The 72,089-nt window shown below is 38.1% G+C and overlaps 4 protein-coding genes across 7 annotated transcripts in view; 3 read left to right on the top strand and 1 right to left on the bottom strand.

Annotated features, from left to right (window-relative positions):
- Positions 1–9,662, top strand: part of LOC111874273 (periodic tryptophan protein 2 homolog) — a 29,659-nt gene extending 19,997 nt beyond the window's left edge. For both annotated transcript variants that reach the window (XM_023869634.2, XM_023869633.2), the window contains exons 11-19: positions 1–55; positions 146–326; positions 544–691; positions 1,118–1,295; positions 2,049–2,192; positions 2,901–2,975; positions 5,318–5,549; positions 8,014–8,114; positions 9,551–9,662. The exon at positions 1–55 is cut by the window's left edge and continues 102 nt beyond it. In XM_023869634.2, the coding sequence (XP_023725402.1) occupies positions 1–55; positions 146–326; positions 544–691; positions 1,118–1,295; positions 2,049–2,192; positions 2,901–2,975; positions 5,318–5,549; positions 8,014–8,114; positions 9,551–9,567 (1,131 nt within the window). In that variant the 3' untranslated portion in view covers positions 9,568–9,662. The remainder of the gene's footprint in view (positions 56–145; positions 327–543; positions 692–1,117; positions 1,296–2,048; positions 2,193–2,900; positions 2,976–5,317; positions 5,550–8,013; positions 8,115–9,550) is intronic.
- A 5,657-nt stretch (positions 9,663–15,319) lies between these two features.
- On the bottom strand, positions 15,320–49,561 carry LOC111874268 (UPF0518 protein AGAP011705). 2 transcript variants are annotated; one of them, XM_023869625.2, is made up of 14 exons: positions 49,486–49,561; positions 49,008–49,188; positions 46,841–47,043; positions 45,897–46,154; positions 44,374–44,524; positions 40,249–40,494; positions 35,507–35,554; positions 26,250–26,417; positions 23,938–25,222; positions 23,248–23,426; positions 21,369–21,615; positions 19,844–19,961; positions 18,338–18,515; positions 15,320–16,342 (listed from the first exon to the last, which is right to left on the bottom strand). In XM_023869625.2, exons 2-13 carry the CDS (start codon positions 49,155–49,157, stop codon positions 18,359–18,361), a joined length of 3,210 nt encoding a protein of 1,069 aa, XP_023725393.1. In that variant the 5' UTR covers positions 49,158–49,188; positions 49,486–49,561; the 3' UTR covers positions 15,320–16,342; positions 18,338–18,358. The 2 variants fall into 2 exon arrangements, with proteins under 2 accessions (XP_023725393.1, XP_023725394.1); XM_023869626.2 differs by lacking the exon at positions 35,507–35,554.
- Positions 49,562–49,662: 101 nt separating this feature from the next.
- On the top strand, positions 49,663–54,228 carry LOC111874270 (zinc finger matrin-type protein 2). Its single transcript, XM_023869627.2, has 4 exons — positions 49,663–49,764; positions 51,371–51,591; positions 52,249–52,322; positions 53,772–54,228. The coding sequence occupies exons 1-4, from the start codon at positions 49,750–49,752 to the stop codon at positions 54,059–54,061; spliced, it is 600 nt and encodes a 199-aa protein (XP_023725395.1). The 5' UTR covers positions 49,663–49,749; the 3' UTR covers positions 54,062–54,228.
- An 11,079-nt stretch (positions 54,229–65,307) lies between these two features.
- LOC111874271 (N-acetylglucosamine-6-phosphate deacetylase) overlaps positions 65,308–72,089 on the top strand; it is a 15,798-nt gene continuing 9,016 nt past the window's right edge. Inside the window, exons 1-3 of one of the 2 annotated variants that reach the window (XM_023869629.1) lie at positions 65,308–65,677; positions 66,493–66,632; positions 69,181–69,315. In XM_023869629.1, coding sequence (XP_023725397.1) covers positions 65,428–65,677; positions 66,493–66,632; positions 69,181–69,315 — 525 coding nt within the window. In that variant the 5' untranslated portion in view covers positions 65,308–65,427. Of the gene's footprint in view, positions 65,678–66,492; positions 66,633–69,177; positions 69,316–72,089 lie in introns of both variants that reach the window. The other variant, XM_023869628.1, reaches the window with a different exon arrangement.

Genomic DNA, 72,089 nt, shown 5'->3' with positions numbered 1-72,089 from the left:
TGGAATGCCGTCGAGTCTGGCAGCAGCCATGAGACTGTTCAGCTTACAGCAGACGGTATGTTGTTCATATCACATTGCAGCTAATTCACTGTATGGCATCACTTTGCACAAGACTGTATTCTTAATATTCACATTTGATCATCAGGGTTGTGTGTGACATACAGACCAGATGGTGAGGAAGTCGCAGTGGCGACACTGGATGGACAAATCACATTTTTTGACTGCAAGACCTCACAACAGACAGGCAGTATTGAGGGTCGCAATGACTTGGGCAGTGGGCGTTCAGACACGGATCTCATTACAGCCAAGAAGAGTCTTCAGGGAAAGTATGTTAGCATCATATATTTCGTTAATATGTCTTAAACACAGATGGATGCAAAAGTTGACTCATCTTTTGTTGATATTTTTTGTGTATTTATTTTCTTGTGCTCATAATAAAAAATAAACTTACCTTTGTGAGGCACCTTGTATAAAACAAAGTGCATTTTGTGGCCTGCTATAGAGTGATGTTTTCTAAACTAAATTTGTCTGGCTGATCCACAGAGCATTCACAAGTCTCTGTTATACTGCAGATGGCAGTTGTATCTTAGCTGGTGGACAGTCAAAGAACGTCTGTATATATAATGTCGCCGAAGCTCTGCTGCTGAAGAAGTTCGAAATCACGCAGAATCGTTCATTTGATGCTGTTGATGTAAGTAGAACATAAACTTATAGATTGACATAGGTTCTTAAAGTGTAATATGTTTAATGTTAGACTTTCAACAGTGCCATATTTTCTTGATTACTCCATATTCTTTTCAAACAAAAAGAAGTTAAATATAATTAATCTTATGTATCGCAGCATTAATGTTCCCTTCTGAGCACAGTGCAGCATCAGGAAACACATTCCATGATCCTCACAGCTGGTGTGATGTATTAGAATTCACACTATTTTGTATAAAACATGTATTTTGCTGAGAGTTTCTAAAAACACCCAGACAGATGTTGGAAATGTTCAGCAAGTCTGACTTTGTTGTTGTAGCATGCTGTTAATTAATTTACTGGAGAAATGAAGCATAATCTGAACCTTGGTGATCTGCCCTTAGTTCTTAACATTGTGAAATGATGTTCTGTATAGGATTTTATAAACCGGCGTAAGATGACAGAATTTGGTAACATGGCATTGGTGGAGGAGCGAGAGGAACAGGAAGGTGGCAGCGTTGCAATTAGTTTGCCGGGAGTGCGATCTGGTGACATGGCAGCTAGAGCGTTCAAACCTGAAGTGAGGGTGTACTGCTTGCAGTTCTCGCCTACAGGTAACTACACATTGAAACAATTTCTTGGTGACATCTTGTGCACTAGAATTCTGCATATTGTCCCAAATTGTTGTACACTAAGCACTGGTCTGAGTTGCTGTATTGCAGCAGGATTTCAGTTGTTTTATTCAATAGTGTCTGTGATTCCTTCAGTGTCATGTTTCAGGACATCAGGATAAGTGTGGGATTCAAGAGATAAAGATATTCCCTAGAAATTGTTCACTGTCTGGAATAGAGATTGTCTTCAACATTTTGGAGGCTGAACTGGCTTCAGAAGAAGAGCAAGAAGGAACAGGAGGTGCACTTGATCCTGAACTTGGGTGTGGGGCATGTTCCGAAGCCCCAGTCATAGGTTGGGTTGTTCTTGGGCCAAAACATACTTTCTTCCCATAAGAAATAATGTAATTAGTGGTTGTTGACACAGAAGCATTGGCTTTATTTCAACATTCACAGTGTTCAGAGTGATTTTCATTGCAATATGGCATCTTAAAAGATGGTTAAAATATAGACATTTAAACAAATGGAGGTGCAAAAACAAGGAATTAGAGAATTTAAATATATGTAGCTTTCTGTAGATGGAAATTTGAATTTTCTATACTGGTGAATTTCTTGGTTTGGAGATTTCCACAGCAGTGACATCCTTTGGGATGCGATTCAGTGTAGTCACTGGAAACACCAGTGACCTTCTGCCAGACTACATGGTGTCACATTTCAGAATATAGTACTCTCTGTTAACACATTTGTTTCTTCCAGGGCAGGAGTGGGCTGCTGCCACCACTGAGGGGTTGCTCATATACTCATTAGATACAAGCATGGTGTTCGATCCATTTCTGTTGGAACAGAGCATAACACCAGATTCTGTAAGGAAAACTCTCCAAGAAGAGGATTGGCCTAAAGGTATAGATTACCTTATGACACAGTCTTTCAAATCCTGTCTTAGGCAAGAGTAACCATGCTGTTGGAGTGCTTCTCAACCCATTATTACTACTAGGCCCAGCTTGGTTCTAGTATGAAGGCCTGCAGCTCTCTACTAGAGCTGGACTAATGCCAACAGAGGCATTAATATCCCATTAACACACTTCTTCACTTTAGGTTTCATGCCCAAAGAATATGCCCTGTTACCCCAGCCACACATTTCCCCACTTGTTTTCATTCCCTAGGAAACTTCTCTTTTACCCAGTACACACTTACCTACTTCAGGTTTCATTTCCTACGAAACTTATTACTCATCCACACACTTCTGCACGTCAGCTTTTGTTACCTAGGAAAGTGCCCAATTAATGCATCCACACACTTTTCCACTTCAGGTTTCATTCCCTAGGAAACTGCCCTATTATCTAGGAAAGTGCCCCATTAATGCATCCACACACTTTCCCACTTCAGGTTTCATTCCCTAGGAAACTGCCCTATTACCTCAGCCAGCAACTTTGCATTTCTCTTGTAGTGTGTGTAGATAATTGTGAGTGATGAATTAGGAAGGATGTGTTGTATTACATTTTAGGGTACTAACATAGTATTTGTGTAGAGAGACTGGGGAAAACCATGCAAGTAGTTGCTGAATCTGAAGTTACATATTGGTATAAGTAGTCCTGTGTGTGTTTACAGCCCTGATGATGTCCATCAGGTTGAATGAACCAGATCTGATCCAGCAAGTGGTGGAGACCACGAGGCCTTCAGATGGTGAGTGCATGAAAATGATTATTCCAGCATTCATTATATTGAGATATTACAGTGTTAGGCATATTTGGTCTTAGAAATAGGAGTGTAAAATCTGAGTATCCCCCAAGTTCATTCTTTCTAGTTTTCTGGGGTTTCATTGGGATGGAATGTCTCCATTCTCTCTCTGTAGTCCATAGGTCTCCACTTGTGTCTGTATACCTGTGGCAGCTAATCTTTCCTGGCAAAACCATTTGTAGAGTGCAGAATTGTTATCTTTATTCTTGGCATTCTGCTTTAATTTATGTGTCCCTGATCTTCTGCTACAGAACAGCTGATCATATTTTGCCTTTGTTCTTCGAAATGGTGAGCAGTGTTGAAAGGATCAGTCTCTGTTGGATTCTTGTTTTGCTTCTCAACTTCACAGAGGCATATTGAGTCATGGTTTGTGTTTTTGTCTGAGCACTTATGTTCATTGGTCTAACCAAATGGTCAGCTCCTGCTCACTAGCTACATGACACAATACACAATGAAAGAACAATCTTCCAGACATAAGGGAAGTCCGAGTGTCATGTGACGGACATTCATCTTTGGCTAAGATTTGGAAGGGACTTGGTATTGAAGCCATAGAGTCATATTATGGACTGTCCTAAAAGCATCATCTCTTACTGCATCTATTAACCTTTTGAGAAGGTGGCCAATGTTTTTCAGTCACATGTTAACAGTTGTTCTGTGCATGCATATTAAGCATTTTTGCACGAGGTTCATCACTTGCTCGCATGATACGGCTGTTAGCCTAAGATTACTTATGAGTGCCAAAGGTCATGGTGTAAGAAAAATTTAAAAATATTCTTCTGAATTATTTTATTTTTACATTACCATATTTGCTGAAGTAGTTTATGCATGTTTTGACCTAAAGAATCATGTATGAATTTGTGGCGTCTAAAGTATACAAATAGTGCTTTTCAGAGTATAGTTTTTTCACATGTTTGATTGAGGTGAATGTGATGTGGCAACATGGTATGGATATTTGCACCTTTGGATTCCAGCATACAGTTTCTTGACAAGCAGCAAAAAGAACATTTCCTTAATAAAATTTTGACTGATACATATTTTTTTGCAGAAAATGTGATTTAAGTGGCATGTGATATGGTTACATGGTATATTCATATATACTGACTCCACCACATAATTCATTCGTTAACATTAGGGTAAAAATGCCTCTTGACCAGATCATAATTTTCATTGGAAAAATAATTAGATTTTCCCATATCATATTTCATAATACATTTATCTTGTCTCATTTTTTGCAAAAAATATGGGCGAGTCAAATGTTATTGAGGGTAAAAATACGGTATAGAGCTCTTTCCCCTGAAATTTCTGGTCTAAGAGTAAGGGTATATAAATTATGGGACTAAATACAATAACATTCATAATAGAGAATTGAAGTTTACTCATATAATTAAGAAAAAATATTGGAAATGAGGATTTAAGTCCATTCTGGAAACTCTGCTGCAGTGTTTGCAGACAACATTAACAGCCATGGCTACCATACACATTAGCAAGAGTAAAGTTGTGCCATGAAGACATATGGGGGATTGGAGGTATAGTTCAATCATTCTTGACCTCGGCACTAGACAGAGGTGATATTAGGTCCATGGCAGGAAACCGAAGATGGCTAGGAAAATTGCATGTCTTTATTCAAGGTGAGCGCAAAAGAAGTTTACAATGTCAACATTTCTTTTTTCAAAGGACTCGGTCAAGATACAACATCTGAACAATCAGACATTAAACTCGCCATTGTCAAAGTTTATTTTACATCTTAGAGGTGTTTAATATGTGTACTGTTGGTAATTCAGTGCAACTCAAGTTAGTATTCCAGTTCTATCCATAAATTTTCCAGCAAAAGGAGCTTTCCCTTTACACAAACAACCTCTCACAGAATTGTTTGTAAAACGCACAAATGGATGGCTTAGAAGTTAGACACAGTCCAGATTCAATCCGAAGGCATCGTTGCACTTTTTTCACTTTTAGTTCTGTTAAACCACAAGAAATGTCTATTTTTTTTAAGAGGTGTCACTATTTCCTTGGCAGCAGATCATGACAACTGCATGTGCACACTTTCATTCAAAACATTGACGGTGTAATTTGAAGTCCAAAAGTTTGAATGTATTTATTATATTTGCCTGTTTGTTTCACAGTAAATGTTGTGCTCATTTTGTGTATGAGAATGATTTGATTCTTCTAGTGAAACGTACTTTTACTCTCTTCCACCAAGGCGGCTTGCATCACAGGATTCAGCTGAGGCATGGACTCCCAGAGATAAACATGTTAATAGGTTTCTTTGTTAATGTTGGTTGTTGCAGTGGAAATGACTGTTAGGTCACTTCCTAGGGTATACTTGGAGCGTGCACTCAAATTTGTGGCATCAAGCCTGGAGTCCACATGCCACATTGAATTCTACCTGATTTGGGTGCAGCATCTGGTGACGGTGTATGGATCCACATTTCAGGCCAATTCCAGGGAAGCTCAGGTGACACCCATCCTGCTGACTCTGCAGAAGAATCTGACAAAGAAGTATGAGGAACTTGCAAAAATGTGAGTGAAGTCTGAGGTCGTCATTTTACTTTGGAGTTAGGTATCTTTTCTGTGTATGGGATTCCAGGTTTTTGGTGGTGAATGTTTACGAGGTGTGTTCAAAAAATGACGGGAATTTCCGTATTTTGGAAAAAATATTTATTCATTCGTCTACATTAATGTTGTCGCCTTCAAAATAGTCCCCATTCGATATTATGCACTTACGCCAGCGCTTCTTCCAATCATCGAAACACTTCTCAAACTCGATTTTTGGGATAGCCTTTAGCTCTTTCAGCGATGCGCTTTTAATGTCATCTATGCTTGTAAAACGACGGCCCTTTAAGGTTCTCTTTATTTTTGGAAATAGGAAAAAGTCACACGGAGCCATGTCTGGCGAATATGGAGGCTGGGGCATCGTTACAGTATTGTTTTTGGCCAAGAATTCACGAACAAGCAACGAAGTGTGAGCAGGTGCCACGCGTTTCATACCCAAAACATTCGAAAAAATTTCATGGCATGAGCCAATCGATATGCCAACATCATCAGCGACTTCTCTGATTGTGATTCGGCGATCATTCATAATCATTGCTTTCACTTTTTCCACGTTTTCATCGGTTGTTGATGTGCTGGGGCGTCCGGGGCGCTCGTCATCTGCAACGTCTTCACGGCCATCTTGGAAACGCTTATACCACTCGTAAACTCTTGTTTTACTCATAACAGACTCACCATAGGCCTTTGTTAACATTTCACACACTTTGTAACACTTTATTTCATTTTTTACGCAAAATTTGATACAAATTCTTTGATCCATTTCTTTTAACAAACGAAAATCGCCAAGCTCATAAAAACACGTCTAACCTTAGCGGCTGCCACAGACAAAGTAAGCAATGAATACAGCTGAAAATTTTATTGTACTTCAGGGGCATGTATACCAACATAATAAAAAAAAATTTTGACAATTGGACTCTCCAAACCCGCGAAATTTTAAAATTCCCGTTATTTCCTGAACACACCTCGTATGTTACTGTCTTAGGGGTTGTGAGGCTTGATTGATGGTTCTGAAGACATGGACAGCACATCTTTTGAAACACTGGGCACATTGAAGAATGCTGTCTTCTGGAATGTGGCGCCGTGTAGATATTTCGACTTTAAGCGTACTGTGCATTATAGGATATAAGTGTATGTATTTTAAATTAAAACACCTATTGTGATGGTAGTTTCCAGTTTGTAATGATTTTCCATCTGAAGATGGCCCATAAGGACTGAAACATGTAAGGGAGATAAGTTTTAACGTAGTGAAAACTTATGTCACATTGGATGTAGTGGTTTGTATTTATTATTGTAGATATTTTGTTAACCGACGTTTCGGAGGAATGTATCTCCTCCGTCTTCAGGGTATAAGAAATCTGCAAGAGATGAACCAGCATGAGCAGGTGTCTGCAGACTGAGTGCCAGTCAAGACACCCAGCTATGTAAGAACAGGAGGGGAAGGAAGAAGGGCCACAATGGAAGTGAATAGAGAGGAGAGGGGAAGGGTCTGAGGATATCGGCCAGCAGGTAGCAGGTTCGTGTCAGGGAAAGGGAAAGACAAGGTTACCATGAGAAGATTGACCCAATAGCCTTGGAGCTAAACTGCCAGCCGTGCCTTGACCTGCATAGCCTTGTGGATCTGGTGTCATGTTCCAGAGGTTTCTTGAGGGAGCAGATGAGAGGCTTCCATGACTTGCTGAGATGAAACCCCACCTCTCTGTTCATATTGTCGGGATGGAGTTCAGTCTCAATGACTTCCCTAATGATGCGATCCGTGTACTGGGTCTTGGTGGCGAGGATGGGAGTATTGTGAAGCTGAATGTGGTGTCCAAAGTCAACGCTGTGTTCAGCCACGGCTGACTTGTCTGGATGTTCAAGTCAAATGTGCCACTGATGCTTCTTCAACCTCGTGTCCATGGAACAGCCTGTCTGCCCAATGTAGACCCTGCTGCACTCACGGGGTATTCTGTATACACCCAGTGTTGTTAGTCCCAGGTTATCCTTGACCAGCCGAAGGAAACTAGATCATTTTTTCGGAGGCAGGCCCACTGATTTGATGTTGTGCCGGGACAGCACTCTGCTGATTCGGTTGAATACAGTCTTGACATAGGGCAAGAAGGAAACTGAGTCTAGTTTGCAGCCGGGCTGATATGAAAAAAATCACACTTATTCACTATAAACAGTGCGCTGAGTGTATAGGGGTTAAGCCTTCAGCATGGACTGCTGTGATGCTCTATCAGTTCTGTGTATACTTTCAAGAAGTGCACACTGCCTTGCCCACTTGCACTTAATCTGGAAATTGTAATGTGTTACGTCAACTGACCAAGACAGTGTCACATGTAGGTGTTCATGGTTGCTTTAGAATTCCATGCATGACTTTTCATACTGGCACACACAGAAAGTGTTACCATACTACTTAATTACAAATTGTGTTTTGTTTCTGTTCAACTTGTAGATGTGACTTCAATAAGTACACACTTCAGTACCTTGCAAAGCTTGGAGAGATGAAAAGTGCTATGAAGGTGCCAGAGGAGATGCACATTGACAGTCTGACAGGTAACCTGCCTTCAGCATTGTTTAATCCGTTGCACTTGAGGTTTCTGGGTACATGCAAATCCATAGTGGCTGGGATCATTTTAGGAAAAATCAGTATCGAACACTATATTTTGAAGATGGACTCTTGGCATAAGCTGCAATCCATCCAGGTATGACATGGAATCATTTCTTAAGCTGAAGCTGTTTGGTTAGAATGGCATATAACAGTGATGTATCATCTCATGACAGACATTAGCTTCAACTTTGACCTTTTTCGCTTAGTGGGGGGTGGAGTCCAACTAGGTCCACTCGGCACGGCGGCCACTGAGTGGCCTATTGTACCTGCCCCGGGTGATCATGATGATAGAGAATTTTGTGGAATGNCCAGCACCACTTTGTCCACCACAAATTTAACTTTACCAGACCCAGGATCGAATCTGGGCCACTGTGGTGGGAAGCCAGCAACTAACCGCTTGAGCTATGGCGTGGCTGTACTTTGACCTTTGTAACAGCTGTCCTATAATGAAGAGAAGGCAAGGCAGTTACAAAGGTCCACCCACATTTACTGTGTGATGTGTAAATGTGGGCATGATTTTTGGATGATTATGGCACACAGAATCTCAGATGTCCAAAAGTGAACAGTAGAATGGTCAAGATCAGCCCATTTATCAGTGATTTGCCTTGCCTTCTCTTCACTGGACGACTGTAGCGAGGTTTATGGGTGACTGACAGGGAATATATAGGTCACGCATGTACAGTCTGTGGGGTCGTGTGGATTCTGAATGTTTCTGACAGTGGTGTGTAACACTTGGGACTTACAGTTTGCAGACTGCCTATCATCTGGTATTCTAAACAGCACACAGTGTTTTGGAAACTGGATGTTTACCTAGGTAAAAGGATGGGAGGCATCTGCCCCACTCCCTCACCTGAGGATCAAACAGATCCAGGTTCCAAATCACCGTGTGCTTTAGAATACCGGATGATGAGCAGAAAGCCTGTAATACCAACTGTTCAAAAGAGTGAACCTCAATCACTGGACCACTGGGCACCAATCGCTGTCCAGTGTCTGAGGTGAGCTCTTTCTGACACACCAAACAGAGCAGGTGCCTGAGATGAAACAGATCCAGTTTGTGAAACTGTATGTTTTAGAACAGCAGATGATGGACATTAAAAGACACACGTTTTCCGTGGAAAATGTGTGTAGAGCCGGTGTCTTGTAGTCTTAATGTAGACCAGATTTTCCCCCCTCTAACATCTGGATACATCTTAATGTATGGTAGTGATTCATTCCCAAGTTCTACTGTCTGTCTCTCAGTTAAGGTGGAAGCATTTGAAGAAGATAGATCCTTCCTGAGCCTTCACTTTACTGTGGGCTCCAGATATCAGTGATGGTCCCATTAAGGTTTCCTCATTAGGGATTTCCTGTACATCACTGAAGAGCACGACTTTTCTTCTAGGTGCTGACGACGGATGATTCAGGCAGAGCGGCTGAAGGGCGTATTTCTACAGTCATCGTCGATGTTCAGAAAATTAATGTAATGTAAAATAGAATAAATATTTTATACTTCAGTCTTCTCAGTTCTCCCATATTAACACACTGCTCTTAGCCCTTATCATCTGTGTCACACTCCTGTGGTGGGGCATGTGCATGGTCCAGCCGGCCTAGTGTTACATTATTACTTTCTCATATATATGGTATGAGAAAGTACTGTGGCTGTGAGAAATATTGATCTTCAAATTTTCATAGATTTACATGTTTATCATCAAACAGGCAAAGGGCTTTATATTAGGACCCTCTGCCAGAAGAACGAATGTTCCGTTGAAATTAAACCGAGACTAAAGAAGATGGGAGGTAAGATTACTTACTGGACACTGCCACCTAAAAGGTCACCTTTTCAAACTGGTACTGACAGATGACCCAACTTAGGAAAGGGGCCTACAAGGGGGGAGATGCCCCCCCCTCCCAAGTGTGTGTGTGCGCGCGCGCGCAAAAATGAGGTATTTACTGAAAAGGATGTCTGAAACTTGTCATGGGAGGCAGTCTGCTATAGAGTATAAATAATAACTGTGGTCTCTCAAAGTTGCTCCATATTTCTGACATGGTGGAAACAAAATGAAGTGGCAGCAGATTCATGTTAACACTGCTGGCAGTATTACTTACTTCTGGAGCTGAGCCCTTCTTGAGGAGAAGCCAAATCTGCAGCTATTCAAGGGTTTCCCAGCATTTTATGGAACCCGAAGGTTCATTACACTGTTCACAAGAGCCCTCCGGTGGTCTCTATCCTGAGGCAGACCAATCCAATCCATACCATCCTATCTATTATCTAATATCCATTTTAATATTGTCCATCCACCTATGCCTTGGTCTTCCCAGTGGTCTCCTCCCTTCTGGCTTTCCCACCAATATCCTATATGCATTCATCTCCCATTCGTGCTACATGCCCTGCCCACATCATCCTAATTATACCTGGAGAAGAGTACAAGTTATGAACCTCCTGTCACTTCATCCCTCTTCAGTCCAAATATTCTCAACACCCTGTTCTCAAATACCTTCAGTCTATGTTCCTCCCTCAATGTCAGAGACCAAGTTTCAGACCCATACAGAACCACAGGCAAAATTATAGTTTTGTATATTCTAATTTTTATGTTTTGGGACAGCAGACGAGACGACAAAAGGTTCTGGGCTGAATGGTAGCAAGCATTACCTGAGTTCAATCTCTTCTTAATTTCCTCCTGAATCAGGTTTCGATTTGTTATCGTCCTTCCCAAGTATATGAACTGTGTCATATTTTCAAAACATCTGTTTCCTATCTTTATGTCCTGATTTTGCCCTGCATTCTGGTGACAAGACAGCAACATATACTTAGTTTTCTCTGTGTTTGTTTTTTTCTTTATGGTACTGCTTGCAATATACAGAAATAAAATCACCAAACACCGCCAAAAGTTAATCAACTTTCTCACTTGTCTATATATATGTGAGGGAATATTGGAAGGTTACTTTCATGACCAGTGAAGTGCATGCAAAAGACTGGATGGGAGATTCTGCATCATCCACCATGCAGTCCTACTCTGGACACTGAAAAATGTCTTGTGGGTCTTCTGTTCAAACAGGATTTTGAGGTCATGGAAGGAACAGAGCGCATACTTCTTAAAAGATGGCATCAATAAAGTGGTGTACCCATTAGACAGATGTTTCAGTGCACAGGAATATTATGTGGAAAAGTGACTTTAGTGTGGACTACAATCCTAAACATGCAATATGCTAATTTTACATATGATCTGAGAGAAACAAATTTATGAAAGTCACTTTCTGATATGCCCTTATACCTTTAGAGAAGTAGGAAATGATAACATGGACTTTGACGACTCCAGTAGCTCAGCATAGGGTCCAGTGAATATAGCAACAAAACTCTGGGTGAAGAATTTGTTGACAAGGTGAGGGACTATCATCTTCTCATGAAGTATTCTTTCATGGAATCAACTGTTAGATGCAAGAGTGATCTGAATGTAATGGAATGTGTTTATAATTGCCAGAATTCCTTAAGGAGGGTCACAGAATCTTGAAAGAACAGAGTATCTCAGCAACAGATGCAACAAGTGGCAGGCTTGACAGATGTGCTATCCCACTGCAGCGGTGCTGAAACGGACTTCTGTGGCACTATGTTTATAAGGCTTATGAAAATAAGGCAACAAATTCATATACAAGCATGAACCTGAACACCATAGGCTAAACAGAAAATAAATGACACATATTTCACTTTGACTCAAATTAAAAACATGAAAAAAGAGCAGAGGAAGGACAGGTATATACACTTATGCCCCAATTTAAGATTTCTTTGGGAGAAGCACATTTGAACACTACATTGAGTAAACTCTTAAATAGAGGCAATTTAACTCTGAGATTACTGTCTTTGGATCATTGAAATTGAATGCTAAATGAGGGAAAACATTAAATCAAGAACATCAAACAGTGGTTCCAATATAAATAGAATTATATATTTCATCACAACTGTTTAGAAAAAAATTTGTTTCTTAATTTTCAACACCCTAAAACTTTCTTTCAATTCATTCCCATACATTTAATGTACTTGGGATATAAAACAATGTTAAAAAGGACAAAGCAGACTGTACATTATAAACAAAGGTATACATTTTTCTTCTGGCTAAAATAAAATACAACTTCAAAATAGGTTTCCATGTAGTTCAGACTAAATCTTGGCCATGGGTTTGTAAATGTATTGCTAATTGCATCCAGTACATCTACATTAAGACCACTCAATAGTTCTGCTGAAGCTCTTGTAGGGAGCTATCACAACTGAAAAGTGTTTTGTGAACAATACTTCATAAAGCAGTAAGAAAAGCTGGGGTGATTATCATGAGGAATGATGCTTACCATTAGAAAATCTGTAAATACCTAACTCTGATGAACTTATATTATGTCCTATATCATTAAGAACATGAAACACAACCACCACATAAGTCTGTAATTTTGGCACATGCAGAAAGGCAACATTTTAATGATAAGCAATAAAAAATGTAAATTTATGAAGTGCTGCTGCTCCAGTTGTAAATCAAAGAATTAATCCTGTGAGATATAATGCAATTTATATTGGCAGCAATGACTTATACTTTACAGCTGTCAGTTCCTCAATTAAAAAAAAACCAAGTACGAAAATTTCCTTCACAGAGGAGTACCAACATATCATGAGATAATGAAATCCTCAAAATGACAGGAAGTTTAAGTTATTCAACCCATAGGCCGTTACACAATGACAGATGGTAGGACTCTGTTTACAAACAGAAAGTTACATTGTGCAACAAGTTCACAAACAAGCCTGAAATTTGTCACAAATTAACTAAACCTTCTCATAATGCTTCACTTCTTTTGTAATGGTATATAGTCCATTAACTTTATTGTTTGCAAACAGGGGATTTAATTCTCATGCTATTACAGTGCTGGTGGCTGGATTTTAACTTGACAGTAATGATATTGCTCTTGAAAACAATGCAACACTAGGCATGTTGGACCACACATGTACCATCACAGTGGTACAATGCATGGACAACAAAGGTTAACAGTTGTATTGTCTTCACTCATAAGCATGTTTTACAGTAACATATCAACTTCTCTAAATTGTTTGTAAGTGGACACCTATGGTCTGATAAACAAATTTCTCACTACAAAACATGCAAAGAAGAGCAACTCCAGTCTACACCAGGAAACATAGTAAACCAGTTTAAACATACACCTCTTATACAGAAGGTTGCATTAAAAGTACTTGCAAATGAATGTTTCTGATAACAAGCATAATTCCTCGTGTTGAATACTGTTATGGCCCTTGGAGCCCAATTTTATACCCAAATGGGTAAGAAATCTTGGAAAAGGTGCAGTCAAACTTATGGAACAATTCTTAGACCCACGTACCCATAAATTAAGCTCATTATTGGTACATATTTCAGTGGCATCAGGTGGTTCTTTTAAATAAAAATAACAAAACACTAAAGCAGACTTCATGAATATACATATATATACAAAATTCATATATTTATGATGTCACTTTGCCAACCTTTTCAGCCTTAATTACATCACTAGTATTCCTCTGAATACATTCTATAAAGATCATAAATAGGGCTGAATTGAAGATGCCAAAACAAGAAAAAATGAACTATAAACTATAATAACCTACTACCCACTTTAATCATAAGCACCATCTTCATTTAGGACATTAAAATAAACTTTGTAGCTTCTTTGTAGAAACAGCAGGGTTAACAAAGCTTTAAATATCTCTTTACTGTAACAGGAACATTTCAGCTACTTAATTATGTAACTTCATGAGGGAAGCTTGCTCATAAATCTAATGACAATATCACAGTATGGAACTAGTTATTAAAAAAAAAAACAATAATAAATTGCAGGGCTGCAATTCTGTAGTCAGTGGTCTGATTGGTATACGGCATCAAGACAACTGTTAACATGGAAACCCAGCAGGTTTACCGTGCACTTACAGTACTTGCTTCCATCCATAATTAAGTTGGCAATTCTAGTTATGCAGTTTAATGTTTCACAGTCAAAGAAATGGTGGATTTTGCAAATACAGTGCCTGAAACTTGACAGACATGAAATAGGAAACAATGCATTTTGCATAAATTGGGGCTACTTGGAAAATATTTCAGTGTAGTAATTTATACAAACTGGAAAGTCAGAAGTACCTTTTATTCTTATGTGATGTAATTATGGTGGCAAGCATGATGCCATGAAGACTTGTATGGATGTGGACATACAACTGAACACAACCATGGCACCAGAAGCAGAGGAACAGTCAGCTTCATACTGTGTTCTTTTGCAGCACAATATTTTGTGATGACGTACATAAACTTAGGCCATGAAACTAAGCTTCTCAGCATCATAATAAATTAAATGAATTATGTGAGACCACAAAATAAGGACTATTATACAAGCAATTTTCTCTGTTGAGTCAAAAATGATTTAACAGCAATCGCAAATTCTGGCAGCAAACAAGACTAGTTTCACATTACCATAATATGTTTCACTATACACATTTAGAAGCTGAAAGAACCCAAAGGACCTGCAAGAAATGCCATCCACTTTCAACTTTTAGTGATGTACAAGTTCTAGTGTGAGAAAATATAGAATGCAGCATAACATTCAGATGGAAATGTCAACGTAGAGTACAAATAATATTGTAAAAGCAGAACTGATATACGTGTATGTTACTGCTGACATGGATTATTAAAATGAAATATCTGTAATGGAGAATAAAAATGGATCATTGGTGTTCCAGATAAAATCCTTACCAGGCAATGACTAATACATGTCAGAAGTACTACCTGCCAAACCTGTTTGGTGGTTGTCTTCCACAATTCTTTCAAAACACACTGCAATGGTTAGGAGCAAAATGACATAACACTTTCTGTTAAAAAGTAAAGTAAAGGTATCCCTGTAACAGGCCGTAGAGGCCCATAGGGTTGTGAGATGTTGAGGTTCCCACATTTTCTAGACATTCGGCTCATAGATGGTGGCAAGGTTGTCAGCCCTATGTGCCAGCCGCCCTTTATCCCCAAGAATATTCCTGGTACTCATTTCTGTTAGAGGCTGAGTCGACACCAGGGCCATAGTGCGACTTGAAGGATTACCTCAATTGAAAAAAATCCAATCACCTCATCAGGACTTGAACCCGCTACCTTCCGGCTTGTAGCATAATGCCTCAACCAACTACACTACCGCGTGCCCCTCCAGTTATCAAGTGCTACTACAAGTAAAAAAATAAATCATGAAATATATGTGATAAAGAAGTGGACACCTTAACAGGACACAAGTAAAAGTGGATGAAATGTCTATGACGTAACACCTGGAAATCGCCTTACAAATCATTCTCCCTTGACACCACCACATATTTGTTTCTGTACAGTAGTGGAGAACGTAAGGCAATAAACTTACTATTCTACTAAAAAATTGTCACTATTCCATTTACCTTCCAAGCAATCGCTTTACTGTTTCTTTTATACAGGTGTAATTGTTTTTCCATATTTAGAGGGAAGACCATAAACTACAAGATCCTGAAAAGGGTCACAAAAAACTGTACCTGACTGGCATGTAATAACGAAGGACATTGCATAATTAGATCTGGTCATCACTCTAACACACTTTCACTGAATTATCCAAGCTCACTAAACATTAAATACATGTCAACATTAGTGGGTTCCTGGACTCTGTCCATCACTTAGTATTTCAAGCAAAACATAATGTTCCAGAAACTATATCTGTTCCAGCCTCAGATGTAAAGGACTGAGGTCAATCTAGTGACTGATCAGCAGTATTTAATGGCCACAAATGAACGGGTATCTTCCCACACTTTCACTTACTTTCACCTGAAACATGCTCTGTTCAAAATATGAGATAACAGACAAAGCCCAGAAATCAAGTAATACTGGGCATAATATACCATCATCAAAACCCTTCAGAATTGATCAAACACAATGAAACATCGGCATAACAATGTGCAGGTGACAATCATATTCTTTTAATAAAATTTCATCATGAAGATTTCTATCTTCTGGAATATAATGCTGTGTAGCCTGTTGAAAGTCAACCAACGTTTCAGAGGAATGTGTCACCTCCGTCTTCAGGGTCAAAGAATAAGCCAAGCAAGGAGGAGGTGGAAAGCTTGCTATCTGTCGGTAAAGGTGTTCTAATGAAAGCCGCAGGGACGCGCATGTTCTCAATTCAGCTGAAAAAGGAGAGACTGTAACAGTAATAGCATGCTGCAATGATGAAGGCAATATTTGATGTTTTGAACAGTGTCAATATGAAGGCTGAACTTAAAGATGGTATGCCATAGGGTCAATGGTAACAATGTTGGGATGATGTTTTTATGGAGTGATTTCAGTGCCATTTCATACCTCAGAAACCATCAGGAATAGTCCCACTGGAAAAATTTGTGATACCTGAGCAGATATTAATCTTGTCCAATGACCTAACACCCCAAGAAAATGGCAAAGACCAAGGACATCTGTTTATAATGAAGTCATACTGAAAACTTGGCTAAGAACATAACATCCAGAAATATTCTGAACAAAATTTCATGTGTCCCAAAGATGCCAAAATTTTACAAAATGATCCATGTAGTGGAAAGATCACTTAGAAGTGGTGGACAAGTTTGCATCTGTAAAGTCCAGTTTGAAGGCATACGGGCTGCTCCACCTTTTATCATCCAAGCTGATCAACTAGTGCAGCCCTGCAACTAACTTGAACCCAGAAGGATAGAGACCACTGGGAAGGCCAAGGTGCAGGTGGGTGGACAATATTAAAATGGATCTTATGAGGGATAGGATGGGATGGTATGGATTGCATTGATCTGGCTCAGGACAGGGACCAGTGGAGGGCTCTTGTGAACATGGTAATGAACCTCTGGGTTCCACAAAATGCTTGGAAATTGTTGAGCAGCTGCAGAATTGGTGGCTCCTCCAGAAGGGCTCAGCTCCGTAAGCAAGTAAGGGGTACTGGGACCACAGTATGAGAAACACTGCTTTAGAAAGTCATACTGTACTCTTGTTCTTGCTCACCTAAGTTCCCCACACCTGTTGCTAACACACTGACTGCATTCAAAGCAAAATAAACTTCCGTCTGTTGTAGCATTTCACAGCCTACATGAAGTAATAATTTATTATGATTCATGACATGAAAAAGGTCTGATAAACTATGAAGCAGCTAAGCTTTCATATATTATAATTACAGCCGTTTCCACCAAAATGACAAATAGCGCCACTTAACAAACTGATCCAGAGATCTAAAGCTTGGCTCCCATATATTTCCCTTAGAAGCAGTTATCATATTACTGTCATGTACAGCAAGTACTGTACTAATTTATATACATGTAAAAAAAATCTTAATATTGCAATGGAGAATTATACTTCAGATATCATTACTTTGGACAAGTGTTCCTTGGAATGTCATTTGTCCATGCTTTCTTGTACTGAATATGTCAGCAGATTGTCTTAAAATTTGGTAATTGTGTTTATATCATAAAAAGGCATTCTATAAATATGAATTTAATTCTTAAAATTGATTTTATATAAAATGGCGATTTCCTCAACAATGAAAAACATTTGAATAAAAGTGTGGGCAAAGGGATATGAATGTCTAAAAATTGTGATTAAATTAATCTTATTTACAGTCACAAATAACATTAAAATCTCCTAATGTCACTAGGAAATACTTTTGATTAGCATATACAAAAATATATGAATAAGTTTGTTTAACATATCTTATACTATTTTAAGCCCATCCAATTCATACAATTATAAAATATAAATATATATATCCATACATATACAGCAAATATAAATATATGACAAACTAGATGCAGTAAGTAATACATTTACTTTGTATGGCTGACATATCAATCAGCTTGAGTTTGTAATATAAAGAACAAACATGGGAACACGAACACTTGTTTTATCTGAAAATTTGGTTCAGTAGATTGGTCGAAAGCTATTTCAGAATGACAAATGGAACACATACAGAGAAACTGATAACTTTTCACACAGGAAACAAGCCAAAGAAGTATAATCTCAAGAAAAGGAGACATTACTAGACCAGTGTTTGCTTGTCACGTGAGGTAGAAACAGAAATGCACGGTTCTATCATGCTGTCTACTTAAAAAACAAAAGAATATGCTACTGTATGATTTCTTCAAAGCCTCTATATATGCCAATGAGCTTACCAGATGCCCTCACATAAGAGATCACCAAAACTCATGTAAACCAATTCCTATATCAGCCACAGCCTGCTCCTGTGTAATTGCAGCTAATTCCTTCAGCCATTCATTGAGAAGCACAGCACACATCACAATGTTTCGCAGCTCTGCAGTTTCCGACATAAGAAGAGAGTGATTTATATACCTGCAATAAAGAATTTACTTTCACTGACAAGATTGGGAAGTTGCAATCCACACAACAGTGAACATGGTCTCCATATGCATACTCAACATACTGGAGCTCTGAATGCTCTTAGCTGTTCTCGGTACCTACAGTTACCATCATTACTGCTGATCAGCACCAGTGATGCTCCCACTACTGACACTTGTACAGAATTATAAGTATGGGTGTCAGGTGGTTTTCAGTGACACAGTTCATTTCAAATTCATCCAAATCAATTCAGAAGCTCTCAACCTAAAATGTGCAGGACAGATATGATCATTACTATATATGACGGCTATTCAAAAAGTATAAGGTAAGGTAGAGCTATTCCTGTAACAGGCCGTGAAGACCCACAGAATTGTGAGACACTGAGCCTCCCACATTTTCTAGATAATCAACTGACAGGTGGCGGTAAGGTTGTCAGCCTTAGGCGTCAGCCACCCTCTACCCCCCCGTTAAGATTCCTGGTACTCATTTCTGTTAGAGGCTCAGTTGAACCCAGGGCCGTAGTGCGGCTGGAAGGATTAGGTCAATCGAAAAATCCAATGACCTCATAGGGAATTGAATCACAACCTTCTGGCTTGTAGCATAGTGCCTCAACCAACTTAACCTCCATTTATTTTAGGCAACTAATGTAGGACAGCAGAACAGTTCACACATGCAAGGTACTGTCCCAGGACTCATTACCTTGTAAACCATCACATAACTGGACACCTATTATTTGTTCTTGTCTCTACAGAGTGAGTTATGATGTGTCCTGTGATTGGTAATCCCACCAGATGTGGATATCCATTGTGAATCATAATCCAGTCCTCATTACCCCATACTATACCTCTAAGATCCATTCAATATCCTACCTATGTCTAGGTGTTCCTAATGACCTCTTTCCTTCTGGTTTCCCACAGAAACGCTGTACACATTCCTTCTCTCCCTCAAATGCTACACACATTGCTCATCTCATCCACCTTCACTTTTCATTCTAATTATATTTGGTTACCAGTACAAGTTATGAAGCTCCTCATTATGCAGTCTTCTTCCTACCATCCCATCCTTTTTTGGTCCAAATATGGCCGTACCATAGCTCAAGTGGTTAGTCACTGGCTTCCCACTGCGGCGCCCTGGGTTTGATCCCAGGTCTGGTGAAATGGGATTTGTGATTGACAAAGTGGCGCTGAGGCGGGTTTTCTCCAAGTACTTTGGTTTCCCCTGCCAATCCTCATTCTAAGCAAATTCTGGTCCAAATATAATGCATAATAACTGCCAGTCAAATTCATTTCAGTTCAGAAAGGCAAGCCATTACATTCTCTCACCTGTAGGAACCAGACCCAGGTCCTGAATTCTCCAACTGACTCTCCCGAATGGTTTGGGGCGGAGCACGCCGGAACACTGACGACAATGCTGAGGAGAAACTGCGTCTTTTTGGTTCCCCTACAAGTACAGCGAAAACATGAATGCAGATCCCTGTCTCTTATGGTCTGGTCAGTTATAATAATGTACTTTCACCTCCATGTAAGTTTTATGATAGTTGACACTTTATCAGGAGCAGAAGATCCATTGAGATATTGGGGTTTTGGACTTTATCCATCATCCTGGTTTTAAGATAACTAAGAAAAACACATTTCAGAAACTGGATCTGTTTCCGTCCTCAGGTGAGGGAAAACACATATTCTGTTGGGTCCCTTAGAAAGAGCTAGCCTCAATCACTGGACGATGGATAAAGTCCGAAAACCCAATATCTCTGTGTGTCATACACCATCGTCAGAATCCTATAGTAACTAGAAGATCCATTGTTTTGCACATGACCAGTAACCTTCACTGTGTGTGCATCACACAACTGAGCCAGTGCATGCACAGGGTCAGCAAATATTAATATTAAAATGCATATAAATCATAATTATTTTTCTTATTATTCTTTTCATTTAAAGAAAAAATGCTTCCTGGTCCTTTAGCGTACATTCCTTAAACAGGCACAACAGTTTAGATGTTAAAAACCATCCAACATGAGCATATTCAACATAAGTGTGACAGCCAGACCCAAGTGTGCTGGGATTACTAGGTTTTTGGACTCTGTCCATCATCTGGCATCATAAGGGATGTAACATTTTGAAAACTAGATCTGTTTGCATCTTCAGGTGAGGGGGTGGGAGACACCTACTCTGTTGGGTTCATTAGAAAGAGCTAACCTCAATCACTAAACCTATTTCAGCTCTTTCCAATTCACCCACCAGAATAAGTCTTTCCCACCCCCTCACCTGAGGATGCAAACGGATCCAGTTTCCGAAATGTTGTGTTCTTTAGACCCTAGTAATCCACAGTAATCCCTTTCCAATTTTCATTTGCTCATTCATTATCAAATTGTAGTTGTTATCTGAAACCACAACAATGACTTGTGTTTGATCTTGTTACAGTCTGGTGCAGGCCACTATCTGCACTGTGCCACTTAAGGAGACACTTAAAGGATGTAAACAGTCTGTAATCTGTAACAAAATTATGGACAGGAAAGTTCAGTTTTCAACATCTGATAAACCAAGAAAGCTAGCTCTAGTGGTAATGTTCCTGGCTTAGAATATCTGCATTACATCGCCTATCCAGACTGATGATTTCTGTGGACTTCCTCCGTCCCTGCAGTAAAATGTTGGGACAGCACAACAAATTACATCACAACCACCTCCTTCCAAACCCTTTCCAATTCATTACTTACTGATCACTCTGCTATCTGATATTAAACATGCTGAGCTACTGGGAGTGTCGTTAAATAAAACACCTGATAACGACATATGTAACTGCATAAAGAATGACAGTGTTCTAAACAGAAAGAAGAACAAAACACGGTACCTCTCAAGAACTGGTCGCTGACCAAAGAGCTTCTCCTACTGCTGTTATTGCTACTGTTACTGCCATTATTAATGCTGGGGTTACTGACATTGACTGTTGGATTTAATGCTTCCAGTGCATGCTTCCTTGCATTAACCAGCTTGTCTTCACGCCCCACAAGGAAATCTTCAGCCTGCGCTACCAGTTCTTCAATACATTGTTGCCGGGCCAGGTTCTGGTCGATCTTCTGTTTCAGTGAACCCAAAACCTGTATATTGAAATGAAACAAACACTACTTGTAGGAAGGAATACACAAATATTGCGATTCAGATAATGAGACCATTGTACCAAATTTATTTTGAACACCACTGTCTTCCATGATGTGATGTTGTGCAGTCTGGTAAAAGTTCACTGTGTTTCAGTGGCATGTACTGCCTCCATCTTTAGGGCAAAAGAGTACTCCAAGCAACCAGCAAGTGCACTACCCTTTTGATTTGCATGGCTTATTCTTTAGCCTGGAAGGAGACAGTACAGACCTCTGAAACATTGGTGACAAAGCTGTATGGCATCACGGCCCAGAAGACGGTACACTTCATGCTTGCCGTTGTCAGAATCTAACATACAACACAATTTTATTTTGATCATGAGATGACATGACATTTTTGGCACTGCACTTGTTTTCAAGAGGAAAATGCAAAAGGACAGTTGGGTACCAATCTACAGGATCCACAATAAAAAAAAATCTACGTGACACTGGAAGACAGCATTCTAGGTAACACTGAAATACATAATTCTGACACTGAAGATGACATTCTCACTAGAGTACACTGAAAGACAGCATTCTAGGTAACACTGAAATACAGAATTCTGACACTGAAGATGACATTCTCGCTAGAGTACACTGAAAGACAGCATTCTAGGTACACACTGAAATACAGAATTCTGACACTGAAGATGACATTCTCGCTAGAGTACACTGAAAGACAGCATTCTAGGTACACACTGAAATACAGAATTCTGACACTGAAGATGACATTCTCGCTAGAGTACACTGAAAGACAGCATTCTAAGTGACATCTTTAAGCCCAGTGCCAACCCAACAGTAAAAGACTACATCCTAGATCCTTGTTACAGTGGATGGTGGTACACTTCTCTATCATCAATATGCAGTAAAGATAGTCTCTATGTTTAATTAAGCATCATACTGTTAAGATGCATGGGGGGAGTGAAGGTATAGCTTCACACATTTTTAATTTCAGCACTAGATGGCCGCTTCATGCCATGGTCAGTGTATACCCAGAGGAAACAGCATCATTGTAAACACTGGATAAGGACACAAAGACAGACTGGATGCTGTGGAGTGCAGAAACATTTCTTGCTTCTGCCTGGAATCAAATTCAGATTCCTTGGTTCTCCAGCTCATAGCCCAGTCAGTATACCAACTGAGCTAACCCAGCTCCCATCAGTATGGCACTAGGCTGTACAACTGTCTTGAAGAACAGGGCCACAAACTAATGTATGTCTTACTGCTTATGTTCAGGACAGTTAAGAATGTTTATACAATCAGTCTGACTACAGATTAATACACTTAGAGCTGATGTGCCACTAGGTTTTGCATCCGATCTTGTACTTCATATCACAGTTGGTAGATGGTTCTCCCATAATGCAGCATTAACAAAGAAAAGTTTAACAAACATGCCAAGAACAAGTCTGAAGGAAATATTATTGTTTCAGTATTTGAAAGCATGTCTACAAATCCTTACCTTTTGCTCAAAACAGCAAGGCCACAGATTTAGTCAAATTAATTTTCTGCTGGGCCTTAATCTGTTCATTAGTTTTTTAAATTAACCAAAAGGGAGATAACAGAATTTGATTGTAATCTACAGCAATAATCAGTTACCTGAAAAAGCGAGCGGATACTTGGCTGGAAGACAAGAGAGTGGTTGAGCAAGAAGGAGTGGAGTAGAGGCTGGGGATAAACAGCGAGTCGAGAGATAAGGCCAGTGAGATGCAGGTTAATGTACAGACTGTTCGACATCAAGGCTTCCAGCTTCTTTAGGATCACATCTAGGAATGGACCTGTAAACAAGAACACATATGTGCTAATTATACTGCACACCTGTGATGATGACATAACATTGTTTGGCATTAGTGAGCAGAGGGATTTATGACATACACCATTGAGATGGACTCAGGCGCCTTGATATACATACCAAATTTCATAAAGATTGGTTCAGCCATAAAAAACAAACCCCGTGACCTGTAGTCTGCAAGCAGACTATACCGACTGAGCGACCGCCGCTTTTCGGCATAGTTCGTGCCAACTTGAGCGGACAGAGGGTGTTGGGTGGTCAGTGCAATGAATCCCCACAACAGTTAATTTCGGTTTTCTAGACCATAGCCACTACTTCTCCATTCAAGTAGCTCCTCAATTATCCTCACGAGGCTGAGTGGACCCCGTTCCAGACCCACCACTTCTCAGAAAATCTGCTAGCACTGGGAATTGAAGTCAGGAACTCTGACCACTAGACCACAGAGGTGGTCATGTTAAGTATGCAAGATAATAAAATATATGAAAATAACTACATACCGATATCTGGTGTTGTATTGAAGATGTCTAGGTATGATCCTTCTCGGGAGAACTTCCTACTAAATTGCCACAGTTCAGACCTCGAATTTGAAAAATCTTCTGTTCGTGAATAAACAGAACTTCCACTGCCTAGTCGGTGGCGGGGAACATTTTTGTCTGATAGGCCTGTGCTTGTATTACTGACACTTCCCTCTGAGCTACTTTCTCTTGATGCATCCCTCAGCTCTGATAAGGAATCATTTTCCTTAGTTTTAGATTCACTCATCTGTGTCCTTGTGTCCATCGAGACACCAAGATCAGAGTCTGTTTGCCGATCGTCACACGGTTCGTTCTCAGGCGTAGACTCTGCTGAGCCTTTAAGAGCAAAACTTTCATAGCCACTACTTTCACCTATGGACGGTAAACTGTGGTAATTCGATGAAACATTCACGACATCATTGTTGCTACTGTTGTTATTGTCTGTATCAACAGAATTACTGCCGGAGTCACCTTCCTTTATTGCAGACATCACATCAGCCTTTTTGCCAGCAGGTCCTGCATTCTCTTCATCTTCAATGGCTGTCTTGCATGCATCACCCATCAAGGACACTGGATTGCTAGCATATCCCCCTTTGTGTTCTGTTGTCATGGGTATATTCTTTCGATCCTCTCTGTCAGGTACAGATTTCTTTATAACAGCTTTAACACCTTCATTTTTAACCGGTTCCCTTGTATTTACATCTTCTTGATGACAATGACTTTGGTTACTATCACAGGTCCTGTTCTCCCTCTTTGCAGTCAACGCGTCATGAGGCGGATTCTCTCCATCATATGGATAGGTCCAGTTTCCACAGGCAGCAGAACATTCTCTGATTCTTCTCCTTGCTTCACACAGGTATGCATGGTAATTTCCGTATAAGCTCTCACCTGCTTTCAAACCATACAGTGTGCTAGTGGACGGTAAGGATACTGGCTGATGTTCAGAAAAGGATGCACTACGTCTGTGATGGGAGGACAGGGTAAGCATGGTTGGCAGGGAAGGGCTGGATGAGATTGATGAATGTGGGGTGTAGTCAAGAGCAGCTGGGGGATGGAAGGCAGGAGGCGGCAAGCTGCAACACGCCGGAGACAAAGAGAGAAACTTGTCCGAACTACGACAGTAAGGGTCAATGTCACGAACTCTTTTCCTCTGTGACAACATCACGTGGGTGCACGGCACTAGATGACGAAAAACTAGCTCCAACATGATGTCTTCACAGTTAAGGTCCACTAGGGTCTCGAACAATGCCAAGGTCACCAAACATAACTGGAACAATAACATACAAATCCCATTTAGTATGAAAGTTTACCTTCAATTCATACTCAGGAACACCAGTTAAAGTCATTAAGTCTTAAGGTAATGGTCAAACACTATTTATATCTGTTTTCATTCCACTTAATGCTTCAGCAATAAAAACTGCATCATATTTTTAGCTTACTTTCTGGATTTTGCTGATCAATGAATGTATTAAAAGTAACCTGACATTTAATAAACCATGGGCTGAGCATCCAAATTGCCCACTGAGAGGCTGGTAGCAAACATGTTATGGAAACAAGAGGGCATATGAGACCATCAGTGCGGCCTGTGTATCCCTATCACTTTCTAAGCAACATGACCAATATTCATGAAATTAGGTATGAATATTATGTCTAACAATATGGCTAATGCATCATCTTGTGAGGCAGGAGAACACTAATGCCACTCAATATATGGTTTTGAATTGATGTGTGACGATAAATCTTCAAACAAATACATTTCAAACACCAACTTTCACGTAATGTAAACTATTCAATTTAATCATTTAAACTTATCCCAGTAAAACGTTTTTTCCAATAACAAACTCCTTCAAATCAAGTTACATTTCAAATACTAACAGCTCTGAAACCACTAAGAATAGGCCCCATATTGACATAACAGCTCCCAAAATTGTGATGGAGTTCCATGACAGTCCCCATGTAAGAATATGTTTTTCATTGATGTTTTTTTTAATAAACTGTACTGACATAATGAAATGGCTTATTTATTACAGTAATCTTAACAAGAGATACTACAGTTAAAAATGTTCTATTATTTACTGCCATGGTGCCTGTAAGTTACTGTTTTACGAACAAAACAGTTACCAGGCAATGATACAACTGTGGACATGTATCATTTTTACACTATGAAATGGTTAGAACTGACTAGAGACCAGATCAGGAACAGAGAAATGAGAGTAGAGATGGATGACACTGTATGAAAGGCTTTATACATAACACAAAATAACGATGATAAAAAAAGCTTTGAAATCAATTACCCGTGATTTGGTGTTAATCCTTTGAATAAGGCTATCAAGGATCCTCTCACCATCGTACTTATCCGTCAGCAAGAAGCGGATGAATGAATACAAGAGCCCAGGTTCTGTTACACTCCGCAGGAACAGATCAAAGTAAGCAGTGGCAGTCACCAGTTCCTCCACGGTGCTCTGCAATATATCATGCAGGTGTAGTAGTTACATGGCTCTTATACAGAAAGTACAATTTCAGTTAATGATACTGAAGTGTTAGTAAATGAAACAAATTGGATGTGACAACATTACTTGTACTCAACAGCTACTGTAAATTATATATGTGCAAAATATTAACAATAAGTAGTAATAAGTGTTAATAAATGATAAGTTCAGCAAAATGTAAATTATTGTCATTACATATAAGTTCAGCAAAATGTAAATTATTGTCATTACATATAACAGTAAAAATATTTCAGTGTGACAAATGTTGGGTCACATGTGAGGCAAAGATGGGAAACATAAATTAAAACACATTCAATTAAAATAACAATAAGTAACACATTTAGGAAGAAGTGTGTAAACACAGTGAAAACACTTGAAGCTTAAAATTAAACAGCCTCTAATAAGAAAGGATGAAGTAGCTGCCCAGAAGGGTGGTAACCACATAGGAAAGATCGACATTATTTATTAATTCTTCTGGGGAATATTCCCATACAGAAACGTTTTATTCGTATGTACCTATTGTTAAATGTTCATTAATTTGTTACCTTATTTTACACAAATTACCACACACTGTCAGATACCTTTATTTTTTAAAGCATTTGAATTAACACTTTGCGGACCGCGCACCCTTTAAAAGGTTTTTCGCTTTTAAACATGGCGGACCGTTCGCCTGTTAACAGGTTTTTAAAACACGATAAGTTGCAACACACTATACATCTCTCTGGCGCCACCCAAGTTGCACACAATGGCGTAATAAAACTCTGGAATATTTGCTTACTTGTCAGTAAGTTGATCTCGCTGTTTTCTTAAGCCACTATAAGCGATAATGCTTTGTTGCTCTTCAAGCTGTATGTATCAGCCAGTAGTTAGTGTTGGGGTATGGATAAGGACAAATTCCTTTCCGATGAGCCAGCTGACCTGCCTTGTGAGATGCGTAGTGACAGCAGTGACAGGGGAGAGCAAAGAACTGTGGCCACTTGTGGCCACATACAGTAAAAGTGACCATAGCTCAGACAATAATAGGGGTAATAACATTGCGGGGACAGTAAAAAATTCAAAAAATCACAAATTATTGTCATTACATTCGAAATTGAAATACAAAGCATTTCTGATGAATGTGGCAAAGCCCTGGGCTACAGACCAGACGGTGGCGGCAGAACCAGCGTCAGACACAGACTTACTGCGACCGTGCCCATCCAATCCCACCCCAAGCAAGCCTCATGCAGATCCCACAGGGCGACTCTCAGGTGATATGCGGAAACATACCCTCGTGAAAATTGTGAAGAGTGAACATCCCAAGGGGAAGCATCTTTCTAGGCAATGCCCTGTTTCCACAGTTCACAAAAAAAGGAGCATGTCTACATTTGCAAGTTCTCTGTAATGTCACTTCACAAACAGGAATGTTTCCAGAAATATCACACTCTCAAGCACTTCTAGGAGCATTGGAAAGTGTTCTCCAAAAATTTTAGTTCATAAAATTAATTAGGAAATTTTATATTAATTTTTAAAGTGAACAGTGCACAAGTTAGGGTAGTAGGTTTAAAAATTCTGGTCCCCAGGGTGATTTAAATATTTAATCTGCCGGTCCGCGAAGTGTTAAAATATCACCTTCTTTGTTAGTCTTGTTAAGATGAGTTCAAACATTTCTGTCAGTAAAAAGAATTTTTATTCATGACAAAGCAGAATCATAATACTGTGAAACAAGAGGCATCACAGTGTGGGATACTTCAGAAATGGGTTCTGATATGATGAAATGCATACTCCGTTTGGTTGCTACACAGAACCACTCTCAAGGTGTGGATGCTTTCTGAACACATCCAGGCTATTAGAGTTGATGTATCCAGGGACTCATGAATCGATATCTGGACATTAACACAACAATAAAAATAAATCATTCCAACTGCTCACGTTGTTTTATTTGATAGCTGCTACATGTTTCAGTTCACATTTGGGACCATCTTCAGGCAGTCTCGCCAAATATGTCATTGTAACTAGGAACAAATATGACATAAATGCCCATACAGAGGGAATATACACCCTAAAGAAAAAACAGAAGCATGGCAACATACACAGAAGACAAGTGAGAAAAAACAAAAACTGAAAACATTACCGTGAATAGCTTCTACAACATACAGTATAACAGTGAACCTCAGGAGAAAGACAACCTAAAATCACTTGTGGAGCTGAGCCCTTCTTCAGAAGCCACCAATTATACAGCCACTCAAGAACTTCCCAGCATTTTATGGATCCTGAAGGTCCATTACTGTGTTCACAAGAGCCCCCCACTGGTCCCTATCCTGAGCCAGATCAATCCAAACCATACCATCTTATCCTATTTCTCTAAGATCCATTTTAATAGTTGATTTGTTATGTCAAAACCCATACTGATGATCCCCAATAATTTCATCTATATATGGACTTAACTTTGAGAGAAGGGTATGGGATAAAATTTTGTATTAAGTCGATAGCAGTGATATCCCCCGATAATTACTACAGTCAGTTTTATCATTCTTCTTGTGAATTGGTACAATAATAGACTCCTTCCTCTGATCAGGCAATTTTTCCTTATTCCAATTAGAATTAATTAGCTTATGGATTTCTGAATGTAATATTCTGCCTCCTGCTTGAATCATTTCAGCCAGAATTTGATCATTACCTGGCAATTTATACATTTTCAACATTGCAATAGCAATTTCAACTTCAAAAGGGGCTAGAATCAGGCTCTAATGGCTCAGCTGTATGGATTTCTATCTGCTTAACAGCACTGACCCTATGTACATTTAATAACTGAGAGAAGTGGTTCTTCCACCTATTCAATATGTTGTGGGAATCTGCAAGCAGATCACCATTCTCATCCTCCATGAAGTTACTTCTAGGTTAGTAACCCTTTTCAAAGTAATTTATTCCTCTATACAGGTCTTAATGTTCTTGTTTTTACTGTTCGTTGCAATCGTTGAAATTTTTATATTCTCCCTAATAGTTTCAAACATTTTATTAATATCCACCTCAGTGTCTAAGTTTTCCAAAGCTGTGAACCTATATCAGATTTCAACACGATAGTGCCCTTTATCCTCTACCTTGTTTAATTCCTTGAGATTGAACCTCTCCACATGAACTCTGTGCATTGTTTGTTTAGGCAAACTATGATGCGGGACAAAAACTAAAAAACAACAGGAATTTTACATTCATAGACAAGATAATTTTAAATAATTTAAATTTTAAAATTCTGAAAAATTTTAAAACCAGAAAAATCCTTGCAAATTCTGAATGGTCATATGTATCATATGACAGTGATGAGTATCACTAACATGGATCCACATCAGGACAATTCAATAAAAAGAAATGTATCTGATGAGACTGCCTGAAGATGGTCCCAAATGTGAACCGAAATATGTAGCAACCATCAAAGAAAACCAATGTGAGCAGTTTGATTGGTTTATTTTTACTGTTGTGTAGACAGCCATATACCATCAATCATGATACATAAGAGGATACGAACAGTGAGGAGAGTATCAGTCTATTCATATCTTGTCCACATGAAGAAGGAAACAGAACTTGTTTAAAACATATTGTGGTTTTTCTATAAAAAACAGGATGGATAAGATCTAAGACAAACTTAAATAGTCTCGTGTCCAAAAGACTTATATTTATAGATATGAGAGAGCAGAAAAAATTTACATCTGAAATGTACAAAAGATATGAGAAAGTATGGGTAATGTAATTTGTTCTGTACAAGTATCACACACCTCTGAAACGCAGATCCCTCCTTTTTTCCTACATGAGTTGGATTACAAATTAAATCTCTTTCTAACATCTTAAATATACTATGAGATTTCAAGTTTTCACACTGAAGCACCAAAGTTACCATCTTCCGGCATATAACATCACAAAGTATGGCAGATAGGTATGAATGTTTCAGAAGCACCTTCTTCCTCTGCCTTCAGGGTTGAAGAAATCAGTCTTAGAACCATTTTATTAACAATACCTGAATATAAATGTGGCCCTGAGGAAGTCCTTTTTTGAGATGTATTTTGTCAATCTCTCAAGAACTACATGGAGATGAATGGTAATTTCATGCTGATTTTTAAATATTACCTGTCTCCTTAGGTAACTTCCATGGTAATTTAACAGTGAAACTCAAATTCAAATCACAGTGAGATGAACCAATCTAAGGAGCAATTCCTAAATGATTAAATTATGTCTATGAGACTGTATGATGTCATAACCCAAATGACCACAACCTAAATTTCCATAAAAACAAAAATTTCAGACCTCAAATATTTTGCCTGGAGAATAACTGAATCCATGTGTACAGATCATAATAATATAATGCCTGACCTAGGGAAAAGAATGTTTAAAACTACTGATGTATGTAAAAATGTCAAGTAATACCTGTTAGTCTAATTCTACATATTTTTCATGCCAAATATTTTATATAATACTGAAAAGGAGACTCCCAAGGAGAACATGCACACATAAACCACAAACGCAAATGATACATTAAAAACAAGCTGACGTAATAACTACAACAAAAACATCAACAATACAAAAAAATACATTCTACAATAATAGCACTAGATCACTCAGACATGTAAACCAAGAAAAAAGCAAAGAGCTGTACCTTCTTGGATATAGTGCTGTGTAGTTCGGTGAAAGTCAACATGTTCTGGACGAATATGTCACCTTCATCTCCAGGGTCAAAGAGTAAGCCAAACAATGCTGGTTTCTTGCTTAGCTTACTCTTCGACCCTGAGCGGCCTCCGTATTCTACCGGTAACGTTCCCACCTCATGACTCAAGGTACGTGGGTTCACACCCGGTGGAGGTCGTGGAATTTTTAGGGGCGGAAAAATTCAGGGAACAAGTTCTCCGGGAGGGACTTTAAGCCGTGGGTCCCGTGTCGTAGATTTATGGCACATAAAAGATCCTCATGTCTCTAGGAGACCTCTGAGCTAAATTAGGCAACAATTTCCTGCCCAAGTAGTTTCCAGTGCCTCTGGTAGATGGGGGAAAATATCAGGTACTGACAGCTGACCTCGTTGGCTGAATGGGGCTGATAGCATGCACCAGTACAGGTAGGGTATGGGGACAGTAGAAATTAAAGGGGGACACAATAACAATGGACCAATAACTGGTCTAAGTGCATGGGGAAACCCACCCCCTCTAATAATAATAATAATAATAATAATAATAATAAATAAATACTCTTCGACCCTGAAGATGGAGGTGACATTTACTAAAACTTTCTCTGAACTACATGGCATTATATCCAAGATGATAAAACTCTTTGTAACAATCACTGCAAGAACCCCAAACCCTACCAAGAAAAAAGTGTTTTAATAATATAATATGACATGTTTTCTGAAACTGTGGTCTCAGACCCCTTGGGAATCAAGACCTAATTCTATGAGGGGTTGCAGAGTTCTCAACAGTTGTTTCAAACATATCATGCATTCATGCACAGCCTGGCATGTCAGTTAAGATTTAAGATACATGCTTTCAGAAAATGTGTGAGTAGCTACAGCAGAAAAAACATTCTGTGAATCCCTTCACAATGGTACAAAAACATTTTATAACTCAATGTAGGTGCAGGGAGGTTGTAAAGCTATTTGGGTTACTGCTGCCACTGTACAGCCTGACAGGGACCTGCAAAAGAGTGCAGAACTGAACTTCTCATGACTGTACAGGGACATTTTATAGCTGCAGGTNCAGGGAGGTTGTAAAGCTATTTGGGTTACTGCTGCCACTGTACAGCTGCAGGCGGAGAAAGGCTGTAGAAGTACTTAAATTCTTGCTGTCACTGTATATAATTGTGTGGTGAGAGGTCACATAAATTTATGTATTATTCTTGGTGGTTATGGTACACATAGGTGCTGGAAGGGGGACTAAGCATCCACCCTCCCTATTAGGATTTTTGGAAAAGAAAATCAAAACTGATGAAAAGAGGGAAATATTCCAAATTTTAATAACAATAATTACAGATTTTTTAAATCAGTAAAAACAATTTCAGAAGGGCTGAAATGTAAGCCTGCAAGCAAATTATTCTGGCTTCTCAGCCCCAAACACAAAAGAAAGTAGTGTTTCACAATATTTCTGACATTATTGTGGTGCCTTGTTGCATGAATTCCACATCAGCACTCCTTTCTTGTCCCCCCCACCAAAAAAAAAAAACAGCTGTCATCTGCTTTCCTGTTTAACCTTTTTCAGTTTATCTGGTGAATGTGTGCATTCACTGCTTTCACTGTTCTTTGGCTTCAGCATTCACAAATGAAACCCAGTTTCATCCTTGTTCTGACTGTACTGAGAAATTCGTTGCTACCTTTGTGGTATTGCTCTAATAATGTCAAAGTTGAAGCCATCCTCTGCATTTTGTACACACCCGTAAGCATTTCTGGAACTCATCTAGTGCAAGATATGTGATAGCTTGGCCTAAGTGTGATAATCTCATACAGAAAAGTGTGTGAAATTCATGGAAATTCACACAAAAGTTCTGAAATTGTGAAGTGCCATCTTTCACAAATATTTTGGTCAACACTTTGAACAAGATCATCATTTACTACAGATGGCCGACCACTTCGCTCTTCATCATGAATATCTGTTCAACCATCTTTGAACATTCTACACCACTGGCTTATATTTCCTCCACTCATTACATTTTGGCTGTACTCTGTGCATAATTCATGATGGATTTTTGCAGAACTCATGTTTTTTGTATAAAGATTCACAGGACACATCATAACTCACTCTGTGGAGACAAGAACAAACACTAGGTGACCACTTATACCATGGTTTACAAGGCAATGAATCATGTGACACTACCTCGCATGCTCGGGCTCTCTCCTGCTCCTATATTAGTTGCCTAAAATAAAATGAGGTTACTTTCTGAATGGCCCTGTAGATATGGCACAAAGTAATCCCTGCCTGCAACACTGACTCTCTCTACTTATAACAGACCCTCATTACTCATTCCTGCAAAAAGGTGACACAAACTTACCATATTTTATATGAAGTGATAGGACTGGCCCCCTTCTGCCTTGAAGCATGTCTCACAGTAAGTAAGCAAGTTTCCCAACACATTCTGGAGTCCTGAAGAGAATAATTCACACTTACAGTACACCAAACCATTACTTTTCCACTGTGCAATGGCGTTTGTTGGCAGGCACAAGTGATTTATTCACTCCAGTTTTGAACAAAGACATGAACGAGGAAAAGGCTCAGTGTTATATAGCAGCAATATTGACAGTGTCATTAAATAACCAACTTAAAAAAAAGGGGTAAGGCCTTATCAGCTATGAACAGCTGTGAATCCATGACTCCAACATACACATTTTGCAGTAATCAGCTGCAAAAGTAAATATTTGCTGCACAATCTTGCTGCTTGAGCTCATTCCAGTGAAAATCCACTTTCTTGTGCCAATCTACCCAACAGCTGGTGAATAATGATATCTGGCTCTCCCTGTAAGTTTTCAACTCTTTCTTCAGTTAGCACATTCCTCCACTGACAGCACCCATGTCACACCACTTTCTGACAAGCTTCAATACAAACAACTCTGTAGGAACTCCTCCTTTCTGAGTATTTCTAAATGCATATCCTCTAAGTTTCCTTTCCTATTAAGGGCCAGATTATGAAAACCTGGTGTTCAATCACATGCCTCATTGCAAGAATAACAAATTCAAGTAACAAGATAAATAGATGTGAGCACGCAAAACCCTCATACACTACAGTATCAATCACATGATGTTTGTTGACTACACATAAGCCCTTTCCTCATATGGAGGTAGTGATCACAAAACATGTTCTATTATTAATTATAAAATTACTATATTTTACACTGTCCATTGTTTTACATGTATTTAAAATTATGCAATGTTTTAGAAGTTGGAGCCTCTTCTGTCATCAAGTACAAAAAAAAAAAAAAAAACAAAAAAAGAAATGGGAACAGATCCTACATGCCTAATATTAAGTAAAAATAAGCAATGGACAACTTCCAACATAATAATGTTACACTTAATGTTACAGAACATTGTCACAATCCTGTAGAGGATCATGTGCTTTGCTCATGATGCAGTGACATTTCCTTCTTTACCTTCATTATGTCACTGGTCATGTCAATGTGCAAAATATATGAATATGGAGTGAATAAAATTCTCATGCCATTCAAGAAGTCCCATCATACAGTGGAAAACTAGTGGTATGGTCTGACGTATATGCATGGCAAATTATTCACTTCAAAAACAAGTACTGTGTTAGGTCTGCTCACCTAAGTCACTGCCAGTGAGTGAGGTTAGTTCTTGTGTCAACCACCCCCTCACCTGAGGACGATAACAGACAATGGACACGACCAAAAACCTTGTAATCCTGAGTGTTATACACCACTGTCAGAACCCTTTAGAGTAAAAAATATGTAAGTTTGTGTCACATTTTTACAGTAATAAGAAATGAGGTTCTGTTAAGTGAATACACTGTATATGCAAACACATCCACAGGTATTTATTTTTATGTAAAACATAACATCCTTCTCATTGACATAAAAGGAAGCTTCTATGACCATCAGTCTATACAATGAACACAACAATCTTATCAGCACCCATACATCTTCTATTCGTTTCTTCAGTGAAAACAGTAATAATTAGGGTAGGTTTGAATAATGAATCCTAAATTGAGCTGAATCTTCCTTATTCAAGTTAAAGATAATACTTAGTCCCTGCTGACTTCCTGATGACACTCAGGAGATGGTTTAGGTACTCTCTATAATGTGCCAGAAGTTTCAAACTGCACACTTTATCCCACAACGTCGTGTCCTAAGGATCCTCAGAGTATTCAGTGAACTGCCACAATGCAGCAATGTGAGACTATTTACCATATTCTTAACAAGTACCGAAGTCTTAAACAAGAAACCTCTATGTCGTCTTACTTTCAGAGTCAACGTGCAGGTTGTACAACTGTAAGACATTCCATGCACCAAAGGAATGCTAGCTGAGTAGAATGGAAACCAGCAGCAATGCAACCAAAGGTTAGTGACAGCATAAAGACATATAACCATGATGTTTTGATGTACTGACCGCTTCTTGTGGTGAATCTAAGCGGTCAAGAGAAAGTCCCACAGAGTCCTATAAACGAAGGCATCAGGGACGGACGTAGCGAGCGAGGCAACAAGAGGGAGCGAGAACACACACCACATTTAGCTAGCAACCACCATATCCAGTTAAGAGCACTTTCCACATAATATATTCACTTCATGTACACAAACCCTTGAAGTACAATAAGTCACATCCAAACAATGTTTTCAACACTTCCACGTCAGAATAAGTAAAACAGAATTATATGTACAAACTAAAAAAAAAAATGCAATAATATTTATGATATTATGGCAAGTTTCTCTGATAGGTATACTGCAGTTTGCCTGGAAAGACACATTCTACAGTTCTTTCCTCACCTGCTGTGCCAATCACTGATGGCAAACTGCAACATATTTCTTTGTTTGAGGAACTGTTACACTTAGATTTAAATATATGTATACCAAGTGGGTCATTCCACATCAAATTAACACAGAAACAAGACACATGCTCCCACAGAATTGAACAATTTTCTGAGACTGCAGTGCCAATAGAGATAAGCATTCCTGACAAATTTTACTGTTTTATGGACACTAGAATTCTGAAAACATAAATCCAAAGTCATAAAAAACTTGTTTCTAGGGCATAAGTTGTTTTAGAAAAAGTGGCAAAACTTCTGCCCTAATTGAGACACACGGCCCACAGTATGCTCACATCAAGGATAATATAATGCCTCTTCCAATGATCTAGTCCACCATTATACTTGGCACAGTTACACATTCAAGGACTTCAAATGTTACTTTTAAACCTGAACTTCTCAAAATGTGGTATTTTTTTTTAAATTGTGTGCATGTAATTATTGTTTAAAATATTTGAAAATCAAGTTGGGACTGTAATGGGTTTGAGTTCTGTAAGCACAAGTGCTCAGAATGGATATTAAAAGTGGTTGTACATATTTAAAAAATGTTTACTGCACACTACAGAACTGAAACCATATTCATGTACCAACTGTCCAGCTGAGATTTTCTCAACTCACACTCCTATGATGTTAACACAAGCTAATGTAAATGTGAATCCAGTAACATTCTAAAACTGGAGACTTACAGACATCAACTCTCATTTTGTAACTAACAGTAATATGATGTGAAACAAAACTTGGAAAGCTGTAACAAGGCAGCATCACAGAAATTCAACCTAACAGTGACACACTGTACTTGCACTTCAGAGGTTTGTATTATTCAAAACAACAAACAAGCTTTCCTTTCAATGCCAGAAAATTTTTCCCAGAGATTCCAGACAAAGAATTACCTTAAGTTAAAAAGAAGTTTTGTGATTCCTATGTTAAGAGAATTTCATAATTTCATATTCAATGAATTTTAACCATATTAGCATGCCTGTGCAATTTCTATAGAAACTTCAGAAATCTGAAAGACACCAATCACCATACAGGAAGCAAAAGCATGACCATACCACCCTGCATTCAGAATTTAATGAACAAAGTTCTTGCACTGATTACACAAATCTGAGTTTCCCTGCACTGGTTATTGTGAGATATTTTGATCTACAATATGCAACATGTTGTCAACGGCAATCCACTGTCATTCTGCCAGTTTGAGTGCACACACAGCAAGTGTGATATAACCTGTGATTCTTTACAGGCCCATTGGACACCGTTCATTATCTAAGACATGTCTTGATATGTACAGCATTTCAGGAGTCAGCTGTATTCCCATTTTCAAGTGACTGTCACATACTTTTATTTACTACTTTTCATTCAAGATTAGTAGTGATAGTTGGGATTGAACCCAGGACCTCCAAAGTATTAGGCTAGCATAGTTTTGTCAGTATAACAAAGAAATCAGTACAATCAACTTCCTGCAGGTTGTGTATACCAAATTATACCTGACACAATGGACAGCGACCAACATAATGTTGGTACAAGGTTTGGTACGGTGAAACCTCCAGTTAAGGTTTCTTTGTGAGCACTGGGTTTTAACATTAAAATAAGTATTTTCTTCACTAGAAGAAATTTAACATCAAGTTTATTATATGGGATCACTGAAATTGAACACTAAATGGGAGTCTTAATTTGGGTACAGGGCTGGGATAGCTCAGTGGGTATATCAATGGGCCATGGGCTGGACGGCCAGAGTTTAATTTCTGGCCAAGGCAAGAAATCTTCGTCTACTCCACAGTGTCCAGACCAGCTCTGGGGCACACCCAGCTTATTCAATGGGTACCATGGACTCTTTCCCCGTGGGTATAGCGGCAGGAGTATGAAGCTGACCACGTGTCTCCAACTAGTTCTGATGTTAAGAATGATGGAGCTATACTTCTCCTACCCAATATATCAGTTCTCATACTAAACACAGATGACGAATTCTAATTCATATTTTTGTTTTTGTGAATTTGCCATTAAATATTAAGATGTGACTTCAGATCATTATCTTCAAGGGTTCGTATATGTGTGTAACAAACATAAAGTACATGAACTTATAACCTATGCTTATAAAGAAATACAATACTGATAACAATGTCCCTAAACCTCTCAAGATGCATGTAGTAAAATGAAAGAAAGCTAGTGCAATATGCTCTACATGAACCAGTAAATGTTTCATGTGAAACTTTATTCTACAAATGACTTTCATACAATGTACACCAATAATATATACATAAAAATGATCTCAGTAAATTATAATTATAATTAATTGCAAATAAATAAGAAAAAGCTTTGGGACTGTCCATGAATTATGTCTATTTTCTAGTTACATGTACTAATATAGACTATATCCCAATGGATAATCAAGACATTTCTGAGCAGCGATTCCACCCTATAACAGCCATACTACATAGCTCATATTCCATTTTGTTCATTTGTGAGTTACAATCAGTATGAAACCACGGTACAATTATGTTCCACCAGAAATGTCAATAATAATATACTAGACCAACACCTGTGGAAAACCTTCAGAATAAAAACACACAAATCCTAATGGGATGCATCCTTCTGTGTCATATACTAGCATTTTATGGGACTGTCTACATCAAAGTCATATCAACGAACATGTCGATGATAACATAACACAATTCATTTATTTCACAAAGGTGTTGCTACATGTTTCGACCCTTACTAGTCATCATCAGGCTAGTCTACAAAAATATCAGCTTAGTCACTGAATTATTTTCATAATATGGATCCATATTATTAAAATATTTTACCAGTTGTTTAGCAAATACACCCCTTTGTTAAAACATAATCTAACAAATACATAGTTTTTAAGATTAAGATTAAAAATTAAAATAAAAATTAAAATTACATATATGGTTTGGATTAATATTGTGACGTGTTGCGCAATGGAGGACACCCCTCCCTCCCCAGCGGTACGTGGCGGCATCATAGTGCTGTCATTACTATGGTACTAGGCAAGTCAACACACCGCCCCTCTCCCCGCGGTGACATAACACGCAACGCAGCTGTGACATGGGTAACAGGCAACAGCGGTACTCATTGCGTAACAGGCGGGCGCTGCGACTATATAAGGGAACTACACAGCCACCATAGTTAGTTAAAAGTGTATCAGCCACTGAAGTGAGTTCTCCAGTCAGCAGTGAACAAGTTAAAAGTGTATCAGCGGCCGAAGACAGTTCTCAAGTCAGCAGTGAACCAGTTCTCAAGGCAGCAGCCTACGAGTTGAGCTGGAATATAGCAGCTGTCATGGAAAGAAGAACCAGATGCATGTGTGATAATCAGTGATAGTTGTGATAAGTAATAATTGGGAGTGTGTGATACAGTGACACTTGTATAGCTCCCGTATTGTAATTAATACGTGTAGACTACTGAGGACAGAGCGAATTGATTAGTGCGTAGGGTTTGTAAACTGTGGAAACCCGCAACAATGTTGTAATTAATTGTAGCAGAGATTTGTAGGTTGTTAAATAAACAAATTAACAATCCGAACGGCATCTTCAGTAAAAAGACATGTAACAATATTAATGTTAATATGATTTTAAAATTAATTACCCAAATTATACTTTGATTTTAAGAACTGATTTTAAATTATTTAAAAAAAAAACTCTAGAAGTGTCCTGGCTGAGATTCAAACCAAGTACCTCTTAGATACAAGTGTAGAACGTTATCTGTAAACCATCCTGTTATGTGTGAGCATGGAATTGAACTTATAAATATTGTTTAGCTGAATTTCAGGACTGAAAGGGTTAACTGAGTGCACACAAAATTAATGTAATATGAAGATGGGGTTTGTAATTTACAGGGAGACATTTCAGCGGACTGCCTCTATGGTCTAGCGGTCAGAGTTCCTGGCTACATATCCAGAGGTCTTGGTAAGATTCCTGGTGCTACCAGATTTTCTGAGAAGTATTGGGTCTGGAATGGGGTCCACTCAGCATCATGAGGATAATTGAGGAGCTATTTGAAGGAAACAGCGGCTCTGGTCTAGAAAACCGACATTAACAGCCATGTGGATTCGTTGCGCTGACCACACAACACCCTCTATCTGATAAAGTTGGCAGTAAATTCGCTGACAGGCGGTGGTCACTTGATTGGTATAGTTCGCTTGCGGACCAAAACCACGGAGTTAGTTTAGTTAGACATTTCAGCATAGTCATCATGTAACTTAGGAAAACAAATAAGCTGACGTAATTCATGGACAGAACCACTCTATTGCTGTATATCAAACACACCCATGATTAGCAATCCAAAGAGCAAAATGAAAATATTTTCACTTTACCTGTAGCAGTGCTGGGCCCATAACTGGAACAAGAAAACCCTGGTACAGAAACTCCAGCATCTGTTTCTTTACTACAGGATGTGCAACTTGAACGACCGCATTGCAGAATTCTAGGGAGTTCATGAACATTGTCAGCTCACTGATCTCATTCACATCATCTGGGGTAAGGCGATGCCAGTCTTCAGTCTCTATTGCTAGTTTGCGTGGGAGCAGGGAGTACAGTCCACTCAGCCCTGTTGCAAGCACCTACACAGCAGACAAAAGGCAATAAGCATTCATGAAGATGGAATGAAGGATGTGAACAAATGCTGCAGGTAAGAGGTTAGCATTCCTACTTTGCATTCATTAGGTCCAGGTTGAAAACCTGGCATGGAGACTGGCTATTCTGAGTAAGGTTCCCAGTGGTTTTCCTCAGTCCATCAAGGAAAACTGTAGGATAGTACCTCAAATTAGGCCTCAATTGCTTCCTTCTACATCGTTTTCAGTTTACTATTCACTAACCATCCTAACCGAAGTATACATAAGCTGAGTTACTGAAGAATTTGCTGAACAAACTAAGAATACATAAAATAAATAAATGAGACTTGATGTTCTCATGGCGATGAGTAATAAGATTACGAGTTTCTGGAATGTGACACTGTTTAGTATGGACGATGGGTACCACACTACATGATGTTAAATCCAAGATAACGATAACCACAAAAATTAAAGAAGGAAGTTTCAGTATATGACCATTTGCTACATGTAAATGGACTCAGTACACCCACACTCAACAGGCTACTTTCATGCCTTTGTAAATTATACCTTCATGCTCTCACTGTGTCATTACTGTAAAACCCTTCTAGGCTTGATCTCATCAATCTGCATATTGATTAATCTGGTCAATTCTGGCACCATTCAACACTGAGTAAAGGAAGTAAACTTGAGGTCATTAAGAAGGCTGAGCCCAGTGCATCCGCTGCTGTAACTGTGATAAAGTCTAACAGAGCGAAACAAAACGTTTTTGCCTACTTTATCATTAAAATAAAAATTAAACCCTATTCTTCCATCCCTGATTATCATGTTCTCTTGCATTGGCAATTCGGATTATCACAAAATCTGGACTACTTTTGCTGCATACACTCTGGTATAGCAATACTTTACTGTACTTATGGACACAGAAAACAAGGTAGTGCCCAATTTATGGACATTTTTAAAATTCTTTGTTGTACCAATTTTTCATGCCTTTCAAACAAATCAATCAAATATGAACAAATAAAAAATATCTAATGTAGTAACCAAATTACGGTTTCCAATCTGAAAATAAAACTGAAAACATACAGATCAGAATGACAACTAACAGAATTCTTTCTTATAAAATTTTATATATTTATTTAATTACTTTTTATGATTTGGGGACACTCTGAACACTCCAGATAACAGGAGTCGGTTAATAACAAACTGTAAAGCACGTAAAAGGTATCAGTTGTGAACTGACTTCAAGTACTGCTGAGTGTTTGCATGGATTGGTAGAGGGAAAACTGTGAGAAATTTCACACCCATGGCATTTTAAACATGAAGCATGAGTGCTATCCAACGGACCACAATTTTAAATAAGAATTTCATGAAAATTGACCAAAATATCCAAAAGTTATTAAGGAGAACCTCCTTGTTTGTTTGTTTCTTTGTTTGTGTGTGCTCATACACACACGTGCATTTGCATACATGCACTCATGAGTGTGTGTGTATGCACAGACACACTTCTAAAAAAATAAGTGAATAAGAGGAACAGGTCAGATGGGAACACAGCGGAGAAACAGAGCCGGAGATAAGCAATCTAATTCTGTGACAAGTAGCCTTTGTTCTGCTCGTCATATCAAGTCTCTTTACAGATTTAAGATAAATGTGATAACACAGCTCGCACACAACTACTATACATATCTTATCTTTCTCCACACAGAATGACAGGGGGTTTGAGACTTAGGCATGCCACATCTCTAGCTAGATAAAATGAACACAGCTATGAGAATGTTCATATTAGAATTTTGTCAACAGTTTTACATGGCATATACCTTAATTGCAAGAACAATACAAATCACAATTATGCCTTAATTTCAGGACTGCTCCCCTCATGAAGTGTAAGCATAGAAATCCACTGATTCCTGTGCACAGGTAACTTTAGGCACACATGGTTAGACATGCGAAGAGGCAAATACTCTACAATACAGAGTACTATTTTCTGGGATTTTGTCCTCCCAAACATCAGCTGACTTTCAACAGACTATACGGTGTTACATCCCAGAAGACAGCACTCCTCATAACCATGGCTGTGAGAAACTCAAATCCCTCTCTAGAATAGTTCAAAATCAGTGCCTTCTATAAGATTCTCGTAGCTGGTACACGCACTGTATGTTATCACCATAATGACTGCCAAATTACAGTCAAAATAAATACTGGATTCTCAACCAGCTTTTAACTCTCTTGTTTGGGGGTCTAAATATCAGACACAAAAAGAACTCAATATNGAATGTTATGCTTGATGTAATGTTGTTGTTATCTGACATGTCCAATTGTAATTTCTACAGCTATGGATGAAATAAATGAATTGAATTGAATTGAAATATCAGACACAAAAAGAACTCAATATGCAGGCTATCAATTCATAAAGTTTACTTTAATCATATGTAGAAGGAATAGAGTCTTCTTACAGAATATGATGGATTGGAAAAGTGTTTAGGTAGCTACAAAGTACAGTGAAACCATGACAGAATGAGTTTGGCTTAGATCACAAACTTCACTATAATGGGGGGGGGAATGCCTGCTTCATGTAATAATAAAGGAAATATTGTGAAACTTCCCCAGTGTTTGGGCTATACTGTTTCTGCAGCAGAATATTGATCATTCAAGCCAATGGCAACAGCATGTCACATCTTTGAACAAAACAGGAAAATGCAAATTACAGTGAAAGACCCCCAGGTAATGTTTAAAGGGACAAAATTAATCAGCCACACATATCCTGTGTGACTGTGAGGCCATAGCTTACTTAAGATTTCATCATCTGGGTCAGTTCTTCATGGAACCAAGTGACTTTTATGATGCTCCCATAAATATAGTCCTACATTCATTCGAAGTGTAGGATTAATAAAGGGTTAATCCAAAGGGGAAGCACAGTAATCATTGAAGGTCACAGAGGGAGGGCCAGATTTTATACCCCACCCCTTACACACATACACATACAAGGGATGAAATTAAATGACAAAAAAGAACAGGTAACCTATCAATCAAAAAAAATACACCAATAAAGATTACAGCATTACAGATGACCACTGATGAAAAGAATACAAATTTCTTCATCAGCAACTTAACTCAACTGCATGCATGAAGCAGTTTATAAGCCAATAACTATAAACATGAGAGTACTGTGAAATCCTGAGATTATACTGGATAATTTCAACACAAAGAGATGTGGACTTCACTAATAAGTTATTAAAAAAACTACAGTGGCAACGGCAGTGGTGGTGGAAGAGGCGCAGCCAATACCAACCACAAACAATCCATTAATGTGAAGAAAGCAGTCTTCTGGGATGTGGCACCATGCAGATGTGGTGTTAACCGATGTTTCAGAGGAATGTATCGTCTCCATCTTGAGGGTAGAAGGAAAAATAAGAAAATCCGCAAGTGAAGAGACAATGAGAAGCAGATTGCTTGCACTGGTTCTCACTGTCCCTTCGCTTGTGGATTTTCTTATTTTTCCTTCTACCGTGAAGATGGAGGTGATACTTTCCTCCAAAATGTCGGTTAACACCACATCTACATGGTGCCACATCCCAGAAGACTGCCTTCTTCTTAGCCACCGCCATGAAAACCTCAAATCTTACAATCCATTAACGTGTTTAAAACTGCAACAATAAATTCCATTTGAGTGGGTTTCAATCATCATCTAAGCATGAGTTGAACTAATATGCTAAACTGCATTCTAATACAGCATTTTTAACTTAACATTACCTTAATCTAACACTAACAAAACATCATTCTGAGGACTGGAAGTTCATGGATTTGAAAAGCAGACTTCATGAGTTCAGCCTGGAACTTGTTTCACTTTTGGAAACTGGTCTAGAGGAGATAACGAAACAGGGCAATACTCACTGGGCAAACATTGGAGTGCTCTGCAATGTATGATCCCACTATCTCATTCTTCTTGGACAAAGACATACAGAGCAGCAAAGCATCACGAGCCTGCTGACCAATGCCACCCTCTCGGTGAACAAAAGGAATCAGAAGGGTGAAGATCACAAATCTGCAATTATGAAAAAGTTTTGTGGTGTCACAACTAATTCACATCATCCATTAACCTCTTCCATGCTTGGAAATTCATGTGTGTGCATGTGAGTGTTTTCATTCTGTTTTGAAAATATTTTTAAAATATTCTGATCAATTTTAGACGAAGAACTTACCTCTACTATTACACAGTCTCTTAAATTTCACTTGTTCCACATGAAAATCATCATCAAATGAGCGAATGTGTACAAATACTCAAAGATGGAGTTAAATAGAATGTGCACAAAAGATGCAATAAGATGCTCAGGTTTTTAAGACAGAAATGAACATGAAAAGAGAAGAATTAAGGTGTTTACATTTCAAGGTTTATATGTAGCACCTGTTATAAAAATTACTAGCACAAATTTTGGTTTGAAAATGATCAAAACGGACAGCAATCATGTAAGAAAATGGTTCTACACACTGTTTTGTACCAAGCAAAACTGTACTGTATATATTTTTTTCTTTTTTGTGGGCTATTTTATGATACTCTCAGTAGCTAGACTACATGGTGCTGAATGGAGGATGACTGATGACCTAAACTTTAGCACTACCATTGCATTTGCCTAGAGGGAGTCAATAAAACTATGAAATACCCGAGTCAGGAGAGCCAGTGCCCTGGCCAACATTCAAACTGGGCACCTGCTGAATATGAACATACAGTGTTACTGACATGGTAACTGCATTGATGGCTATAGATTCAAATTCCACTCGCAATATGCATACAATACTGTGTCTTCTGAGCTGTCTTGTTCAGCCACAGGCCTAGCAATGGCCTGAGGCCACATACAGGAAGTCCCATTGCAGATCTAGCAGATTACATGAAAACAGAAATCTCTACATCACAGATCAAAATAGAAGTAGAGAATGCATTAAGAAGGGATGAAGAACTTTGTATTCAGTGTTACAACAGCAGGTGATGCATCTGTAGCCTTCAATAACATAGCTATTATAAGAAAAATAAATAGTGTACTGGCACACACCTGTGTAAAGATAAAGGTAAAGCTGACCATGCTTCATTAAACACAATACTATAAAGACCTATGGGGGAGTGGACAGCTTTACAACCAGGCTGGTTTACCTTAAAGGACAGAGCCCCCAATATCCACTGAATACAAGGCTGCCCAGTCTCCAGGGCCAGTTTCAATGCTGTGGAGAACTGACAATCTCTTGTCTCTCCTGGGAATCGACCTATGACTTCTGTGTCATATAGCCTATGGCCTAGTCCCTGTACTGAGCTATCCTGGCTCAAATATTTATTCAAATTATTCTTTGGATCTTGTCTTTAACCTGCATTAATGAGAACTGACATGATTGTTGAATATTAAACCAGTAAAAATATTTTCACTTACCTGGCCGGACCCTGGTCTGGTGAGGCATAGAAAAAGAGGTCAAGTAGCTCAGTATTCTGCATCAGCGAGACACAAAGTTGGTTGAGCAACACAACAAGTCTTTTCTCCACTTCAACGGGGAACACTTCACCAGCACATGATGTAAGAAGCTTAAGTAATGGGCGGACGAATGGTTCATGGACTAGCAACTGGTGATGAGAGTGACTGACAAGCAACTCATAGAGCTTGAGCTGCTCCAAGCGGATGGCGTTTCCATATCTAATTAACAAAGTGAACTAACATTACTTACTTACTTATGGAGCTGAGCCCTTCTTGAGGAGAAGCCAAATCTGCAGCTACTCAAGAATTTCCTAGCATTTTATGGAACCTGAAGGTTCATTACCGTGTTCACAAGAGCCCTCCACTGGTCCCTATCCTGAGCCAGATCAATCCAATCCACACTATCCCATCCTATCTTTCTAAGATCCATTATAATATTGTCTGCCCATCCTACATCGTGGTTTTCCCCGTGGTCTCTTTCCTTCTGGCTTTCCCACCAGTATCCTACATGCATTCCTCTTCTCCCTCATATGTGCTACATGAACTGCCCACCTCATCCTCCTCGACTTGATCATTCTAATTATACTTGAAGAAGTCATGAAGCTCCACATTATGCACTTTTCTCCAACCTCCTGTCACTTCATCTCTCTCTGGTCCAAATATTCTTCTCAGCACCCTATTCTCAAACACCCTCAGTCTATCTTCCTCCTTTAATGTGAGAGACCAAGTTTCACACCCATACACAATCATAGGCAAAACATTACTACTTTCACAAAACACAATTTAACATAACCAAGCAGAGTTCACATGACAGCAAACGGAAACTGAAGGAGGGAGAGATATGGGGGAAAGACAGAGAGTAAGGGAATAAGAACTACATGCTCACATATACTGTTGGATCATACCTCCCAGTGTGTAAACTCCATGAAAACAGCTTTTCTAACAAGTTTTCACTAAGGAGAAAGTCCAAACAAGGGCAAGCCTGGTGATTTTCATTGCTTGGACTATTTCCTGCTGTCCTTAACTCTAGTAGCAGAAGCGTCACCATTTGACCCAAATGGTTGACAACGCCCACCACATCATCCTGGATAGGATAACCATTAGGAGGCTGAAAGTTAAAAGTGAAAATTAAAAAAAAACATACCATGATATAGCCCACTGGTCTAAGAATGATGTTAAACACATACATGACCACTGAACAAAAGGGTCCAGGATCACATAAAGTTTACACACAATACTTACACTTGAGGTAAGATGGTAGAATATTTATTATTACAAGGAATATTCAGAAAGTAAGCTCTGTTTATTTTAGGCAACTAATGTAGGAGTGGGAGAGAGCTCATGCATCTGAGCTAGCATCACATGACACATCACCTCGTAAACCATCACATAACAGGTCACTTAGTGTTTGTTCTTGTCGCTACAGAGTGAGTTATGATTGTCCTGTCATTGATAATCCCGCCAGCTGCAAAATTCATGATGTTATCCTATTTCTACATGAAAAAAAAAATGAGTGCTGCGAAAATCTACTGTGAATTATGTGCGTTTTATGGTCAAAATGTAATGAGTGAATGGACTGTAAGACAGTGGGGTAGAATGTTCAAAGATGGGCAAACAGATATTCATGATGAAGAGTGAAATGTTTGGCCATCTACAGTGAATGATGATCTTGTTTAGAGTGTTGACCATAAAATTTGTGAAAGATGGCACTTCGCAATTTCAAAACCTTCGTGTGAATTTCCACAAATTTCATGCACTCTTCTCTACAAGATTATCACAGTTAGGCTAGGCTATCATAAGTTTTGTCCAAGATGGAATCCGAAAATGTTCACAGACGGGCACAAAACTCAGAGAATGACTTTGGCTTCATTTTTTTAGAGCAATACCACAAAGATAGCAACGATTTTCTCAGTCACATCATACATGTAACAGGTGATGAAACTTGGGTTTCATTTGTGAAAGCTGAAACCAAAGAACAGTGAAAGCAGTGGATGCACACACATTCATCAAACAAGTCAAAAAAGTTTCAAAAAACGTTGTCTGCCTGTCAGAGAGCTGTTGGCAACCATTTTCTTGGACAGGAAAGGAGTGCTGATGGTGGATTTCATACAACAAGGCATCACAATAACATCAGAAGTGTATTGTGAAACACTAAAAGAAAAATGTGTAAGGCCATTCAGAACAAATGGTTTGGAATGCTGACATACAGTGTACTTGAAGTGCTCCTCCATGACAATGCACATCCACACACAGCTGCTTGTACTTAAGCACTGCTGGAACATTTCAACTGGGAGTTGTTTGACCACCTTCCTTAGCCTTGATCTCGTTCCAAAAGACTACACCTGTTTACATACCTGAACAACTGGTTGTGAACACAGTGCTTCTACAATAATGAGGAGTTGGTGGAACGTGTCAAAAACATGGCTGAGCTCACAGGCAACAGACTTCTTTGACACAGGCATACAAAAACTTCTTCCCTGGTACAAACATTTCAATTCCAGCATTGACTACGAGAAGTAGCTTATGTATATATGCATTTTTTGTATATAATGTTTCTTTTTTGTTTTTTCCCATTGTTTGTTTTGTTAACAGCTCACCAGAAGTTACTTTCCAAATAGCCCTTGTGTTTATGTACAGAGAGCCCTTGGTTTATGATGGTTTTAAAATTGTCTAGTAATATCCTTTGTTTTTCCCCCAAAATTCTGGAATACCGTGTTCCCACTACTAAAAATAGGTCCTTACGCAACACTACTGAGCATGTATTCATGGCAGGTGGAATACCACAGATTTTGTTCCAATTTATTTCTTCCACATTGCTAGAGTTAAATACTCAAAACAATATTTCCATTCAAGGATTTATCACTCAATTCACAATTAAAGTGACTGTCTGTACAATGTATATTACTATCACTGCACCACACTTCATAAACATCATTAAACAAGCAATATATATATATAAGGAAATGTGGTCACTAACATGATATTACTTAAAAAAAATTACTTTCAGGCAAACATCAAACAAGTGACTGCCAGAGGGTTTATTGTGTAGAAAGAGTTGCACTTTGTACTTACTTGTGTTCTTTCTATGATTTCATACATTTGCTGCCAATGTTTTCTGAAACTATCATAACAAGCAGTGGGATCACAATCTTTCGGTGGTGAATTGGACGGCCTGCGTTTCCCAAAACTTGCCCTTAAAGGGCTGTTGCGCAGCCAGCTCATATTTAGCTATGTGAGAACTGTTCTAGGCATCCTGCAATTTTAATACCAGGTACACATTAAGAGAAGCTGTTGACAACACAGATTAACATATCAAATGTTGTCAGCCTATTGTATACCTCATACCTATTTGAGATTAATAAACTATTCATAACACATATCTGTTTTATCAAGCTCCTAAATTCTCTGTTTACGCTTCAGGATAGACTACGCCTTCAACTTATAGATTTATGACCCTTATTGTAAGCATGCAGTAAAAAATCAGATGAACTTACACCTATAAAATATAATTCGCTTATATTAAATCACTTTCGGTTTGTAATTTACATACCTTTTACAAAAAATATAACAAAAATAGGAATTTCTTTCTCTCCCCTGTGTCCTACAGAACACCCACTCCGCCATTACCACCAATGCCATTTCAGTGTTCAAAAATACACATTTAACACAAAAGAAAAGGAAGGAAATGGTTAATAGTATTTTGATAATATAATGTCAAGAGAGTGATTTATGCCTCTCAATCTTCCTCCTTATAGAATCTTTTGATAAATAGTAGGATGTTGATTTACGGTACAGATTTTGTATTGTGTACAACATGGCGGCGAATGAGGTATTTTGCATATCAATTATTATGTATTTTAACTTTTATAATTAATGTGATTTCAAATGGTTATCTCTAATTTGTTACCATATATATTTGTTATAAATAAGAATATTAATATATACTTTCTGATTGTATTTATTTTAATGTGTTCAGTTAAAAATATTATGTTCTAACCTTAGTTGTATTCTATTCGTACTTATTTGGTACACCCAACTTGCTGTAGAAGTAAACTCTCAGCCTGTATACTATCACGTCAATATGATATACCTGGCTCTGTTCACCAGTATTTAGTAAGACTGTTTTAAAATTATGGAATAATTGGAATATTTGGTTTCGAGACGATCCTTGACTTTGCAGAAATTTGCTCACATGTACATCATGTAGCACAGAACTGAGATGCTATGCCATCATTGCATTATATTCCACATATATTAGCAAATGTAGCATAAAGGACTGAAACTTCCTCAAAACGAGCTTTAGTGCTGGATGTAATTTGTCGCCACAGAATTCCCACATAGACTTAAATTAAGACCAAGACTAAACCGGCAAGATTCAGTGTTTTCCCTGAGTCTTAACAAGTAAATATAATACGAAGTTAGTGACGTTACAGTATGAATGAAGTTAGAATGATGTGGTTGACATGTAATCATCTACTTATACCAGGCCCTTGTCTTATAGAAAAAAGAATTTACTGGGCTACGGTCTGACAAAGATCGAGAACCACTGAGCTAGAGCATTGACATCTCAGGAGGATGTATTTTTTTTATTGCTAGTGGGGTGGGACTAAGTCCCTTGCAGTGCGGCCACTTCTGGCCTATTGTACCAGCCCAAGATGATTCAGTATTCAGTATTAGAGGGGTGGGTTTCCCCATGCACCACGACTAGTAGTCTATTGTACGTCCCCATTTAATTTGTACTGTCACCATACCCTACCAGTACTGGTGCTTGCTATCAGCCCTGCTCAGCCAGTGAGTTCGGCCCCTCTACTGGCAGATGGTACCCCATACTTCCCCCATCTACCAGAGGCATTGGAAACTACTTAGGTGGGAAACTTTTTACCTAATTTTGCTCAGAGGTCTTTTATGTGCTGTAAATCTACAACACAGGACCCACGGCTTAAAGTCCCTCCTGGAGGACTTGTTCCCTGAATTTTTCCGCCCTTAAAAATTCCACGACCTCCACCGGGTTTGAACCTGTGTACCTTGAGTTATGAGGTGGGAATGTTACCCCTAGACTACAGAGGCCGCTTAGCCCAAGATGATAGGTGAGGATGATTGTGGAGCAATTTGTGGAATGAAGATCGGCAGGGGAAACCAAAGTACTTGAAGAAAACCTGCCCCAGTGCCACTTTGTCCACCACAAATCCCACTCGACCAGACCCGGGGTCGAACCCGGTGGGAAGCCAGTGACTAATCGCTTGAGCTATGACGTACCCTGAGGAGGATGTAACTATTTTGTCCTTAGAGGGAACGTTCTTCCTCTCCTTCAGGGAGTACTTCTTTACCACTCCTTGCAGGAAAGGAACTTTGTACAGTATCAGAACTCAACTATCTGAACAGCCAGTGCCATGAAAACATGGAAACTTAAGACATGTTACTTACTTTTTATTTAGAATTTTGAAGACCACCGACGTAAATGGGACCGAGATGAATACGAACGCTTGGCTGCTGAGAGAATTCAGGAGGAACTGGATGCCCAAGAGAAAGCAAAGCAGAAACAGCCACCTGTCAAACGTGAATTGCTTCGCCAAAGGGACTATAGAGTAGATCTTGAGTCAAAACTTGGGAAGAGTGTAGTAATTACAAAAAATACACCTTCATCACAAACTGGAGGGTATGTTCAGTCTTTGTAACTTGTAAAAGCAGTGAAGAGATCACCTAGACAAAACATTAAACCTCATGACCACTCAATAAATGCACTTCCTTGCTGTTTAAGGGTGGTTTGTACTTCATGTCTTTCCAAAATCTATTCCATTGCCAAGTATATTGTTTTTAACCAACTGAAAACTTTCATACAGTGAGTTGCTATAATATTTTGTTCAAAAGAGTTTGGGGGAGGGGATTTTTTCATCATTACATGACACTGATATTCGAGACAGTATAATAAAATATATGAAGATATAACCCAGATATATCATGTTTAGATTTCTTCTGTTAAAGGTTAGTGGATTGTTGATTAGACTAGATTAAGGAGGTTACTCAGGAAGGAGAAATGGTACGAATCTGGTGACTGGAATGTAGTGGAAGGGTAATAAAGGGAAGAGAAATGTCTGCACTTAAACCAAAGAGAAAACAGTTGCACATATCTGAAAAAAAAGAAGTATTTCTTCAGTTATTCTTAAAATATGTTAATTTCAAGAGAAATGTTAAATCAGAATTTTACTGCAGTTTGAAACAATAACGGATTCAAATGAGCACTAAGTAACTGCATTGTATATTTAAAACTGTTGAAAGTTGTAACTTTTAACAAATTGATATTGATTCATTTCAGATACTATTGCAATGTTTGTGACTGTGTTGTGAAGGATTCCATAAACTTTCTGGACCACATCAATGGAAAGAAACGTATGTTCCGTGTTGTCTGTAAATATGTTAACTTAGAGCTGTAAATTGTAAATTCATCAATATGTAACTAGCTAACCTAATGCCTAGCTCAATTCATACCCAAACAAACTCCGTGATTTCAGTCCGCAAGCGAACCATACTGATCGAGCGACCGCCGCTTGTCGGCTAAGTTTGGTACCAACTTTTGTGGATAGAGGCTGTCGCGTGGTCAGTGCAACAAATCCCCATGGCCGTAAATTTCGGTTTTCTAGGCTGTTGCCGCTATTTCCATGAAATAGCTCTTCAATTATCAATACATACCCTCCTCCCCAAAAACATTTTTTCTGGCAACAGCCTGAAGGTTCAACGGTGACAATTTTCATTCCTGTCTTCAAGTGAACCTCTTACCCAGAGGTTTTCTTGACTGAATTATATATGCATCGAATGCAGAAGAATGGCGAGCAATCCTGAAGAAGGCCAGGGCTCACAAAGGGCTGTTGTGCCAGTGATAATGATCATGATATATGCATTTTGCAATTTTTCCATTATGTCCAACTTTTGTAATATTCTTGATTTAGCTGCATTAACTGCCTTAAACTAAAAGCTAAATATGAATTTAATGCAACCACCATGTAATTTTACATTTTACAGATTAATTACCTCAACAAAATATCAACATTTTTCAAAGATCTGTTACCCTTCATCATTTCAGCACCACATAAACTTATTAAGCGACACTTCTGTTGTTCCGACCTCACAAGCTCTAACATTCACTGTGTTGTTACTACCAGTTGTAGGAAATTAAAATGTGTAAGGTTGTGGTAGCCTCCATTGGTACAAAATTCACTTAAGATCGATGATGGGGGGGGGAGATTACATGGTGATCTAAGTGTAATGTAACGTGGATGGTGCAACAGGAAGTAGGGGTCACATGAACTCTGCGTTTCCACGAGTGACATCACCTACCCCCACTCCTCCCATCACTACACAACGCTCGGTAAACCCCCCCGCTAGACTGTGATGTCACGAAACAGGTGAGTCTGTGCAGAGACTGGTCCTAGGCAATAGGTAAACATGGCGATTACCAAATAAGGAAGCGAGGTACATTTTCTGCTGTCTGGCTGAGGGTTTATAAGAGAAACTGGAATGCCGAAGGAGCTAGTGGAAGTCTTAGCAGTCACTGAGTGCAGTTGCAGTCTAGCATTCGCCAGAGTTAGTTGAGATTTAGCAGTCGGTGTCCAGCCTTCGAGGAGAGAGGTTACAGTATGTTTTTCTTTGAGAAGGAAAGTATATTTTAGAAGTTTCTGCGTCTGGAGGAGATATTTTTGTGTAAATTGTGAACTCCCACATTAAGTTAGAAGATTTAGATCTCCTTTTCTTTCACAGTGTGATGTGCTGATTTTGTTAATGACACACTCAGATGCTATATTCTAAAAATAGTACAGTAAATAACATTTGTTTTTTCCTCAGATCAACGTAACCTGGGTATGTCAATGCATGTTGAAAGATCATCACTTGACCAAGTGAAGAAACGTTTTGAAAGCAACAAGAAAAAGATTGAAGAAAAGAAGAAAGATTATGACATTGAGCAGAGGATGAAGGAATTAAGGGAAGAGGAAGAAAAGCTGAAGGAATATCGAAAAGAAAAGCGTAAGGAGAGGAAGCGTAAACTTGAGGAGGAAAGTGAAACTCAGAATGAAACTGAATCTGAACTTGCTTCTGTTATGGGATTTTCTGGTTTTGGATCATCAAAGAAGTAGCAGAATTTCTTTTTATTTCTTTTTTTATTATTCGAATGCATAAAGCAGGAGAATTTTGTACGAAGACGTGAAACTTGTATCAATAGTGCTGTACATTGGTATTAACTAAGCTGTCAGTAGGTACACTTGTAACATATTTCTGAATAAATATGAATTAATAACAGTAACACAGAAAGAAACGTTGAACAAATGAAGAACCTAACCTGAGAATATCAAAGAATATGATGATTTATGTAGAGAATATATTAAGACAAACAGGTGCACATAATATAGAAGTGGGGTTCAAATAAATGCTCCAGAAATATACCAGTGAATATTAAGTTTAGGAAAGAAGTTGTTTTTCTTAAGTATGTATATATTTTTGTGTCTGTGTGTGCGTGGTAGCTAGGAAATATGGTATTTCCTGCGACAATGTGCCAGAGTGGAGGAAAGATGAAGAACAGTTACTATATTTATCAGAGAAACTTCCAGTGGACTAAAGAGGTGGGGGGAAAAGTTCTGCTTGAGCCAGAGAATCATGCCCAAGTATTTTATCTGGGAAAGTATTGTAAAGAGGTGATACCTGAGGGTCATAGTATGGTAAATATGGTCCTTGTTTTGGCAGTGTATTGAATTAATTGTATATATCCTGAAGCATTGTAATATCAATACACACAACATTAGAAAATTACACAAACACAGTAGATTCAAATCAAACTTCTCTTTTAAGTTGCCAGTAAGCGGAACAATATGTGCTGTATTGTTATGCTGTTTGAGGTAAAGGAACAACAAGCCGTAATTTCCTTCCCTTCAAAGCCAACTTCTGAAAAAGTCTGGATAATTTGTATGAACAACAGTAATTCAGTATGTAAATAGGAGGCATCTGCGAGTGTCAAATTTTCAGAATGGAATCAAGAAAAATATTCTTAATTTCAATTTGAACATTAATTTTGAAACTCGAACTTTGATAGTTTTCTGATAGCATCTTTTGTTTTGCAAGTCAGGCTCATATGAAAAGGGATTTGTATCATATTTGCTCAAATAGAAGATGAGTCTCCCCCCACCGCTGAACGGTCACGAATATGCTCGTCATTGACGCACGCAAAAAACCCTTCTCGCATGTTCCTAGTAAATAGTAACAATATGCTGACAGCCAGTTCATCTGTCATGTTTAAATGTGAAACTAGAGAGAAAAATTATGCAATCTGCACAATCAGTGAATAATGTGACAACATAAACACTATCTCTTTACATGATATTTTAAATATTAATATAAGTGTCTAGTATCTTCATAGTAGCATTCTTTTGAAAGGGGATGTAGTATTACTTGAATCATATCACACTTCTGACACCAAATCCTAGTACCAGTGTAATTTCCCAGTTCTTCGTGTTTCTTGGAGAGATGTAGGTAGTGTTATATATCCAGTGCTGTTTTACAGGTATCTATTACAACATCTGTATGCACCAGAGCTCTGTAATGACAGAAAACAGGACTTCATAGTTAGATACATTGAAACTCATTTCAGGAATTTCTGTGCAAGTTTGCCCATACAGGAAGCTCAAAATATTTGGTCCAAAAAATTTGTACCAAGTGTAACACAAATTTTTACCATTTACTTATGGCTTGCAAGAAATATTGGTATTTTCATGGGCATTTAGTGCCAGCATGTTTATTCTTATGGAGAGTATGAAACACATAACAATGCAGGACCCTAAATGTTGCTCATGTAATCATTGTTTTCTACGCATATGGTATAGGTGCTTGCTAGTTCAGAACAATGTCCTGTAAGGATGTAAGCATATGATCCATGCCTCAGACTGCAGACATATTATTCTTCTAAGCCTGTATGCATCCAGTTTACTACTTAGATGAAGGGACCTGTTTGTATTATGTGTGAACCTGCATGGAAAATAAGTTAAACCAAACAATAGGATAAGTACCTGAAATGTAGCATTCATTCCAAATTACTGAGTAGGTTGGTCTAGAGGTAATGCTCTAGACTTGCATTTCCAAAGAGCTCGGTTCAAATTTTTGCCTTCTTACTGAATATCCTGACTAGGTTTTTGCGTGGTTTTCTTCAGCCCCTCCAGACAAATGGTGCGCAGTACCTTCTTTAAGCCATAGCTGCTTTTTTACAAATCCTTTCCAATTCAAAACTCATCCAGTGCTATAATCTTGGACTGAAAATTGTTATTAAATGCCCCCAGAGATTCCAAAAACGCAGAGGGAGATACTAGCAAGTGCAAAATGCCTCATTGCATACAGGGTGTCCCAGGAAGAATGTGGCAAACTTCGGGAGGATGTTCCTTATGTTATAGTATGCCGATATAACCCAAAAGACCTATGTCCAACGTTGAACGGTTATGGAGATAATGGCCCGAGAAAAGTGTGGTCTTCTGGCGAGTCCACGCACAGTACCAGTCAGCTGGCATGTCTTATCTATGTTTGTACTTGAGTGTGGTGATGGCAGCTCACGTTAGCCCCATACACTCGCATATCAGAACACGTAGTCAGCAATGTTATGTCAGCGCTTGCCATTCATGTGTCATGTATAGTGCTTGGAACTCTTAACGACAACTTTGACATGGCATGCGAGTTTTTTGTAGTTCAATTTAATGGCTTCATGTCACTCACACGTTAGTTTGATGTTATGTACATTATTAACTTTACAGAAACCACATATTCCTGCCAGTTTTAATATGTATTTTGTAATCAACAAGTGTGTAACACCGGTCAAAGTTTCACACTTCTCTGGCCATTATCTCCGTAACCGTTCAACTTTGGACATAGGTGTTTTGGGTTATATTGGCATACTTTAACATAAGGAACACCCTCCTGAAGTTTAGCACATTCCTCCTGGGACACTCTGTATAAGCAGCACTGAATTTGTCTTTGTGAAAGACAATCATTTTAACATGAGCTCCTCAAATTCTCAGGGCATGCCCTCTATTTAAAATTATCTGTGTTCCATATGTTACTTCAGTTAATAGTGAGGTTCCAATCATGCAGAATTTAGTGTAGTACCTAAGATGGGAGCAAACTGCAGAACATCATATAACCTCAATTCTTGCATCATATAATTAAATTCAGATACAATATACATCTCTGAATACTGTACAGACATTTTATATTCAAATTTAACACATCATCTATCATATAAAGATTGTAATGAAACGTACACATTTCATATATATACCTTAAGTGATGGTGGTAAACTTCTGCTGTCCTGTCAAACATATCAGCCAAGAAATCTGCACAACTTGATGGATTACTATCTCCTGTTGGTGTATCATAATCATCAGACAGAGAACTTTTCTGTGCTGTTTGAGTAGTGACAGTTATATAATTCTGTGATCTACTGTCAGATGTTTTATACAATTTTCTGTGAGATACTGACCTGAAAATATAACAAGATTGTAAAAGCATAATGTGTAGACCTCACAGGTGTGTTAGGAACAAGGAATTACAAATGAAATGATTAAGATTATAATGAAATCTCATCATAATAAACGAACATTAAATTCTCAAGCAACTATTCACTGTTAGTTGATACTTATATGTATTTTACATACATGCCTAAGAATTACATGTGTGTTACACATAAGGGTGTGAAGTAGGCATATAGTTGTGTGATCAAACAGTGTTTTAATGAAATTGGTTTATTTTGACAGTACAGTGCAAACGTAAGACAATAGTCCCATTTTTGGCACATGGAGCAACAGTGCATGAGCTGCAGTTATCTTCAAACTGTCGGTCTGTCTCAGTCTGTCTTGCAGAGTGTTTTCCTTTGGTATTGAGAACTGATTCACTATGATTACTACAAGTATTTAATTTGCATGGGGGAAAACAAAATCACTACAAACAGAGGGATTACAGTGGTGATAAAGGTCTTGTACAAACTTCATTTCCCTACGAAGAATTTGATCCCATGTGCTGTACCTAAGAGCATGCACACTGTAAATCTCATGGTCACTGGAGCTGACATGCTCGTCTGTTTACAAGTAAAGGTTGTATAAGTGGATTTTGATAAAACTTAGTATTTAAAGTTAATATTGAAACATTCCCAACATACTGAATTTGGCATGTACTGGGTAGTATAAAATTATTTTTTTTTTATTTAATTCACTGTTGAATATATTGAAAATTATTTGAAGCTTATGCTTTGTTTTCTATTTATGCTACAGTGTACAGTTTAAAATTTAACATAAATTATTTACTTTTAGGATAGTTTCATTCAATTTTCTAGAACAGAGCAGAGTTACATTACTAGATAGAAGCTTTATTTTAATTTAAGAACTTAACATATTCATACGTTGCTGAAAGTGAATTAAGCATTGACACACTCACTACCAAGCCCTCACACTGAGAATTTTACATACTAGCCCAGCAGTCATTCTTTCTATGAAAACTGATCTTCAAACTTACTACTTTTGAAAGTTAAATAGAAACAAACAGGTTGAAAAGCAATAAACATTCACTCTGTATTTTAACTTATTGAACTTTTGGCAAACAATAATTAAGGTTTCTCTGCTTTCAAGTAGAAGAGAGAATTACATGTTCATACACAGGTGGCAAAGTGCATTGCTTGAGAGGATTAGCACTGGCATATGGAAAACTTCAACTCATCAGGTATCAGGATTGGCAGGGAGTCTGTTAAAAGGAGAGCCTTTGTTTTCAGCTATTGTTTGGGGAATGCAGGAAAAACTGAACGGATCACATTTGGTCAGAGGAAAGTAACAAACGTATTGTACTACATGTAGTGTATAATTAACTTACCTTACAGCATCCCCCTTTTTTATTGACTGAGACACATTTGGTAAGAAGTAATCTCCTTTGTTAACAGCATCATGAAGTGCAGAATATGTTTCTTCATCACTAGAAGCTGTTTTGACACCCCCCTCCTCTGATGACTGTAACAATTAGGTACAAGTGCTATGTGTTTGTATGCTTCATTTCTTCTTATATGAATACTATGTACTAATTCTTAAATCTGTAATGAATATTTCATATATAAAGCAATAGGTAAATTGGACTGGTTAAGCACTTTCATTCTTGCATTTATTACATGTTTTAAAATCAGATTCATTGCAATAAGAGTTTTTCGCTTAGTGGGGAGTGGAGTCCAGCTGGGTCTGCTCGGCACAGGGGCCACTGATTGGCCTATTGTACCTGCCCCGGGTAATTATGATGATGTAGAATTTGGTGGAATGATGATTGGCAGGGGAAACCGAAGTACTCAGAGAAAACTCGCCCCCATACCACTTTGTCCACCACATTTCCCACTTGACCAGACCCGGGATCAAACCTGGGCTGCCACGGTGGGGAGCCAGTGACTAACTGTTGCAATAAGTTACTCTTTAAATCCTGGAATAAAAGCATGACGTGTCCATAAATAAACGATGAACTGATCAAAGAATAGTTTTCAAAATTGAATACAGAAGTTCAAGTGGAATGATAGTACAATTATAAGTAGGGTTGTTTGGTATGTATATAACTTGTAAAAAAAAATGACCTAATGACAATGCAAAACTAAATTCGATTTTTTTCTGTGAAAATGTCATTCATTTGTAGCTTCTGTCTACTTAAATTGTACATGTGAAAGTGCTCAAGCGTGTTAAGAAATTTGATCTTCTCCACCCGAACCCACAGCATTATACGCACATGACTACCCCTTTCCCCCAGAACATCACATTACCTAGCTACATACCCACTACACCCACTAGGACATGAACAATAGCCAGTCTGCATTGAAACCAGGAACAAATGACACTAAAAAAAGGTTGACATGATAAATACACAGCACACACTAAAGAAAGTAAATAGTAATAATATATTCCAAATAAAAAAAAATTAGAATTAACAGCAGTAAAATTGAAATATCTTAACATTAATAAGATATAATTAAAACTTTAACCCAGTATGATAACCAATACTTTCACTCACTTTCATTGACAGAGAACTCAATCACAACTTCATATTCAGGAAGACAGGAGTAAACACAAGATATTTTAGACAATAAATATAAGCTAGAACAAGTAAAACAGTGAATGACAAATACCAGAAACATATGTAAGATTTGAGGCTTTCACGGCGGTGACTATGAAGAAAGCAGTCTTCTGGGATTTGGCACCGTATATATGTGGTGTTAACCGACGTTTCGGAGGAACGTATCGCCTCCATCTTCAGGGTAGAAGGAAAAATATAAGAAATCCGCAAGCAAAGAGACCGTGAGACTGCTTTTACCTGTTCTCACGGTCTCTTCGCTTGCAGATTTCTTAGATTTTTCCTTCTACCCTGAAGATGGAAGCGATACGTTCCTCTGAAACGTCGGTTAACACCACATATACACGGTGCCAAATCCCAGAAGACTGCTTTCCTCACCAGAAACATAGTTCTTGTGTTGAGACAGGAATAATTTTGAAAGTAATTTATAGAATAACACAACATGATGCATTCCTTGAAGATTATGTAGACCAACAGAGATGTCCTGACTGGTAAACAGAAATATAATATGACAGAAAACTATATATTTATTTTATTGTTTTTTATGGAATTTAAGTCAAAGAGGCTATGGAATCGTAAGCATTTTGCATATTTGGAATAGAAATAAATGTTGCAAAGTGAACACTTGAAAAACCAAGATGAAATTTTAAACATGAAATTAAAATATATCTTAAGATCTCAGATTCTAGTGATGTGGATTGAACTTTATTATCTTCAGACATGGTCCAATGACAGGCTGTTCTCTTGTTTGTGTTGAACCTTCAGGTTCTCATAATTACAAAAAAAAAATAATTTATAATTTAATCATGAGGAGGCACATGAACATATACTGTATTTTGCTGTTATAAGGAACAGTCACTGGGAATTCAATATATGCCATATATGCATTTGTACTATTAACTCTTCTTACTTTCCCCCATGTTCCTTTCTAGTCCTACATGTTTTTGAATGATGTTTATGCTGACATTGAATGTCATTTCCCACAAAGAACATGCTCAAATAGTCTTCTGTATGTAAAAAGTAAGTAAAGCTATCCCTGTACCAGGCCGTGAAGGCCCATAGGGGTGTGAGACGTTGAGGGTCCCACACTATCTAGACAATCAGCTCAAAGATGGCAGTAAGGTTGTCAGCCTGATGCGCTAGCCGCCCTTTACGCCCTAGGAAAATTATTTAATTAATTCCTGGTACTCATTTCTGTTAGAGGCTGAGTTAAACCCAGGGCCTAGTGCGGCTGGAAGGATTAGGTCAACTGAAAAAAATCCAATGACCTCATCAGGGCTTGAACCCGCGACCTTCCGGCTTGTAGTATAGCCCCTCAACCACTATGCTAAAGTGTGCCCCATCTTCGGTATGTACTGTATGATTTATGCTACACTACATATATTCACATCAAAGTGTTATCAACACTCACAGAATAGACATGATACACAGAAATAAAAGACTGACTACTTGGTCGTGACCTGCAACATAACTAATATTCATGCAGCTGTACAGTCTGTTGTTATGGTAACCTGGTATGGTGTAATGGCAGTGAAAAATATCATGCTTACAATACTTTTTCATACACAGCCTGTTGATGGATGTGCAGTGTGAGGTACTTACTGAGTATGATCCTAATGACACATAGTGGAGTGGTGAATATTCAGGAAATACATCTGATTCGGAGTTTGTCTGCTGGATTGAGCTGTTAATGCAGTGAGAGGGTGAACTTGGAGCCGAGGACCTCACATGTTCACTGTAATCAATATTCTCATCATTATGAGCATCTTGTCTAGTGTTTGATACTTGAACAATTGGTTCATGGATACCGTCAGAAGATGAACTTTGGTCAGAAGACAGCAAATTGTCACTGCAGTCATCGTTGTCTCCATTATGAACTCTATTTTCTGATGCTTGTGAAGATGTTAACTCTGCTCCAAGGGTAGACTTGTTATTCTTAATTTGGTGGCTATATGTTCCTTCTGTATACATTTTTGAGATTTTAAGATCTTCTTCATTCTTTTTTGTTTCTGAATCTTTGACAGGTGTATAATCTTGAGATTTCTTTGCATCACATACTGAGGTAGAGAATAACTTGATTTTATTTATGCTATTTTTTACCTCATTTTTTTCATTTCTTTGACTTTCCATTTCTTTTCTTTCTTTTGTATCTTGTATCTTGAGAATTGCTTGAGATCGCCTTATTTTACCATTTCCTTTCTTTGTAACATTTAGGATATTTCTCTTGCACATATCTAATGAACTGCCGTTTGGTTTGTCTTGTATTACTTGTGAAGTCCTGAAGTTTCTAGTCACTACTTCTTTTCTTACTTCTGAAGAAATATTGTGAATTCCCTTAAACATGTTGTATGAAGAAGAAGAATAATTTTGACTTTTTTGTGACTGGCTGCAATCTTCATTGGATTCTCCAGGATCAACATAAATCTGAGCTCTAAACATAGATTTATTTCTGGTCTTTATATCAGTTCTTGGTTGCTCTTTTATATTTTGTTTGGATTTAAATTTATATGAATGAATTTCTGAAGCCATTTGTAAAACATTAGTCTTGTTTCTAGGTGATGCCAGTTGGCATATGGTTCTTATACTGTAATGAATATAGATTTTATTAGTAGGAAAATATGTATACTTCATGATCAGAAAAATATCCAGTAGTGGGCAAGGTAACTTCCATATATGCTAAATGTACCAAAGTAAATGTTATTTTCATTTTTGGACAACATAAAAAAGTCTTTTATTCCACAATTCCTCATATTTCTAAGCGGTGAATCCTGATTTTAATTAGGTTATGCAGAAATGCAACTTCATAGCCTGTTACAGTGATATGTTTGTAAAAGTACAAGTTTCAGGTTCATGGTGAATGTACCCACTTCCCTGGCCTGGCACATAGCAAGCCAGAAAACACTGGCAGAAAAGCTGCACAGTGCAAACATCTGGTTCAAAGCAGAGAAGAATAAAATTTTCTTTCTATATTCCTCCAGTCCTAGCTAGCCGGTTTGCTATTAGCCGCTGATACTTGTTCCACTCCATAAGCATATTAAAGGATTCATAGAACTGTCACAACAGATAAGAATTTGGATAGAAAGAAGCACAAAAGTATGAATTTAATTGGTATATTTAGAGCACCAGTGCTTGTGTCAGTATACCAAAACAATACCTTGAAAGGAAGAATGTGAATCAAGTATGTTACATTTTCTGTTGGACAGGCTCAAATGATTTAGATGACAACTTTCAAAAACATGCCAGTAATAATGTTTTAAATTTGCTATATGTATATAGAAAACTCACTTATAATAAACAATGTGCATAGAAGAAGTCTGACTGTAGGATTCGTAAGATACTGACAGACCCAGATTAAGATTGAAATAAATGACTAACTGAATTCATGAAGCTGAGTCTTTCTTGAGAAGCTAATAGTTGCTCAGCTAGTCAAGAACTTATCAGTATATTACAAAACCCAAGAGTTCATTGCTGTGTTCAGAAGAGCCTGTCAGTGGTCTCTATCCTGAGCAAGCTGAATCCAGCCTTCACCCTCACATCCTGCTTCATTAAGATCCATTTTGATATTATCCTCACATCTACGTTCAGGACATCCAAGTGGTCTTTTTCTTACAAAAACTTTTATGCATTTCTCTTCTGTCCATTCCCTGAAAATCTCATCCTCTGTGATTTGATTATTCTAATAATTCTCTAGCCTGTTGTTACTTCTTCCCTCTTAGGTCATAATTGAAAGAATTAACTAAGCACAGTAGAACAAACTGCCTTCACAGTGGCTTTAACAGATAATTTTATGTAATGTTAAAAAATACAGAGCAAATATCCAAATCATGTAAAATATGAGATTTTCATGATTGTGAATATTCATATTTTGATCATCTGGTCTGGCTTACAAAACCATCTTGTAGTCTTGTAGGCTGGAACCAACATTTCAGAGGAATTTACTACCCCATAATTTGACCCTTAATCTTTACCTGCTAAAGAGAACATCTTCCTATTAACATGTAGCTGCCATATATAAAAAACATTAAAGAGGGCTTTCAGACTTGCTAAAACAAAGGATACAATAATGTTTTAATTGTAACTTGTGAACTGACTTACTCATAAGCAAATATAACGTCACTGAACAGAGACTGTACACAACAGAAATTAATTAGTAATAACATTCATAATGAAACTCAAGCAGTGTGACAGAAATTTCACAACAGAAGTTCACACATTTACCAGGTTATGCTTCGTTATTAATTAAGCACACATTATTTAAAATACCTATTTGGTAACTGTTCTTACTTACATTAGTTTTTCACACTTGAGATTCATTATCTCATTCATACCACAGAGGTTAAATTTGCTGCTGCAATTATGTTCCTTCTCAAGTCTATTTATACATTTTGGAACCATATTTTATATTTGACATAATTCTTTCCAATTTAATCATAAGCTTATCAATTTTTATGGTGTTTGGTTTTCTGAGAAAGTCCCCCAGCAAATTTTAATAAAATTGAAAATAGTGTTACAACAGAATTAGACATATGAAGTAACATATTTCTTAACAGCTTAATTGTGTATTTTGTAGTGTTAAATTTGAAAAGAAAGGCATGACCAACTTATTTAACAGTAGTTAACTTACGTATGAATTTGTCCCATAAATGTTGGAATTCCTAATTTGGCAAGTGCTTTGCCTCTGCGTTGAGGTAATTCCAGGAAAGGATATTTCACATTTATTATTGCCATTTCATATTCCAACCTCTTTGTAATACTCTTAGTTAGCTTAATTTTCCTGGAAAGACGTTCTTCCCAGGCTTTGACCACATTATTGCTTCTATTGTATTTTCTTGGAAGTGGTGTGTAAACTTCAAAGTCATAAACATCCATTATTTAAATAAATGCTTAGAACATGTGTCTTGCAATGTATTATGCAGTCAATTATTGCGTCAAAAGAAAATTGTGTTAATGGATGCAGCAGCACATTGGGATGTGCACTAGAAATTAAATTTCACAAAATAAATAATTACTATATACACTTCAGGGATGGTATATTAACTGTTTACAGCAACTATGAAGATATATTGTCAAGGAATTTCAAATATTTTGAAGCCACCGCCATTGAGGTCGAAACAAATTCGGTACTAGGACACAGATGGCAGTGAATTCGAGCCCCAACGATCGAGTACCCGAAAGTGAACGAGCGAGTAAGAGGGTATCGGTTGTAACGGTTGTAATGGTTGTAATCGTTGTAATGTTCATAATGGTTTTGTCTTCATTGTCTTCGTGTTTTCATTTTAACACATGTGGTTAATACATATGTCAGCTTGTAGGTTAGCGATAACGTTAAGGTCTTATAGGCCACAGGCAATCCCGCGATTATTGGAGCATTGAAGCAGTTGTAATGGATATATCTCGTAATACCGTTGATAAAATTAGTAAAAGTGTAGTGAATTTTCACAATAAGCTGTTGCAATTTAGAAAGTGCCAAATACTGCGTGACCATGCAGTCATTACAGAAGATCTATGGGTGCGTAATGGGAAAATTGTGGACCCCGAGAAAGTGTTTTTTGACGAGAAAATTACTGCTGATGTACAGATAGATTGTAAAGGAGCTTTGGTAGCACCCGGTTTTATAGATTTACAAATAAACGGTACGAGTTCTAAAAGTGATATTTTCTAATAGTAATAAAAATGAGTGCTGCTAAATGAAATGCAGTTTGCAGGAACGTCAAAATTAGGTCTCGAAAATTATATAGCTTTAAGAACTAGGGTTACTAAATAATTTTGAATTACGCGAGGTGTTGTATTATGCTGATTGCAATCGACAGTGTTCAAATTTGAATGTAATAGTAGGCGAACTGAATTTAACAGTTTCATCTTCCAAATAAGGTAACTATGCTAATGCATATGGATTGTGTTACCATCTAGAAATTGGAAACAGTACGTTGGTAAAGGGCAAAATTTCTTTGCACTCTTGTTTGCTATGAAGGCATGTCGGAGTGGAGGCATAGCTCCGTGGATTCCTAACTTTAACATATGATGAAAGTGAGAGGTTAACTTCATACTTTGGCTAGTTTAACCGGAGAGAAAAATATATCATTTCCCATAGAACTGGAGGCCACGTGGGCTATAAAGCCTGTGTGGATGCTATGGAGAAAAAGAATACATTGACACTGATATGAATTGCGCTGTGATTTCCTTGTTGTCCAACATGTAGACTAGTCACCATACTGACAGCAATTTTGACTCTTAAAATTTCTTTGTCATTATCTTTAGTCAACACAACAATCTGAAAATATGAAATAAAGAAATTGTATGTTTATGATACAACAGGATGCAACATGTAAAGATATTCTGACTCTGTCTGAATTTGTGTTACATTATTGCTTTTGTTCTTGTTTGAATTCTGCTCAGATTTGAAGCTGTGTCATATAATATGTGGAATGATGGATATGTGATATTTCAGGTGGTTTTGGCATTGACTTCTCCTACAACAATCACGATGTTGAGGCAGGTGTACAGAAAGTGGCTAAGGGACTCCTGGCACATGGTGTTACAGCGTTCTGTCCAACACTCGTCACATCGCCTCCCTACGTGTACCTTAAGGTAGATCTATGAATAGGTTCATAACATTAAGGCTCTGATGTGAATATTACTTCATTTTCCTTTGTCATGATGTTTATGTCATTGCATGAACCTAGATTTACATCAAAGTAGATAATTGAAGCATACCACTTTATCCAGATGAGGCTCTGACAGCATGTGTGCATCCAACAGGCTTAGCATTGCAGTTTTTTTAAACATAAATACTGTTATTGCCAAGTTAAATTTGGCCACCAGCATCACAGTAGCAGGGAGATTCAAAATCCAATGTTCTGTAATGATGAAGGTTAAGGTATGAGCCTTTTATGGTGGGGCACACAATAGCATAGTTTGGTTGACGCACTATGCTGCATGGATGGTCGCAGGTTTGAGTCCTGATGAGATGGATTTTTTAAGTTGACCTCATCCTTCCAGTCGCACTATGGTCCTGGGGTCGACTCAGCCTCTAACAGATATGAGTCTACCAAGAGTCTTCCTTCCTGGGGAGTAAAGGACAACTGGCACATAAGGCTGACAACCTTACTGCCATCTGTGAGCCGATTGTCTAGATAATGTGGGACCCCTCATTGTCTTATGACCCTATGGGCCTCTATGGCCTGTTACAGGGATTCGTTTACTTTACCTTTTTATGAGCCTTTTATGCAAAAAATGTCAGTTTCAAAACTAGGACAAATTAATAGATTCAGAGTAGATTTTTCTGCTTTTCAGTCTGGAAGCTTAGCTGTGACTATCAGAACTTCCTGAAGGTAATGAATACCTACTTTCTAACTCTGGACAATGTTAATTGTCATTTGAAAGACCAAGATATAGGTAGGTGGATAATATTAAAATGGATCTGAGAGAGTTAGGATGGGGTGGTATGGACTGGATTGATTAGCTCAGGATAGGGACCAGTTGAGGGCTCTTATGAACATGGTAGTGAACCTTCAGGTTCCATAAAATGCTGAGATATTCTTTAGTAACTGCACTACTGGCAGCTTCTCAAGAAAGGCTCAGGTCCATGAGTGAGTGAGTGAGGTACCCTTAATTAAGTGAACTAAGTTACGATTTCCAAACTAAACTCTTTTGTCAGAAATATTTTAAAGACGGTTTTGTTATTTGTGGTTATTGTTATGAGAACACTATATATTAAGGTATGTAAAACATTTGTGCTCATAGTTTTATGTGGTCATGAAGCATTTCATCATAACTCTGAGGTAGAGCATTAATCAGGGAACAAAAAATGCCAAAGAAAAGGCTCAAAGCAAAGAGAGAAAAATTAAATTAGGGATGGTGGAAGTTCAAAACAATAAATTATGTGATTTATGTGCGAATTATAGTGTTGGTGAGTTAGGTAAATCAGGAAGGTTGTGGTTGACTCAGGTTGGAAATCTTGCCATCAGCCACTTGGAAGATGGAAGAGATGGGGGGGTCGTATTAAAGTGGATAATAAGGACAAGCTTTAATATTATCCATAGTGCTTTGGTGTTCATAAATTAACATGTTGCATTGCATTACAGTCTACACACACACTAGCACTCGTAATATCTGAAAAATATTTACAATTTATTTTTAAAATTTTAGTACATTAATCACCTCTACAGTTTTTTTTAAATAATGTTGATATTATTGTTCACTTATACTTTAATGATGTGTTTCAAATATATGATGAACTCAGGTGCTTCAGAAATGGCATTCTTGTTCATTTACTGCAAGATTATAGTTTGTCTTTCAATGCTCAGTTGGTGAATTGAGATTTTAATATGAAACTGGATTTGATTGTAAGTTGGTTAAGATGTTTTCATGAAGGCTGTAAATATGTGCCCAGTTTTCCAGTATCTGGGCATGTGCAGTTCTTATCCCTCCGATGAACATTTCAAAGGAAGAAGAGTTCTGTCTTCTGGAATATAATACTGTTTAGTCCATTGAAAGTTGTGCTTTCTACCTGCTTCACAGTTTCTTTCTTGGCTTATTCTTTGGCCCTGAAGATGTAGGCAACATATTTCTCCAAAATGTCGGTTGATTTTCGGCGGACTGCATCGTGTTACATCCCAGAAACAAATTTGTGTTGCACAGATGTTCACCCACCACATAATAGTTTTCCCAGCCACACTAGCAAAGCTACCTGTCATCCCCTCTCACGCAGACACAATTACAGTACAGTGTAGTTGAATTTGTGATTGCTTTAAGATAATTAGAATCTTCCATCCATCAATCTGCTGTGTTGCCCAAGAACTCTCACTTATGAACTCAAGAAAAACATATTGTGACTTTGTATTGAATTTCTGTAAGAATTTTTGTAATGCAACTGGTAAATTGCTGTAATTGGCAGACTCCATTCTACACACACACTAGGTAACAAGAATTTTGCTCTGTATCTCTGTCAACTAAAAGTTTTATTGATTTATTTATTTAATAATAAGTTGCTAAATTATTTGAAACATTAACTGATTTTAGGCTTGGATGTTTCCACATGATGTATTTAATTTTTTTCTTCATCAGTAGGTCTACATTATGTCATTCCAGTTGATTTTATAATTATTCATTCTTCTCATATTTTTAATTACAGCAGGTGTTACCACTGCTTAAGATACGGCCTGGGGGGCCAGAAGGTGCTGCTATTCTTGGTGCTCATTTAGAAGGTCCATTTATTAATGTGAATAAGAAAGGGGCTCATCCTGCCCAGTACATTCAAGACATGGACAGGGTGAGTGAATGTCCTTACATTCAATACTTTGACTAGTCTCACTTAATTTCCAGCAGTAGTTGCATGATGTAAATACAGATGAACAGAATGTCAAGAAAGTAACTCTGGGATTTTAGTAAGGTGTCTTTTTTAAGTATTTAATAATTATATTCGGCATTTTGTTTGATGGCAGTAACTAATAAACAACTTGAATATGAAATTTTGTGTATATAGATCATAAAATGGCTGAAAATTTGTAATGTAACTTTTTTATGTGTTAATGATTGCGTTGAGGAGAATATTTGGACTGAAGAGAGATGAAGTGACAGGAGGTTGGAGGAAACTGCATAATGAGGAGTTTGATAACGTGTACTCTTCTCCAAGTATAATTAGAATGATCAAGTCAAGGAGGATGAGGTGGGCATGGCATGTAGCACGAATAGGGGAGATGAGGAATGCGTATAGGATATTGGTGGGAAAGCCAGAAGGAAAGAGACCACTGGGAAGACCAAGGTGTAGGTGGGTGGACAATATTAGAATGGATCTTAAGAGAGGTAGGATGGGATGGTGCGGATTGGATTGATCGGATTGATCTGACTCAGGATAGGGATGTGCTGTAAATGCAAGAAGGATTGATGTACCTGTGTTTTTTTAACAAAATAATTAATAGCAAAAGATATCTGTGTGTAGAGGGACAGTATTTTCAACACCCTGTGATGTGTGAATTGTAACTGCTTCATTCCAAATATTATCAGCTGTCAGGCATGCCGATTCATTGGCAAAATTCACATGTGCCTTGCATCTGGCAGTGCACTGGTCACCGTGAAGCACAGAGCCATGAACTGTTAAAAAAAACTCTATAGTTATCAACTTATGGGTGTACATTTCATATTTCGTTTAACATGAGGTATTCTTCCGAAACCTTTTATGTCATTCAGACAGCATCTTCATCTTGGGCTGTAGACTCCTGGTCGCTGACAGAGCGTAGAGAATATACAGATTGAGTCTTAATTTTTTTTTTTCTTTGGCACTACAGCCCCAATGGGCCTAGGCCTACCTCCGTGAACTTCTCCGATCACTTCGGTTTTTCTAGATCTTACACATTCGGTAGGACTCCTTGGGTGGGTAATAGCTTGTCGCAAGGCCTCTGCCTGTACACAAACATATGAAAACGCACACACACAGACTATACATCCATGCCCTAGGTGGGATTCGAACCCACGATCCCAGTTTCCAAGCGAGCGAAGGCAGTACATGCCTTAGACCGCTCGGTTACCGTGACCGGCTGAGTCTTAATTACATACCTTAAATGTAAGCAATGTGTTCTACACTTACAGGCAAGCACAAATCATCACAGCCACTTCTGTTAGGGAGATACAGCATCATTGCCTGTGGCAACTGTGAAGCAGCACCACAAAACAGATGAAGCAGTCATTCAGGCTGCACACTCATACAGTGCATTAACTGCTGCCTCATGTGTCAGGGAACTGCTGTTTACAGTTCTGTCTGAGTAGTTATCACAGCTACTTGATGACAATCCATTGGCAATGACAGTGTGGGTACTGAATGAGTGGACTCCTACCCATTCTTCTCATGTCATGCACTATTTTAATAGGATGAAACAGACCAGTTGTGTGGCCTCCGCAATCACCTGATCTCACTCCTGCTGAATTCTGCTTGTGAGGCCGTCTGAAGAGTATCATTTAGGCCCAACAATGTAAAACAGAATGAGCTGTGGAATGCCACTGAAGCTGCAGGGATGACAGTATGCAGCATGTCTGAAGTTTTCCAGCAGACCAGGAAATCTTGGTGCAACAGGGCTCACTTATGCATTGACTGTAATGCTGGATTGTTTTGTAAATTGTCTATAGCTGACTAGAGGCCATTCTGTTCACAACTAATGTACTTTTTATCCGTAACTGTGTGATTTGTCTACTTCTCTTTTCTTGTGTTTCCAATTGCCATATCTTGCTAACCATATATTTATATGCTTGCCTGTAAGTGTGGAATGTGATTCTTATATTTAAGGGATGTGATTAAGATTTACTCAGTATATGTATATTCAGATCTTTAGTATCCAGTTCCATCCTCCCACATTTTTTCATCCAGTGGTGTAGGGTAATTTATAAATAGAATTTAAAAACAGTTAATACCATACAACATCCTTGTCACAAACATAAGTATAATTACAGATATACAGATATGTTCTGCTATTGTAGGATTGATAATAACTTATGGATCAGAGTCATGGATGGTAAATACAGATATACTCAGGAAATTAACAGAAATAGGTTTTTGAAGGAGATATTTGAGGAAACACTTCAGGATAGAGACTGGAATGAGATAGATAGAGAAATAGTTGAGGTAGAAGAAACAATAAATATTGGATAGTTGAAAAGTAACATGAGATATGGACTCACACATCCATTCAATGGAATGGAGTCCAATCAGGTGTCAGAGATGGGGTAGGCCAAAATCTGAACTGATGATGTGACACAACTAATGAGGGAATGATGCCTGTCTGAGAAGGTTGTAGAAAATTAAAGAGATGGGTCTTAGCATGAGGAAGCCTTAAAGGGAAGGAACCTTAGAGAAGAGATTTTATATGCTTTAAATTACAGTTACTATGTGGAATGTAATTTGAATTTAATTATGTGCTGAATATTGATGAACTAAATAAGGAGATTCCGTACTACAGAATTTATTAACCAGTATTTGTAGTTTATTTAACAATGTTGTCAGTAACTCAGACTGTGTAGTGTTGAACGGATGGGTGATAGTAAATAATGGTATGG

This window comes from Cryptotermes secundus, unplaced genomic scaffold (genome assembly GCF_002891405.2).
Source record: "Cryptotermes secundus unplaced genomic scaffold, Csec_1.0 scaffold1679, whole genome shotgun sequence".
Lineage (NCBI taxonomy): Eukaryota > Metazoa > Arthropoda > Insecta > Blattodea > Kalotermitidae > Cryptotermes > Cryptotermes secundus.
Note: the sequence above shows the minus strand (reverse complement) of the source record. Positions and strands in the feature narration are given on the sequence as shown.

Bases quoted from the DNA above. Each gene is read 5' to 3' on its own strand.
- LOC111874268 (XM_023869625.2), bottom strand. From the start codon at position 49,157: ATGAGCTGGCTGCGCAACAGCCCTTTAAGGGCAAGTTTTGGGAAACGC. The intron at 40,495-44,373 runs GTGAGTATTGCC...TCTGCTGTGTAG, and splicing joins AGCACTCCAATGTTTGCCCA to GTGCTTGCAACAGGGCTGAG. The intron at 23,427-23,937 runs GTATGTAGTTAT...TCTTGTTTACAG, and splicing joins CAATACAACACCAGATATCG to GTCCATTCCTAGATGTGATC.
- LOC111874270 (XM_023869627.2), top strand. The intron at 51,592-52,248 runs GTATGTTCAGTC...GATTCATTTCAG, and splicing joins CCTTCATCACAAACTGGAGG to ATACTATTGCAATGTTTGTG. The intron at 52,323-53,771 runs GTATGTTCCGTG...TTTTTTCCTCAG, and splicing joins CCACATCAATGGAAAGAAAC to ATCAACGTAACCTGGGTATG.